This window comes from Pelodiscus sinensis, chromosome 8 (genome assembly GCF_052426305.1).
Source record: "Pelodiscus sinensis isolate ZL-2025 chromosome 8, ASM5242630v1, whole genome shotgun sequence".
Lineage (NCBI taxonomy): Eukaryota > Metazoa > Chordata > Testudines > Trionychidae > Pelodiscus > Pelodiscus sinensis.
Genome location: NC_143059.1, coordinates 485,810 through 555,957, shown reverse-complemented (window position 1 = coordinate 555,957; position 70,148 = coordinate 485,810).

Sequence of the window (70,148 nt, the reverse complement as noted above, 5' to 3'; positions counted from 1 at the left end):
TCTAAATCAGATGGAATGCAGATTGTGATGTCATGTCAGGCGTGCCTGGTATTTTTGGTGAAACCATCTGGCAACCCTAGCTCTGCTCCTTGCTTGGCCGGGGTGGCGCCCTGCCTCTGTGGCAGGTCCTGACGTCACAGGGAGCGTGTTCCCCAGGAAATCCGGGCAGTGCAGCGGCTTCCGGTCCGCGCCACCCGGCCCCAAGGGAGCGGCGGCGGGAGGCGGCAGGGAGGTCAGAGCGTGACGCTGCCCCGCCCGGATCTCAGCCCTTGGGCGCCCCAGTGTGCACCCCGCCCGGCCGGGCCGCTCCCCTGTAGCTCCGCCCCCAGCGCTGCGCCCGCTGCCTCGTGGCCCGGCTCGGTGCGAAGCTGCCACTGCCGGCTACGAACAGCAGCGCACTGCTAGTGACGTCATTGCCCTGGCGCGGTGCATGCAAATGACGGAACGCGGGGCACGTTCTATCGGCTCCCGGGCGAGTGACACGTGGGTTTGTGTGGCACACAGACGGGTCCCAGGCTCCGTCATTAATGGCAGGGGCGGGGCCACTGACTGGCAGGAACTCAGCTGGGACACAGAAGTGAGCGGCAGAAAACTCCTCGGGGTCTCCGGAAAATCCTCGCGCGGCCCCTCTGGGCTTGTGAACGGGACGCAGCAGAGGCAGCCGCCCCCCTCCCCACCCACCCGCCTCACGCTCCCCGCTGCACTTTCGAAGGCAACAGCAGCATCAGCCTGTCCCGCTGCCAGTCCCTGCACAAGCCGGCTGGGAAATTTGGTGTTGGGGGGAGCAGACTGCACGGGGCGGAGAGGAGTTTGGGGGTGGTGGGGGATCAGACTGCATGGAGCGGAGAGGAGTTTGGGGGGAAGCAGACTGCACGGGGCGGGGAGGAGTTTGGTGAGGGGGGATCATACTGCATGGGGCGGAGAGGAGTTTGGTGAAGGGGAATCATACTGCATGGGGCGGAGAGGAGTTTGGGGGGAAGCAGACTGCACGGGGCGGGGAGGAGTTTGGTGAGGGGGGATCAGACTGCATGGCGCGGAGAGGAGTTAGGGGGGTAGGGGATCAGACTGCAGGGGGCGGAGAGGAGTTTCGTGGGGGGTAGGAGATCAGACTGCACGGGGGGAGGAGTTTGGGGGGGATCAGACTGCACGGGGCGAGGAGGAGTTTGGGGGGGGATCAGACTGCACGGGGCGGGGAGGAGTTTGGGGGGGATCAGACTGCACGGGGCGGGGAGGAGTTTGGGGGGGATCAGACTGCACGGGGCGGGGAGGAGTTTGGGGGGGATCAGACTGCACGGGGCGAGGAGTTTGGGGGGATCAGACTGCATGGGGTGGGGAGGAGTTTGGGGGGGATCAGACTGCACGGGGCGGGGAGGAGTTTTGGGGGGCGATCAGACTGCACGGGGGGGAGAGGAGTTTGGGGGGATCAGACTGCACGGGGGGAGAGGAGTTTGGGGGGATCAGACTGCACGGGGCAGGGAGGAGCTTTGGGGGGGATCAGACTGCACGGGGCGGACAGGAGTTTGGGGGGGCGATCAGACTGCACGGGGCGGAGGGGACTGTGGGGGGGATCAGACTGCACGGGGGGGAGAGGAGTTTGGGGGGGATCAGACTGCACGGAGCGGGGAGGAGTTTGGGGGGGGATCAGACTGCACGGGGCGGGGAGGAGTTTTGGGGGAGATCGGACTGCACGGGGCGGGGAGGAGTTTGGGGGGATCGGACTGCACGGGGCGGGGAAGAGTTTGGGGGGGATCGGACTGCACGGGGCGGGGAGGAGTTTGGGGGGGATCGGACTGCACGGAGGGAGAGGAGTTTGGGGGGATCGGACTGCACGGGGCGGGGAAGAGTTTGGGGGGGATCGGACTGCACGTGGGGGAGGAGTTTGGGGGGATCAGACTGCACGGGGGGAGAGGAGTTTGGGGGGGATCGGACTGCACGGAGGGAGAGGAGTTTGGGGGGATCGGACTGCACGGGGCGGGGAAGAGTTTGGGGGGATCGGACTGCACGGGGCGGGGAGGAGTTTGGGGGGATCAGACTGCATGGAGGGGAGGATCAGACTGCACGGAGCGGGGAGGAGTTTGGGGGGGGATCAGACTGCACGGGGGGGAGGAGTTTGGGGGGATCGGACTGCACGGGGCGGGGAGGAGTTTGGGGGGGATCGGACTGCACGGAGGGAGAGGAGTTTGGGGGGATCGGACTGCACGGGGCGGGGAGGAGTTTGGGGGGGATCAGACTGCACGGGGGGAGAGGAGTTTGGGGGGATCAGATTGCACGGGGGGGAAGAGTTTGGGGGGATCGGACTGCACGGGGCGGGGAGGAGTTTGGGGGGATCAGACTGCACGGGGGGGAGGAGTTTGGGGGGATCGGACTGCACGGAGGGAGAGGAGTTTGGGGAGATCGGACTGCACGGGGCGGGGAAGAGTTTGGGGGGATCGGACTGCATGGGGCGGGGAGGAGTTTGGGGGGGATCAGACTGCACGGGGGGAGAGGAGTTTGGGGGGATCAGATTGCACGGGGCGGACGAGTTTGGGGGGATCAGACTGCACGGGGGGAGAGGAGTTTGGGGGGGATCGTACTGCACGGAGGGAGAGGAGTTTGGGGGGATCGGACTGCACGGGGCGGGGAAGAGTTTGGGGGGATCGGACTGCACGGGGCGTGGAGGAGTTTGGGGGGGATCAGACTGCACGGGGGGAGAGGAGTTTGGGGGGATCAGATTGCACGGGGGGGAAGAGTTTGGGAGGATCGGACTGCACGGGGCGGGGAGGAGTTTGGGGGGATCAGACTGCACGGGGGAGAGGATCAGACTGCACGGAGCGGGGAGGAGTGTGGGGGGGGATCAGACTGCACGGGGGGGAGGAGTTTGGAGGGGGATCAGACTGCACGGGGCGGGGAGGTGTTTGGGGGGGATCGGACTGCACGGGGCGGGGAGGTGTTTGGGGGGGATCATACTGCACGGGGGGAGAGGAGTTTGGGGGGATCGGACTGCACGGGGCGGGGAAGAGTTTGGGGGGATCGGACTGCACGGGGCGGGGAGGAGTTTGGGGGGATCAGACTGCACGGGGGGAGAGGAGTTTGGGGGGATCAGAGTGCACGGGGCGGAGGGGAAGTTTGGGGGGATCAGACTGCACGGGGGGGAGGAGTTTGAGGGGGGATCAGACTGCACGGGGCGGGGAGGAGTTTGGGGGGATCAGACTGCACGGGGCGGGGAGGAGTTTGGGGGGGAAGGGTTGCCGCGGAGTCTCCTCTCCCGAGTGGGGTCGGGGCATCAGCTGCGGACGCTGCCGTCTCTGAGGCAGGAGCCCCGCCCAGCAATGGGGAGGGGCGGGATGAGGGGGAGTAGGGAAAGTAGCCGCAGTGGCTTGTGGGAAACTGAGTGCCCCTGTCCGCAGCTCCCATCGGCCATTGCAGGGCCAGGGCAGGCCCGGCGCTGTTCGGCTGGGCGGGTGCAGCGGAAGTGACATCACAACGGGGCATTGACCAGGGAGCGACGCGGTTGGTCCCGCGCTCGTGTCACTCCAAGTGTTAGCGACGCATCCTGGGACTTGTAGTTCTCATAGTGCGGCCTCCCGGGGCACGTCGCAGCGCGCCCCGCCCCTATCATAGCCCCGCCCCCCGGCATAGCCCCGCCCAGCGTGTTCTTAGTTCGGAATGGGGCATTTCTACCCTAAGAACAATCTTTTTTATTCGGAAATAACGGCCCTTAGCAGAGCAACAGTGACACTCGGTAGTCACCGGCGGTAATGCACGTGTAATTCCGAAGCGCCTCCACAGTGCCGCTCGGTGGTCATTGCGGGTAATGCACGTGTAATTCCGTAGCGCCTCCACAGTGCCGCTCGGTGGTCATTGCCGGTAATGCACGTGTAATTCCGTAGCGCCTCCACAGTGCCGCTCGGTGGTCATTGCGGGTAATGCACGTGTAATTCCGTAGCGCCTCCACAGTGCCGCTCGGTGGTCATTGCCGGTAATGCACGTGTAATTCCGTAGCGCCTCCACAGTGCCGCTCGGTGGTCATTGCCGGTAATGCACGTGTAATTCCGTAGCGCCTCCACAGTGCCGCTCGGTGGTCATTGCGGGTAATGCACGTGTAATTCCGTAGCGCCTCCACAGTGCCGCTCGGTGGTCATTGCGGGTAATGCACGTGTAATTCCGAAGCGCCTCCACAGTGCCGCTCGGTGGTCATTGCCGGTAATGCACGTGTAATTCCGTAGCGCCTCCACAGTGCCGCTCGGTGGTCATTGCCGGTAATGCACGTGTAATTCCGAAGCGCCTCCACAGTGCCGCTCGGTGGTCATTGCGGGTAATGCACGTGTAATTCCGAAGCGCCTCCACAGTGCCGCTCGGTGGTCATTGCGGGTAATGCACGTGTAATTCCATCGCCCCCAGCTGCTGTCCCTGCTCCGCACGCCACGTGGCCCCAGTCTTGCCCTTTGACAGCAGGCAAAGTAAGAAGCTCGTTATTTCCAGGCTCCGCGCAGCCCTCTCCCCTCCTGCCCCCGGCCCCCTCATCCCACACACCAGGCTCCGCGCAGCCCTCTCCCCTCCTGCCCATGGCCCCCTCATCCCGCACTCCAGGCTCCGCACAGCCCTCTCCCCTCCTGCCCCCGGCCCCCTCATCCCGCACTCCAGGCTCCGCACAGCCCTCTCCCCTCCTGCCCATGGCCCCCTCATCCCGCACTCCAGGCTCCGCGCAGCCCCCTCCCCTCCTGCTTCCTCACCCCAGCCTGCACCCCGTCCATACTCTTATCCCGGGGCCCTTCCTCTCCCCAGCCTGCACCCCCATCCATATGCTTATCCCGGGGCCCTTCCTCCCCCCAGCCTGCACCCCCATCCATATTCTTATCCCGGGGCCCTTCCTCACTCCAGTCTGCACGCCCATTCATGGGAGCCATCAGTCCACCTTTTCCCTGCACCACATTCAGTAAAGTGTCTGATCAGGGTATGAGAGCAGCCCTGAGCCTTTGTCTCCACTCAGCAGGTTGCACCACACAGGATATGTGGATGGTCCTGGGCTTTGTACAGCACTCCAGACTGACCCCTGGACACGGCTTCTGGGTCCTAGCCCTTTGCTGTCACTCCTGCCCGAGGGCTTTGCTGGCTCCAGACTGGGTAACAGCTGGGAAACTGGCTGGGCAGTGGGCTGAGAAGATACCGTCCGAGATGGACTTGAGCTGCCTGGACGTGATTCTCGGAACACGTGAAGGGTCCTCAGCGTTCGGCCTTCCCATGGCTCTGTGTGAGTAAGAGGTGCGTGCTTTGAAATCTTCAAGCGTCCTGGCAGTATGTTTCTTCTGAGGCAGAGAGCTTCCTGCTGGGGCACGGAGCCTGGTGGCTTGGGGACTGGTGAAGGGGCAGTAGGCGGTTCAACAGTGCGTGGATAGATATTCAAGGCCTCCGTTCTCTCCGAGTTCCTGGAGTGGCAGCGGGAGGGGGTGGCCGATGGTGGGAGGAGAAGCGATGCCGCGTCCTTGCGGACTGAAAAGCTAAGTTGTTTGTTTGTTTTTTCCCCTCAGCTGTGTTCGGTAGCGAGCGATAAGAAGTCAACCCTCCCGGTGTCCTCCCGTCTGGGGATGGAACGGAAAAGAGAACGGCGAGCTTGGGAGCTTGGTCGAAGCGAGGCGAGAACCGTCCTGCTGGGAGCGGAGCAGCCATCGCTGACCGGGAGATAAGTGTCGGGTCTGGAAATCTCTCGGCTTACGGCCCACTCGGGTCTAGGAAGGGAAGTCACGTTTGCTTAGACAGCGAGTCCGAGCGGAGGTTCCCGAGGTGCTTACTTGGTAGTGGGAGAAACAGGGCTCCCGTTTGTCAGGGGTGCTGGTTTCTCTGGAACACGGTGTCCTTCTCAGCAGACGCTTGGCTCGAGGAGGAAGACGCAAGGTGGTAAGGTTTCTGGCTGCCTCGCATGTGTTTCTCTCTTGTTGCTCTCTCGTATTGGCCAATACGTCCTGTCTGTCTGTTTCTGTCTGTGTCTTTGTCCTTGCTCTGCTTCTGCCGTGTCCTTGTACAGCACACTTGCAGGCATTCCAGGTGAGCATCTCCAAGGGTTAAGGGCTCAGGAGCCAACGGGAATTCAGCAGGTTCGCAAGTCGCGCAAGGGAGAGCGGTGGTGCGTCATGGCTGAATGACTCGGTGTTCTTGTAGAGGACCCGATACATAGGCGAGAGGGGGGAAAGGGCTAAAGGATAGAATTCCCACAGCCACAGACTTTAGTGAGTGAGAGCTAACGCTGGGCTTTTTTGGCCACCCTTGCAGAGGAATCAGTGCGTGGCCGTGGGCGGAGAATAAATCGTCCGAGATGTACTTGAGCTGCCTGGACGTGATTCTCGGAACATGTGAAGGGTCCTCAGCGTTCGGCCTTCCCATGGCTCTGTGTGAGTAAGAGGTGCGTGCTTTGAAATCTTTAAGCGTCCTGGCAGTATGTTTCTTCTGAGGCAGAGAGCTTCCTGCTGGGTCACGGAGCCTGGTGGCTTGGGGACTGGTGAAGGGGCATAGGCAGTTCAACAGAGCGTGGATAGATATTCAAGGCCTCCGTTCTCTCCGCGTTCCTGGAGTGGCAGCGGGAGGGGGTGGCCGATGGTGGGAGGCAGCGGTGCGATGGTGGGAGGAGAAGCGATGCCGCGTCCTTGCGGACTGAAAAGCTAAGTTGTTTGTTTGTTTTTTCCCCTCTGCTGTGTTCGGTAGTGAGCGATAAGAAGTCAACCCTCCCGGTGTCCTCCCGTCTGGGGATGGAACGGAAACGAGAACAGCGAGCTCGGGAGCTTGGTCGAAGCGAGGCGAGAACCGTCCGGCTGGGAGCGGAGCAGCCATCGCTGACAGGGAGATAAGTGTCGGGTTTGGAAATCTCTCGGCTTACGGCGCACTCGGGTCTAGGAAGGGAAGTCAGGTTTGCTTAGACAGCGAGTCCGAGCGGAGGTTCGCGAGGTGATTCCTTGGTAGTGGGAGAAACAGGGCTTCCGTTTGTCAGGGGTGCTGATTTCTCTGGAACACGGTGTCCTTCTCAGCAGACGATTGGCTCGAGGAGGAAGACGCAAGGCGGTAAGGTTTCCGTCTGCCTCTCATGTGTTTCTCTCTTGTTGCTCTCTCGTATTGGCCAATACGTTCTGTCTGTCTGTTTCTGTCTGTGTCTTTGTCCTTGCTCTGCTTCTGCCGTGTCCTTGTATAGCTCACGTGCAGGCATTCCAGGTGAGCATCTCCACGGGTTAAGGGCTCAGGAGCCAACGGGAATTCTGCAGGTTCGCAAGTCGCGCAAGGGAGAGCGGTGGCGCGTCATGGCTGACTGACTCAGTGTTCTTGTAGAGGGCCCTATACATAGGCGAGGGGCGGGGGGGAAGGGCTAAAGGATAGAATTCCCACAGCCACAGACCTTAGTGAGTGAGAGGTCTCTTCAGTCACGCCGCTCTCGGATCTCGCTGCAGGGAGGGATTCTGGTGCCGCTCTCGGGTCGTGCAGCTTGGGGGTGTCTCTAGCGCTGCTCTCGGGTCTCGCTGCTGGGGGGGAGGGGTCTTTGGGGCCACTCTCAGGTCGTGCTGCTGGGAGGGAGTCTGGCGCCTCTCTCGGGTTATGCTGCTGCGGGGAATCTCTGGTGCCGCTCTCGAGTCGCGCTACTGGGGGGGGTCTCTGGCGCCTCCTTGGGATCATGCTGCTGGGGGGGTCTCTGGCTTCGCTCTCCGGTCGTGCTGCTGGGGGGGGGTCTCTGTTACCGCTTTTGGGTCGCGCTGTTGGGGGGGTCTCTGGTGCCGCTCTCGGTAGTGGTGCTGGGGGTGGGGTCTCTGTCTCCACTCTCGGGTCGCGCTGCTGGGGGGAGGTCTCTGGCGCCGCTCTCGGGTCGCACTACTGGGGGTGGTCTCTGGAGCCTCCCTCCGGTCATGCTGCAGACGGGGGGTGTCACTGGCCCCGCTATCAGGTGATGCTGCTGCGGGGGGTCTCTGGCACCTCTCTCGGGTTTTGCTGCTGGGTGGGTGTCTGGGGCCGCTCTCGGGTGATGCTGTTCGGGGAGGTCTCTGGCGCCGCTCTCCGGTAGCGGTGCTGGGGGTGGGGTTTCTGTCTCCACTCTCGGGTAATGCTTCTGGGGGGGTCTCCGGCGCCGGTCTCGGGTCGCGCTCCTTGGGGGTGGGGTCTCTGTCGCCACTTTCATCTCATGCTGCTGGGGGGGGTCTCTGGCGCCACTCTCGGGTGATGCTGCTGGGGGGGGGCCTCTGGCTCCCATCTCAGGTTGTGCTGCTGGGGGGGGGGGAGATCTCTGTCGCCGTTCTCTGGTGATGCTGCTGGGGGGAGGGTCTCTGGCGCCACTCTTGGGTCGCACTGCTGGGGGCGGGTCTGTGGTGCCGCTCTCGGGTCTTGCTGCTGGGGGGGGTCTCTGGCACCGTTTTCGGGTCACTCTGCTGGGGGAGGTCTCTGGCTTCGCTCTCGGGTCACGCTGCTGGGGAGGGTCTCTGGCGCCGCCCTCGGGACTTGCTGCTGGGGGGGGTCTCTGGCGCCGCCCTCGGGTCGCAATGCCGGGGGGGTTCTTTCGCGCTGCTCTCGGGTTTTGCTGCTGGGGGGGGGGAGGGTCTCTTGTTTCGCTCTCGGGTCATGCTGCTGGGGGGGGGACTTTGCAAGCGGGGCCGGGTACTAAAGGCACCAAGCAGCTGGCGGAATCACTGAGAACAAGGGTCATGGGGTCGGGGGTTGGTTGAGACTCTTTGGACCAGAGGCAGGGGGTCCAGGCTGCCAAATGTGTCGCGGAGAACCTCCATCTATCGGACGCGGCTTCCTCTCCGCGCTTGCAGAACCGAGCAGCTAAAAGTGTTAGAAGCCAAATCAGAGCGGCTCATGTGTGTGTTAGAAACGGCTACGGGGAGCCAATTGCACTGGCACCTGACGCCTTCTTCAGCCCTTTGTTGCTGCATTCTCAGGCTGGCACCTCTCACAACCATTCATTCATCGTCCAAGCACTCTCTCTCTTATGTACATTCCCTAATTAATGTTTCCCATACAGTATTTTGCATAATAATACAAGAGTTGTAGTTACAAAAAGTTACAAACGTTTCTGGGTGGCATTTCTTAAAACATTCTCTCTCTGAGCGCTGAGTTAGTTACTGTTATAGTTACAATGCTTCACTTTGCGATTAGGGTTAAGTGCTTCACAATGCTTTGAAGAGAACGGTTGTCAATTGTGTAACAGTAAGTTTGAGCGTGCCCTGGCGCACAGCGAGGGGAGCTGTTTCTGGCTACATAGTAGTATATTTTTAACAGTTTGAAGTTACATGACCTAATATTACATTCCTAACCAATTATATTCTAGAGGGGCAAAAATGTTTAGATTTATAATTAAACAATCCTAACAAATAATAATAATAATAATAATTATAAATCTAAACACTTCTCAAGCTTGATAACACTAAATCTAAACACTTTCACAAGAATAAATCTAAACACTTCTATGCTTCTTCTACTTAACAAACTTCTCCTCCTTAGACTTGTAGTTGTGGGGAACAAATTCTGGGGAGTCACTTCCACTTGGGGAATCCTGTTTCATACTTGACTATGTTCTCCCTACACTAAGGCTGGCCGAGAGACTGTCCCGGACTGATCGTAACAGACTGTTCTGTCCGCGAATGGGCTGAGAGTAAAGGGCGTGTTCGGAATCTGTGGCGCCCAATCTGAGGCTGTCCGAGGTGACTCTTAACGGACTGCTCCGTGCGCCAATGGGCGGTGACTCAAGGCGTGTTCTGGGGCTGCTGGCGGCCAATAGGTTGTCCGGGGTGGATTATAACAGACTCTTCTGTCCGCGAATGGGCTGTGACTAAGGGGCGTGTTCTGAATCAGAGGCACCCAATAGGCTGACCCGGCTGCATCTTAACGGACAGCTCTGTCTGCGAATGCGGTGTGACTAGGGGGAATGACCTGCCACTGCTCTCGACCAATAGGCTGTCCGGGGTGGATCTTAATGGGCTGCTCTGTCCTCGAATTGTCTGTGACTTAGGGGTGGTTCCTGGCTGTGTGCCAGCCAATGGGCTTTCGGAAGACAGCCTTGGCGGAGGATAGTGTCGCCCAATGGGCTGTCAGCAAAGGGGATCCTGCCTCTGGTTCGGCCAATGGGCTGCCGCAGGGGGGCGTTGTCTGACTGGGCGGCCGGCGCCGCCATGACAGGAAGGTCCGAGGAGCGCGCGGGGGCGCGAGCGAATCCTGGGTCCGAGTGCGAAGCTCCCCGCCCCCAGCCCGCCCCTTGTTGGTGTCTGGCCCGGGGGAGGAGGGGGCGCGAGGGAAGGTGGGGGAGCGGGCTGGGGGTGGGGTGTCTGGACAGGGGTGAGGTGTAGGAGCAGGCTGGGTGTGAGGGGCCGGGGGGGGCGCTTGGCACTGGGGGGGCAGGAGGGGGTGAGGGGCCGGGGGGGTGCTCGGCACTGGGGGGGCAGGAGGGAGGGGGAGGGGCCGGGGGGGGCCTTGGCACTGGGGGGGGCAGGAGGGGACAGGGCGCGGGAGAGCGCAGGCGCGGGCGGCGCTGGCTGGGCGGGAAACTCCCGGGACGCTCGCGCTGACGAGGCGGGCGGGAAAACGCTGCGGGGGGCGCTGAGGGGCGGAGCCTGGGGGGCGGGGCGGGAGCTGGCAGTGACGTGGAGCCCCCCCCCCCCGCCTGCTTCTCTCCGGGCCCCAGGCTGGACATCGGCGGGGCGGCCCCTGGCGGAGGTGGGGGGGCGATTTCTGCCCCCCCCCCCGGCGCTGCAGCCTCCCCGGGGAGCAGCGCCCCTGTGACCCCCCCCCACGTGGTGCCGGGGGAACGGGGCTGTGGCCCCCCCTTTGGGGCGCGGGAGCTGACCCGGGCTCCAGTCACGTGGGTGTCTCGGGGAGGGGGGGCTGCGGGCCACCGGGGCGCGGGAGTGTCACGTGCCCCCTCCCCCCGCCGGGGAGCCGCGCGCCCTCGAGGGGTGGTTCCCGCGGGCGGGGCACGCACAGAACGTGTCCCGCACGCGGGGGGGCGGGGCGGCCTGAGCCCTGCTCCCCGCGCTGCTCGCTGCCTGGGGGCGGGGCCGGGTGCCCGCTGAATCCCCCCTGTGCCCGGGGGGGGCAGTTCGGCGGGGGGCGCTGTGGGGGGGGATGCTCTGGCCCTGGCTGCCCGCAGTGCCGCCCAGTGCCCGGCTGTGCCTCCTGCAGAGGCCGAGAGCGTCCTGGGTGGGGGCGTGTGGGGAGAGGGGGGGAGTGGCTGAGAATTGGGGGGCAAACAGGTGACAGACAAACCAACCGACAGAAAAGCCTCCCTGCCTGGCCCCCAGCTGAGCGGAGAAACGTCCCCCTGGCGCCAGAGCACTGCAGGGCCCAGCCTAGTCGCTTTGTGCGCTCCAGCCCCACGGCGTGGGGAGGGGGCGACGGTGGAGGAGCCCCACGCACCCAGGCCTTAGGTTCCCCACCCGCCTTCTAAGCACTGAGCATTTTAGGCCTGGCTGGACTAGAGAAGGGGGCACCAGGGGAGTTGCCGCTGAAGGCGCGCGGCCGCGCACAAACACCCCTCTGCCGCCCACCTCCGTTGCGGAGCCTTGCAGCGGCACTCGCCTTCCTGCTGGCCGGGGAATGGCGCGGTTGTTTTCCTGATCTGGTGGAGGGCGGCTGCCCGGTTGTGTCCCTGCTGGGGCAGCCTCGCCCCACCTCCAGCTGCGATTGGGGCTTCTGTTTGTTTCTGTTCATACAGTTTGCTGCAGTTTTCCATCCCCGAGGACCTGCATGAAGCTGGTCCGACCAGAGATACTGGGATCGATTTTTAAGAGTAAGAGGTTTTGTTTTTAAAGCAGGGGTGAGGAACCTAATACCCCAGCTCACGTGAGTGTGGCCCTCGAGACTCAAGGTTCCCACACTAACGCTCTAGCTCCCCTCCAGATTGGTGATAGAAATGTAGCCGTGTTAGTCTGGGGTAGTTGAAGCAAAATGCAGGACAATGTAGCACTTTAAAGACTAACAAGATGGTTTATTAGATGATGAGCTTTCGTGGGCCAGACCCACTTCCTCAGATCAAATAGTGGAAGAAAGTAGTCACAACCATATATACCAAAGGATACAATTAAAAAAAAGAACAAATATGAAAAGGACAAATCACATTGCAGAACAGGAGGGGGATGCGGTGGGGGGGAAGGGGAAGGAAGGTAAGTGTCTGTGAATTGATGATATTAGAGGTAGGGAGAGTGGGATGTTTGTGAGTTAATGGTATTAGAGGTGATAATTGGGGAAACTATCTTGGTAATGGGTGAGATAACAAACATTTGAACTAAGTCCTTGTTGGAAAGTGTCGAATTTTAACATGAATGACAGTTCAGAGGATTCCCTTTCAAGTGCAGATGTAAAAGGTCTTTGTAGCAGAATGCAGGTGGTTAAGTCATTGAGAGAGTGTCCTTTCTGGTTAAAATGGCAAGAAACTGTTTTCTCTTTGTGATCTTGTCTGATATCTGTTTTGTGGGCATTAATCCTTTGGCGAAGTGTCTGAGATGTTTGTCCAATGTACATAGCAGACGGACACTTTCGGCACACGATAGCATAGATTATATTTCTGGATGCGCAGGAATATGTGTTCTTGATCTTATAACTCACTTGGTTGGGTCCAATAATGGTATCAGCAGAATGAATATGTGGACAAAGCTGGCAACGGGGTTTGTTGCAAGGGAAGGTACCAGGGTTGATATTAGTGTGGTATGTCCTGTGGTGGTTGGTAAGAATGATCTTGAGGTTAGGTGGTTGTCTATAGGAGACTATGGGTCTGTCTCCCAGAGCCTCTTTGAGTATGGTATCCTGTTCCAATATAGGCTGTAGTTTATTGATAATGTGTTGGACAGGTTTAAGTTGGGGGTTGTAGGTGATGACAAGTGGTGTTCTATTGTTGGTTTTCTTGGGTCTGTCTTGAAGTAGATGGTTTCTAGGTATTCGTCTGGCTCTTTCAATTTGCTTTTTTATTTCTCTGGGTGGCCAGATTGGAGCAGACAAATTCTGCTAGCCTGCCCCGCCCCGCCCCGCCCCCCGCCCCCCCCTCCTCACAAGCTCCGGTGTGCGAGGGGAATGTGGGAAGCCTCTTCCTCCTTCTCAGTTGGGGCATGTGTTAATGCGGATGGTGGGGTTTGGGATTTTTTTTTTCTTCACTCTTGTGTGTAGGGTTGCCAGGTGTCTAGCACTGAGCCAGACAGCCCGGTAGTTGCACTTTTTGTCCGGTAAATAAATTTAGAAAATACCGGACATACAAAATGTCCAGTATTTTCTGCTTTTCCTCTGTGCCCAGCAGAAATAAGCCGGGGCGGGGAGATTGGCTGACTAATTAAAGGGGTCACAACTGGATTTTGCTCAACAAAAATGTTCCTGGTGGGGTTTTTTTGTTTGGTTGGCTTCTTTCCCTCAACAAAAATTTTCCTGGCGCCTTTTTTTTTTTTTTTTTTTTTGCTGAAACCATCTGGCAACCCTACTAGTGTGTGCCTTCCGCCCCCCCAATAAGGTTCCCCACCCCGTCTGAAAGCGAGAGTTGGGAGAACAGGTTACCTTGCGTTCCTGTGTCCTTATAAGGAAGTTGAAGGCTACTATAAAATCCCCCCTCATGGTCTCCTCTTCAGACTAAAGAAACCTAAATCCCTCAGCCTCTTCATAGAGCAATTGCTCCAGCCCCCTAATCATTTTGGTTGTCCTCTGCTGGACCCTCTCCAATGTGTCCACATCCCTTCTGTAGTGGGGGGCCCAGAACTGGACACAGTACTCCAGATGTGGCCTCACCAAAGCCGAATAAAGGGGAATAATGACATCTCTGGATCTACTGGCAATGCTCCTCTTAATGCAACCTAATATGCCATTAGCCTTCTTGGCTACAAGGGCACACTGTTGACTCATCTCCAGCTTCTCATCCACTGTAACCCCCAGGTCCTGTCTGCAGAACTACTACTTAACTGGTTGGTCCCCAGCTTGTAACTATGCTTGGGATTCTTCCATCCCAAGTGCAGGACTGTACACTTGTCCTTGTTGAACCTCATCAGATTTCTTGTGGCCCAATCCTCCAATTTGTCTAAGTCATTCTGGACCCTATCTCCGCCCTTAGGCATCTTTTAGCCTTTTTGTTCTATTATTGTTTTTCTATTTGGTACTAGAAAATCAAACTTTCCTCCTGCTTGGGCCTCAAGTTTCACTCCAGCAGCCCTTCCACAAGTAGAATCGTCTGCAAAATAAAATGTCAGGGCTACCGTCATTAAGGTGCTTGTCCCTGTAAGGACATGTGACTGAACTGGTTGTTCAGAAGGTTTCTGGTGAATTGGTTTATGCACAGGTATGCCTCCCGTTCTTCTTTAACCACCGCAGTCTCTTGTTTTTGTCCGGAAGCAAATTCTCTGCCAAGCCACCTTTTTTCCCTTTCATGTAATTGTCTGCTCTTTCGTTCGGTGTGGTAGACTTGTTCTAGTGTGGCATTAGACAACCGAGCCACAGAAAAGTCTGCCTTGGTACCACTGAGTACCGGCCCAGACCAAAGTAGCTTTCAGACACCTTAAGAGAGTCTTGATTTGCAATTCTCCCCTTTCTTCTCCTTGGATTTTCAACTAGGAAAGTGTGCTAATCATCTGCTTTTGCGGAAAAACTTGCCAGCTGTCTACACTGGCCGCTTGAATTTCCGCAAAAGCACTGACGATCTCATGTAAGATTGTCAGTGCTTCTGCGGGAATACTATGCTGCTCCCGTTCGGGCAAAAGTCTTTTTCCGAAAGACTTCTGCGCAAAAGGGCCAGTGTAGACAGCAGAGAGTTCTTTTCCGCAAAAAAGCCCCGATGGCGAAAATGGCGATTGGGGCTTTTTTGCAGAAAAGCGCGACTAGATTGGCCACGGACGCTTTTCCGTAAAAAGTTTACATACCCAGTATCTTGTGAAGAACTTGTCACCTCAGCACAGGGTCCCGGGGCGGGCTTTACCATAAGGGACCCGGAGAGATCATCTAGGCCAGCTGGAGGGGGCAGGGGAGGGGAGGGGAGAGGAGAGGAGAGGAGAGGAGGTTGGCCACTGAAAATGTTGCAGTATTAATTTTCCTTTTATTTGACTTCATATCAAACAAATATTTACAGTTTAAATGACCTTGTTAATTCTCCCTTGTGTTAGTACTCTTTCTTCCAGAACGTTTTAAAAACACAGACGAGACATGTCTTCGCCTGGGTGGCAGGCATCCGAAGAAGGGCACGTGACCTCGATCTTGGAGCACGAGACAAAACTCACTCCGCTCCTGGAGGGGAAATGTTAGAGGCAACACTGGGCTCCAGTGAGCAGCAGCCAGGTGACGCACGTGTCTGTCCTTTCCACACATCTAGGGTGGCCTAGCTCCTAACCGTTCTCTGTCTCTTTTTCGGTCCCTGTAGACTTGGAGGAGATGAGAGGCTGGCCATGTGGTGGCAGAGACCGAAAGGAGCCACCCCCCCCGAGACCCTGCCGGCAGATGGAAACCAGACAGCGATCTATGGAAGAAGAGCAAATAGCAATTGGCTCAAGGTAAGTATCGAGGGAGGGCCGCACAGACGTTTGCGAGCGTGGTACGGGTCCCTGAGAAAAGGCCCTCTGGCTCGTGGTGGAAGAACTTGAAAATACGAAGTACAAAAGTCACAGTGTTGTACTTAAAAGAAGTACTCGGGATCTTTTTCAGAGGGATAAGGCAACACGCCACATTTATTGATCACACACACACACATTATATATATATATAGAAATTATTTATTTATTTACCACATGCATATGATAAGTATTGATTATTCTGTGTCACTCACGCACTCACTCTCACACACACACACACACACACACACACACACACACACGTGCACAAGCACACTCCGTCTTGCTGTTGTTACCAACTTGTTGCTCCCCTTAACTTCACTGGCCAGGTGAGTTAGATGGGGGAGGGGTGGAGCCGGGCTTCTGCTGATCCGGATCGATGCTCCGATGGTGACAAGATGAGACCCGGAGTCCTCTGCAAGACAACTCACTTTTATAGCAGCTTCCCTCTTATGCAAATATATCCCAGATTCAAAATCTGGGTCTGTGTCCTTTGGTCCCTTTGTGGGTGCTGTCTGTTAAGAGAGGGTGTTTTCCAAAGAAGGTGCTTGCTTCTAATCCCCAAGGCCTTCAATATGTCTGCTCTTCTTTCTTGAGCCCTCTTGACACCTTGGGTCTGGCTTCTACCCCCTTTTCAACTGGTGTAGCTCTCTGGAGGTGCTTGGCTCCCAAGTGTTACTCATTCACACCTCGTTCATTCAACTGGGCAATTGATTACAGAGTGGGGGGAGAGAGTGGGGGAAAGATCTTATTCTACTCCTAGCAAATGACATTTTTACCTCTTTAACTATATACTCTGTATTAGAACCCTATGTAGAAAACTAAGTTACAAGGTTATATGGATTCAGGTTCTAATACAAAGTGACAAGGTCATATGGATTAATACAAAGTTACAAGGTTATATGGAGAGGCACAGTGTCAAGTCATATGAAGTACATAGGTTTATCTACAACAGAAACTGAACACCGATTTTTGTATTTTTAAAAATGTCATTAATCCCCCCGCCCCGCCGCCCCCCGAATCTCCTGGCTGGCGATACTTAACGTGTCTAGGATCATACGGAAAACTAAGTGAGTAGGCTGCCAATTGACCTAGCGTCACGCATGCGGAGAGTTGGCAAAACTGGGATTGAAATAAAGACTTGGTCTCCAGCAGCACCGAGGAGCCCCAGACATGGATTAGGGCCTCGTGGGAATAGTTGTCTCCTAATTGATCTAATCTTTGGCTTTTGAGTTTAATATTATTGGTGAGTCCTTCTAGGCGACTGTTAGTCGGTGTGCATGCGTGCGCACGTAAGTATGAGTGCAAGTGTGTGCGTCCGCAAGTGTCCATTTGCGTGTGTGTGCACATGCCTGCGTGCGGGCAGATTGAGCAGATGCGTGTGTGGGCATTTGAGCGAGGGCATGAGTGGGCGCCCAGGCGTGTTAATCTGTTAATTCGCGTTTGTGAGTGTGTACACGCATCCCTGCGTGTGAGCATTTGGCAGGGTGAGTGGCTGTGGTACGGGCGTGTGCGTCTGACGTGTGCCAGTCAGACGGTGCCCTGGCAGCAGTAGCTCCTGGAAAGCGACACCCCTCCCCTCCCATCTGGAGCATGCAACTGGGATGAGAGGGGCAGGGAAGAGTAGCACTGCTGCAGCGCGTTTCAGCACGAGGCTCTAACTGCCGCGCGGTAGCTGCTCCTTTTGTATCCGACGTGGGGCAACAAGGAGCGGCCTCGCATCATGCCGGCGCCACGTGCGTTCAGTCCCACGGACCGGAAGTGACGTTTGCTCGGTCCACAGCCTGACAGCAACCGACTGGGAACCGTGACCGGAAGGTGCCCAGGTACGAGCGCTCAGCTGGTGCCAGGTCAGCGGGTGGTAGGCAGGAGACACGGGGCCAGGCGGGACGGGTTCAGACACGGGGTGCCTGGCTGGGACAGCGACTGGGGTTGGAGGCTTCCTGCGGCGGTGCAGCCAGCGTAGGCCACCAGCTCCCGTGGTACGTGGGGCAGAGGAAGGACAGCAGAGCGGAGGCTGGAACCGCTCCGACAAGGCACCACTCTGCTTATGGTTGCCAGGTGTCCGGTTTTGAACTGGACGGTCCAGGCTTTCAGCTTTTTCTTCGGGAAACAAATTTATATTTTCTCAATGTCCGCGAAAGCGGCAAGGAGTTCTGTGCCACAGGGCTCCTCGCTGCTTTTGCAGATTCAGACTAACGCGGCTACTCCTCTGATAAATGTCGGGTATTTTCTAAATCAGATGGAATGCAGATTGTGATGTCATGTCAGGCGTGCCTGGTATTTTTGGTGAAACCATCTGGCAACCCTAGCTCTGCTCCTTGCTTGGCCGGGGTGGCGCCCTGCCTCTGTGGCAGGTCCTGACGTCACAGGGAGCGTGTTCCCCAGGAAATCCGGGCAGTGCAGCGGCTTCCGGTCCGCGCCACCCGGCCCCAAGGGAGCGGCGGCGGGAGGCGGCAGCGAGGTCAGAGCGTGACGCTGCCCCGCCCGGATCTCAGCCCTTGGGCGCCCCAGTGTGCACCCCGCCCGGCCGGGCCGCTCCCCTGTAGCTCCGCCCCCAGCGCTGCGCCCGCTGCCTCGTGGCCCGGCTCGGTGCGAAGCTGCCACTGCCGGCTACGAACAGCAGCGCACTGCTAGTGACGTCATTGCCCTGGCGCGGTGCATGCAAATGACGGAACGCGGGGCACGTTCTATCGGCTCCCGGGCGAGTGACACGTGGGTTTGTGTGGCACACAGACGGGTCCCAGGCTCCGTCATTAATGGCAGGGGCGGGGCCACTGACTGGCAGGAACTCAGCTGGGACACAGAAGTGAGCGGCAGAAAACTCCTCGGGGTCTCCGGAAAATCCTCGCGCGGCCCCTCTGGGCTTGTGAACGGGACGCAGCAGAGGCAGCCGCCCCCCTCCCCACCCACCCGCCTCACGCTCCCCGCTGCACTTTCGAAGGCAACAGCAGCATCAGCCTGTCCCGCTGCCAGTCCCTGCACAAGCCGGCTGGGAAATTTGGTGTTGGGGGGAGCAGACTGCACGGGGCGGAGAGGAGTTTGGGGGTGGTGGGGGATCAGACTGCATGGAGCGGAGAGGAGTTTGGGGGGAAGCAGACTGCACGGGGCGGGGAGGAGTTTGGTGAGGGGGGATCATACTGCATGGGGCGGAGAGGAGTTTGGTGAAGGGGAATCATACTGCATGGGGCGGAGAGGAGTTTGGGGGGAAGCAGACTGCACGGGGCGGGGAGGAGTTTGGTGAGGGGGGATCAGACTGCATGGCGCGGAGAGGAGTTAGGGGGGTAGGGGATCAGACTGCAGGGGGCGGAGAGGAGTTTCGTGGGGGGTAGGAGATCAGACTGCACGGGGGGAGGAGTTTGGGGGGGATCAGACTGCACGGGGCGAGGAGGAGTTTGGGGGGGGATCAGACTGCACGGGGCGGGGAGGAGTTGGGGGGGATCAGACTGCAGGGGGCGAGGAGGAGTTTAGGGGGGGATCAGACTGCATGGGGCGGGGAGGAGTTTGGGGGGGATCAGACTGCACGGGGCGGGGAGGAGTTTTGGGGGGCGATCAGACTGCACGGGGGGGAGGGGAGTGTGGGGGGGATCAGACTGCACGGGGGGGAGAGGAGTTTGGGGGGATCAGACTGCACGGGGGGGAGAGGAGTTTGGGGGGATCAGACTGCACGGGGGGAGGGGAGTGTGGGGGGGATCAGACTGCACGGGGGGAGGGGAGTGTGGGGGGGATCAGACTGCACGGGGGGGAGAGGAGTTTGGGGGGATCAGACTGCACGGGGGGGAGAGGAGTTTGGGGGGATCAGACTGCACGGGGGGAGAGGAGTTTGGGGGGATCGGACTGCACGGGGCGGGGAGGAGTTTGGGGGGGATCGGACTGCACGGGGGGAGAGGAGTTTGGGGGGATCGGATTGCACGGGGGGGAAGAGTTTGGGGGGATCGGACTGCACGGGGCGGGGAGGAGTTTGGGGGGATCAGACTGCACGGGGGGGAGGAGTTTGGGGGGATCGGACTGCACGGAGGGAGAGGAGTTTGGGGAGATCGGACTGCACGGGGCGGGGAAGAGTTTGGGGGGGATCAGACTGCACGGGGGGAGAGGAGTTTGGGGGGATCAGATTGCACGGGGGGGACGAGTTTGGGGGGATCAGACTGCACGGGGGGAGAGGAGTTTGGGGGGGATCGTACTGCACGGAGGGAGAGGAGTTTGGGGGGATCGGACTGCACGGGGCGGGGAAGAGTTTGGGGGGATCGGACTGCACGGGGCGGGGAGGAGTTTGGGGGGATCAGACTGCACGGGGGAGAGGATCAGACTGCACGGAGCGGGGAGGAGTTTGGGGGGGGATCAGACTGCACGGGGGGGAGGATCAGACTGCACGGGGGGGGAGGAGTTTGGAGGGGGATCAGACTGCACGGGGCGGGGAGGTGTTTGGGGGGGATCATACTGCACGGGGGGAGAGGAGTTTGGGGGGATCGGACTGCACGGAGGGAGAGGAGTTTGGGGGGATCGGACTGCACGGGGCGGGGAGGAGTTTGGGGGGGATCAGACTGCACGGGAGGAGAGGAGTTTGGGGGGATCAGATTGTACGAGCGGGGGAGGAGTTTGGGGGGATCAGACTGCACGGGGGGGGGAGGATCAGACTGCACGGAGCGGGGAGGAGTTTGGGGGGGATCAGACTGCACGGGGGGGGAGGATCAGACTGCACGGAGCGGGGAGGAGTTTGGGGGGGATCAGACTGCACGGGGGGGAGGATCAGACTGCACGGGGGGGGAGGAGTTTGGAGGGGGATCAGACTGCACGGGGCGGGGAGGAGTTTGGGGGGGATCGGACTGCACGGGGCGGGGAGGTGTTTGGGGGGGATCGGACTGCACGGGGCGGGGAGGTGTTTGGGGGGGATCATACTGCACGGGGGGAGAGGAGTTTGGGGGGATCGGACTGCACGGGGCGGGGAAGAGTTTGGGGGGATCGGACTGCACGGGGCGGGGAGGAGTTTGGGGGGATCAGACTGCACGGGGGGAGAGGAGTTTGGGGGGATCAGACTGCACGGGGGGGAGGATCAGAGTGCACGGGGCGGAGGGGAAGTTTGGGGGGATCAGACTGCACGGGGGGGAGGAGTTTGAGGGGGGATCAGACTGCACGGGGCGGGGAGGAGTTTGGGGGGATCAGACTGCACGGGGCGGGGAGGAGTTTGGGGGGGAAGGGTTGCCGCGGAGTCTCCTCTCCCGAGTGGGGGCGGGGCATCAGCTGCGGACGCTGCCGTCTCTGAGGCAGGAGCCCCGCCCAGCAATGGGGAGGGGCGGGATGAGGGGGAGTAGGGAAAGTAGCCGCAGTGGCTTGTGGGAAACTGAGTGCCCCTGTCCGCAGCTCCCATCGGCCATTGCAGGGCCAGGGCAGGCCCGGCGCTGTTCGGTTGGGCGGGTGCAGCGGAAGTGACATCACAACGGGGCATTGACCAGGGAGCGACGCGGTTGGTCCCGCGCTCGTGTCACTCCAAGTGTTAGCGACGCATCCTGGGACTTGTAGTTCTCATAGTGCGGCCTCCCGGGGCACGTCGCAGCGCGCCCCGCCCCTATCATAGCCCCGCCCCCCGGCATAGCCCCGCCCAGCGTGTTCTTAGTTCGGAATGGGGCATTTCTACCCTAAGAACAATCTTTTTTATTCGGAAATAACGGCCCTTAGCAGAGCAACAGTGACACTCGGTAGTCACCGGCGGTAATGCACGTGTAATTCCGTAGCGCCTCCACAGTGCCGCTCGGTGGTCATTGCGGGTAATGCACGTGTAATTCCGTAGCGCCTCCACAGTGCCGCTCGGTGGTCATTGCGGGTAATGCACGTGTAATTCCGAAGCGCCTCCACAGTGCCGCTCGGTGGTCATTGCGGGTAATGCACGTGTAATTCCGAAGCGCCTCCACAGTGCCGCTCGGTGGTCATTGCGGGTAATGCACGTGTAATTCCGAAGCGCCTCCACAGTGCCGCTCGGTGGTCATTGCGGGTAATGCACGTGTAATTCCGTAGCGCCTCCACAGTGCCGCTCGGTGGTCATTGCAGGTAATGCACGTGTAATTCCATCGCCCCCAGCTGCTGTCCCTGCTCCGCACGCCACGTGGCCCCAGTCTTGCCCTTTGACAGCAGGCAAAGTAAGAAGCTCGTTATTTCCAGGCTCCGCGCAGCCCTCTCCCCTCCTGCCCCCGGCCCCCTCATCCCACACACCAGGCTCCGCGCAGCCCTCTCCCCTCCTGCCCCCGGCCCCCTCATCCCGCACTCCAGGCTCCGCACAGCCCTCTCCCCTCCTGCCCATGGCCCCCTCATCCCGCACTCCAGGCTCCGCGCAGCCCCCTCCCCTCCTGCTTCCTCACCCCAGCCTGCACCCCGTCCATACTCTTATCCCGGGGCCCTTCCTCTCCCCAGCCTGCACCCCCGTCCATATGCTTATCCCGGGGCCCTTCCTCACTCCAGTCTGCACGCCCATTCATGGGAGCCATCAGTCCACCTTTTCCCTGCACCACATTCAGTAAAGTGTCTGATCAGGGTATGAGAGCAGCCCTGAGCCTTTGTCTCCACTCAGCAGGTTGCACCACACAGGATATGTGGATGGTCCTGGGCTTTGTACAGCACTCCAGACTGACCCCTGGACACGGCTTCTGGGTCCTAGCCCTTTGCTGTCACTCCTGCCCGAGGGCTTTGCTGGCTCCAGACTGGGTAACAGCTGGGAAACTGGCTGGGCAGTGGGCTGAGAAGATACCGTCCGAGATGGACTTGAGCTGCCTGGACGTGATTCTCGGAACACGTGAAGGGTCCTCAGCGTTCGGCCTTCCCATGGCTCTGTGTGAGTAAGAGGTGCGTGCTTTGAAATCTTCAAGCGTCCTGGCAGTATGTTTCTTCTGAGGCAGAGAGCTTCCTGCTGGGGCACGGAGCCTGGTGGCTTGGGGACTGGTGAAGGGGCAGTAGGCGGTTCAACAGTGCGTGGATAGATATTCAAGGCCTCCGTTCTCTCCGAGTTCCTGGAGTGGCAGCGGGAGGGGGTGGCCGATGGTGGGAGGAGAAGCGATGCCGCGTCCTTGCGGACTGAAAAGCTAAGTTGTTTGTTTGTTTTTTCCCCTCAGCTGTGTTCGGTAGCGAGCGATAAGAAGTCAACCCTCCCGGTGTCCTCCCGTCTGGGGATGGAACGGAAAAGAGAACGGCGAGCTTGGCAGCTTGGTCGAAGCGAGGCGAGAACCGTCCTGCTGGGAGCGGAGCAGCCATCGCTGACCGGGAGATAAGTGTCGGGTCTGGAAATCTCTCGGCTTACGGCCCACTCGGGTCTAGGAAGGGAAGTCACGTTTGCTTAGACAGCGAGTCCGAGCGGAGGTTCCCGAGGTGCTTACTTGGTAGTGGGAGAAACAGGGCTCCCGTTTGTCAGGGGTGCTGGTTTCTCTGGAACACGGTGTCCTTCTCAGCAGACGCTTGGCTCGAGGAGGAAGACGCAAGGTGGTAAGGTTTCTGGCTGCCTCGCATGTGTTTCTCTCTTGTTGCTCTCTCGTATTGGCCAATACGTCCTGTCTGTCTGTTTCTGTCTGTGTCTTTGTCCTTGCTCTGCTTCTGCCGTGTCCTTGTACAGCACACTTGCAGGCATTCCAGGTGAGCATCTCCAAGGGTTAAGGGCTCAGGAGCCAACGGGAATTCAGCAGGTTCGCAAGTCGCGCAAGGGAGAGCGGTGGTGCGTCATGGCTGAATGACTCGGTGTTCTTGTAGAGGACCCGATACATAGGCGAGAGGGGGGGAAAGGGCTAAAGGATAGAATTCCCACAGCCACAGACTTTAGTGAGTGAGAGCTAACGCTGGGCTTTTTTGGCCACCCTTGCAGAGGAATCAGTGCGTGGCCGTGGGCGGAGAATAAATCGTCCGAGATGTACTTGAGCTGCCTGGACGTGATTCTCGGAACATGTGAAGGGTCCTCAGCGTTCGGCCTTCCCATGGCTCTGTGTGAGTAAGAGGTGCGTGCTTTGAAATCTTTAAGCGTCCTGGCAGTATGTTTCTTCTGAGGCAGAGAGCTTCCTGCTGGGTCACGGAGCCTGGTGGCTTGGGGACTGGTGAAGGGGCATAGGCAGTTCAACAGAGCGTGGATAGATATTCAAGGCCTCCGTTCTCTCCGCGTTCCTGGAGTGGCAGCGGGAGGGGGTGGCCGATGGTGGGAGGCAGCGGTGCGATGGTGGGAGGAGAAGCGATGCCGCGTCCTTGCGGACTGAAAAGCTAAGTTGTTTGTTTGTTTTTTCCCCTCTGCTGTGTTCGGTAGTGAGCGATAAGAAGTCAACCCTCCCGGTGTCCTCCCGTCTGGGGATGGAACGGAAACGAGAACAGCGAGCTCGGGAGCTTGGTCGAAGCGAGGCGAGAACCGTCCGGCTGGGAGCGGAGCAGCCATCGCTGACAGGGAGATAAGTGTCGGGTTTGGAAATCTCTCGGCTTACGGCGCACTCGGGTCTAGGAAGGGAAGTCAGGTTTGCTTAGACAGCGAGTCCGAGCGGAGGTTCGCGAGGTGATTCCTTGGTAGTGGGAGAAACAGGGCTTCCGTTTGTCAGGGGTGCTGATTTCTCTGGAACACGGTGTCCTTCTCAGCAGACGATTGGCTCGAGGAGGAAGACGCAAGGCGGTAAGGTTTCCGTCTGCCTCTCATGTGTTTCTCTCTTGTTGCTCTCTCGTATTGGCCAATACGTTCTGTCTGTCTGTTTCTGTCTGTGTCTTTGTCCTTGCTCTGCTTCTGCCGTGTCCTTGTATAGCTCACGTGCAGGCATTCCAGGTGAGCATCTCCACGGGTTAAGGGCTCAGGAGCCAACGGGAATTCTGCAGGTTCGCAAGTCGCGCAAGGGAGAGCGGTGGCGCGTCATGGCTGACTGACTCAGTGTTCTTGTAGAGGGCCCTATACATAGGCGAGGGGCGGGGGGGAAGGGCTAAAGGATAGAATTCCCACAGCCACAGACCTTAGTGAGTGAGAGGTCTCTTCAGTCACGCCGCTCTCGGATCTCGCTGCAGGGAGGGATTCTGGTGCCGCTCTCGGGTCGTGCAGCTTGGGGGTGTCTCTAGCGCTGCTCTCGGGTCTCGCTGCTGGGGGGGAGGGGTCTTTGGGGCCACTCTCAGGTCGTGCTGCTGGGAGGGAGTCTGGCGCCTCTCTCGGGTTATGCTGCTGCGGGGAATCTCTGGTGCCGCTCTCGAGTCGCGCTACTGGGGGGGGTCTCTGGCGCCTCCTTGGGATCATGCTGCTGGGGGGGTCTCTGGCTTCGCTCTCCGGTCGTGCTGCTGGGGGGGGGTCTCTGTTACCGCTTTTGGGTCGCGCTGTTGGGGGGGTCTCTGGTGCCGCTCTCGGTAGTGGTGCTGGGGGTGGGGTCTCTGTCTCCACTCTCGGGTCGCGCTGCTGGGGGGAGGTCTCTGGCGCCGCTCTCGGGTCGCACTACTGGGGGTGGTCTCTGGAGCCTCCCTCCGGTCATGCTGCAGACGGGGGGTGTCACTGGCCCCGCTATCAGGTGATGCTGCTGCGGGGGGTCTCTGGCACCTCTCTCGGGTTTTGCTGCTGGGTGGGTGTCTGGGGCCGCTCTCGGGTGATGCTGTTCGGGGAGGTCTCTGGCGCCGCTCTCCGGTAGCGGTGCTGGGGGTGGGGTTTCTGTCTCCACTCTCGGGTAATGCTTCTGGGGGGGTCTCCGGCGCCGGTCTCGGGTCGCGCTCCTTGGGGGTGGGGTCTCTGTCGCCACTTTCATCTCATGCTGCTGGGGGGGGTCTCTGGCGCCACTCTCGGGTGATGCTGCTGGGGGGGGGCCTCTGGCTCCCATCTCAGGTTGTGCTGCTGGGGGGGGGGAGATCTCTGTCGCCGTTCTCTGGTGATGCTGCTGGGGGGAGGGTCTCTGGCGCCACTCTTGGGTCGCACTGCTGGGGGCGGGTCTGTGGTGCCGCTCTCGGGTCTTGCTGCTGGGGGGGGTCTCTGGCACCGTTTTCGGGTCACTCTGCTGGGGGAGGTCTCTGGCTTCGCTCTCGGGTCACGCTGCTGGGGAGGGTCTCTGGCGCCGCCCTCGGGACTTGCTGCTGGGGGGGGTCTCTGGCGCCGCCCTCGGGTCGCAATGCCGGGGGGGTTCTTTCGCGCTGCTCTCGGGTTTTGCTGCTGGGGGGGGGGAGGGTCTCTTGTTTCGCTCTCGGGTCATGCTGCTGGGGGGGGGACTTTGCAAGCGGGGCCGGGTACTAAAGGCACCAAGCAGCTGGCGGAATCACTGAGAACAAGGGTCATGGGGTCGGGGGTTGGTTGAGACTCTTTGGACCAGAGGCAGGGGGTCCAGGCTGCCAAATGTGTCGCGGAGAACCTCCATCTATCGGACGCGGCTTCCTCTCCGCGCTTGCAGAACCGAGCAGCTAAAAGTGTTAGAAGCCAAATCAGAGCGGCTCATGTGTGTGTTAGAAACGGCTACGGGGAGCCAATTGCACTGGCACCTGACGCCTTCTTCAGCCCTTTGTTGCTGCATTCTCAGGCTGGCACCTCTCACAACCATTCATTCATCGTCCAAGCACTCTCTCTCTTATGTACATTCCCTAATTAATGTTTCCCATACAGTATTTTGCATAATAATACAAGAGTTGTAGTTACAAAAAGTTACAAACGTTTCTGGGTGGCATTTCTTAAAACATTCTCTCTCTGAGCGCTGAGTTAGTTACTGTTATAGTTACAATGCTTCACTTTGCGATTAGGGTTAAGTGCTTCACAATGCTTTGAAGAGAACGGTTGTCAATTGTGTAACAGTAAGTTTGAGCGTGCCCTGGCGCACAGCGAGGGGAGCTGTTTCTGGCTACATAGTAGTATATTTTTAACAGTTTGAAGTTACATGACCTAATATTACATTCCTAACCAATTATATTCTAGAGGGGCAAAAATGTTTAGATTTATAATTAAACAATCCTAACAAATAATAATAATAATAATAATTATAAATCTAAACACTTCTCAAGCTTGATAACACTAAATCTAAACACTTTCACAAGAATAAATCTAAACACTTCTATGCTTCTTCTACTTAACAAACTTCTCCTCCTTAGACTTGTAGTTGTGGGGAACAAATTCTGGGGAGTCACTTCCACTTGGGGAATCCTGTTTCATACTTGACTATGTTCTCCCTACACTAAGGCTGGCCGAGAGACTGTCCCGGACTGATCGTAACAGACTGTTCTGTCCGCGAATGGGCTGAGAGTAAAGGGCGTGTTCGGAATCTGTGGCGCCCAATCTGAGGCTGTCCGAGGTGACTCTTAACGGACTGCTCCGTGCGCCAATGGGCGGTGACTCAAGGCGTGTTCTGGGGCTGCTGGCGGCCAATAGGTTGTCCGGGGTGGATTATAACAGACTCTTCTGTCCGCGAATGGGCTGTGACTAAGGGGCGTGTTCTGAATCAGAGGCACCCAATAGGCTGACCCGGCTGCATCTTAACGGACAGCTCTGTCTGCGAATGCGGTGTGACTAGGGGGAATGACCTGCCACTGCTCTCGACCAATAGGCTGTCCGGGGTGGATCTTAATGGACTGCTCTGTCCTCGAATTGTCTGTGACTTAGGGGTGGTTCCTGGCTGTGTGCCAGCCAATGGGCTTTCGGAAGACAGCCTTGGCGGAGGATAGCGTCGCCCAATGGGCTGTCAGCAAAGGGGATCCTGCCTCTGGTTCGGCCAATGGGCTGCCGCAGGGGGGCGTTGTCTGACTGGGCGGCCGGCGCCGCCATGACAGGAAGGTCCGAGGAGCGCGCGGGGGCGCGAGCGAATCCTGGGTCCGAGTGCGAAGCTCCCCGCCCCCAGCCCGCCCCTTGTTGGTGTCTGGCCCGGGGGAGGAGGGGGCGCGAGGGAAGGTGGGGGAGCGGGCTGGGGGTGGGGTGTCTGGACAGGGGTGAGGTGTAGGAGCAGGCTGGGTGTGAGGGGCCGGGGGGGGCGCTTGGCACTGGGGGGGCAGGAGGGGGTGAGGGGCCGGGGGGGTGCTCGGCACTGGGGGGGCAGGAGGGAGGGGCCGGGGGGGGCCTTGGCACTGGGGGGGGCAGGAGGGGACAGGGCGCGGGAGAGCGCAGGCGCGGGCGGCGCTGGCTGGGCGGGAAACTCCCGGGACGCTCGCGCTGACGAGGCGGGCGGGAAAACGCTGCGGGGGGCGCTGAGGGGCGGAGCCTGGGGGGCGGGGCGGGAGCTGGCAGTGACGTGGAGCCCCCCCCCGCCTGCTTCTCTCCGGGCCCCAGGCTGGACATCGGCGGGGCGGCCCCTGGCGGAGGTGGGGGGGCGATTTCTGCCCCCCCCCCCGGCGCTGCAGCCTCCCCGGGGAGCAGCGCCCCTGTGACCCCCCCCCACGTGGTGCCGGGGGAACGGGGCTGTGGCCCCCCCTTTGGGGCGCGGGAGCTGACCCGGGCTCCAGTCACGTGGGTGTCTCGGGGAGGGGGGGCTGCGGGCCACCGGGGCGCGGGAGTGTCACGTGCCCCCTCCCCCCGCCGGGGAGCCGCGCGCCCTCGAGGGGTGGTTCCCGCGGGCGGGGCACGCACAGAACGTGTCCCGCACGCGGGGGGGCGGGGCGGCCTGAGCCCTGCTCCCCGCGCTGCTCGCTGCCTGGGGGCGGGGCCGGGTGCCCGCTGAATCCCCCCTGTGCCCGGGGGGGGCAGTTCGGCGGGGGGCGCTGTGGGGGGGGATGCTCTGGCCCTGGCTGCCCGCAGTGCCGCCCAGTGCCCGGCTGTGCCTCCTGCAGAGGCCGAGAGCGTCCTGGGTGGGGGCGTGTGGGGAGAGGGGGGGAGTGGCTGAGAATTGGGGGGCAAACAGGTGACAGACAAACCAACCGACAGAAAAGCCTCCCTGCCTGGCCCCCAGCTGAGCGGAGAAACGTCCCCCTGGCGCCAGAGCACTGCAGGGCCCAGCCTAGTCGCTTTGTGCGCTCCAGCCCCACGGCGTGGGGAGGGGGCGACGGTGGAGGAGCCCCACGCACCCAGGCCTTAGGTTCCCCACCCGCCTTCTAAGCACTGAGCATTTTAGGCCTGGCTGGACTAGAGAAGGGGGCACCAGGGGAGTTGCCGCTGAAGGCGCGCGGCCGCGCACAAACACCCCTCTGCCGCCCACCTCCGTTGCGGAGCCTTGCAGCGGCACTCGCCTTCCTGCTGGCCGGGGAATGGCGCGGTTGTTTTCCTGATCTGGTGGAGGGCGGCTGCCCGGTTGTGTCCCTGCTGGGGCAGCCTCGCCCCACCTCCAGCTGCGATTGGGGCTTCTGTTTGTTTCTGTTCATACAGTTTGCTGCAGTTTTCCATCCCCGAGGACCTGCATGAAGCTGGTCCGACCAGAGATACTGGGATCGATTTTTAAGAGTAAGAGGTTTTGTTTTTAAAGCAGGGGTGAGGAACCTAATACCCCAGCTCACGTGAGTGTGGCCCTCGAGACTCAAGGTTCCCACACTAACGCTCTAGCTCCCCTCCAGATTGGTGATAGAAATGTAGCCGTGTTAGTCTGGGGTAGTTGAAGCAAAATGCAGGACAATGTAGCACTTTAAAGACTAACAAGATGGTTTATTAGATGATGAGCTTTCGTGGGCCAGACCCACTTCCTCAGATCAAATAGTGGAAGAAAGTAGTCACAACCATATATACCAAAGGATACAATTAAAAAAAAGAACAAATATGAAAAGGACAAATCACATTGCAGAACAGGAGGGGGATGCGGTGGGGGGGAAGGGGAAGGAAGGTAAGTGTCTGTGAATTGATGATATTAGAGGTAGGGAGAGTGGGATGTTTGTGAGTTAATGGTATTAGAGGTGATAATTGGGGAAACTATCTTGGTAATGGGTGAGATAACAAACATTTGAACTAAGTCCTTGTTGGAAAGTGTCGAATTTTAACATGAATGACAGTTCAGAGGATTCCCTTTCAAGTGCAGATGTAAAAGGTCTTTGTAGCAGAATGCAGGTGGTTAAGTCATTGAGAGAGTGTCCTTTCTGGTTAAAATGGCAAGAAACTGTTTTCTCTTTGTGATCTTGTCTGATATCTGTTTTGTGGGCATTAATCCTTTGGCGAAGTGTCTGAGATGTTTGTCCAATGTACATAGCAGACGGACACTTTCGGCACACGATAGCATAGATTATATTTCTGGATGCGCAGGAATATGTGTTCTTGATCTTATAACTCACTTGGTTGGGTCCAATAATGGTATCAGCAGAATGAATATGTGGACAAAGCTGGCAACGGGGTTTGTTGCAAGGGAAGGTACCAGGGTTGATATTAGTGTGGTATGTCCTGTGGTGGTTGGTAAGAATGATCTTGAGGTTAGGTGGTTGTCTATAGGAGACTATGGGTCTGTCTCCCAGAGCCTCTTTGAGTATGGTATCCTGTTCCAATATAGGCTGTAGTTTATTGATAATGTGTTGGACAGGTTTAAGTTGGGGGTTGTAGGTGATGACAAGTGGTGTTCTATTGTTGGTTTTCTTGGGTCTGTCTTGAAGTAGATGGTTTCTAGGTATTCGTCTGGCTCTTTCAATTTGCTTTTTTATTTCTCTGGGTGGCCAGATTGGAGCAGACAAATTCTGCTAGCCTGCCCCGCCCCGCCCCGCCCCCCGCCCCCCCCTCCTCACAAGCTCCGGTGTGCGAGGGGAATGTGGGAAGCCTCTTCCTCCTTCTCAGTTGGGGCATGTGTTAATGCGGATGGTGGGGTTTGGGATTTTTTTTTTCTTCACTCTTGTGTGTAGGGTTGCCAGGTGTCTAGCACTGAGCCAGACAGCCCGGTAGTTGCACTTTTTGTCCGGTAAATAAATTTAGAAAATACCGGACATACAAAATGTCCAGTATTTTCTGCTTTTCCTCTGTGCCCAGCAGAAATAAGCCGGGGCGGGGAGATTGGCTGACTAATTAAAGGGGTCACAACTGGATTTTGCTCAACAAAAATGTTCCTGGTGGGGTTTTTTTGTTTGGTTGGCTTCTTTCCCTCAACAAAAATTTTCCTGGCGCCTTTTTTTTTTTTTTTTTTTTTGCTGAAACCATCTGGCAACCCTACTAGTGTGTGCCTTCCGCCCCCCCAATAAGGTTCCCCACCCCGTCTGAAAGCGAGAGTTGGGAGAACAGGTTACCTTGCGTTCCTGTGTCCTTATAAGGAAGTTGAAGGCTACTATAAAATCCCCCCTCATGGTCTCCTCTTCAGACTAAAGAAACCTAAATCCCTCAGCCTCTTCATAGAGCAATTGCTCCAGCCCCCTAATCATTTTGGTTGTCCTCTGCTGGACCCTCTCCAATGTGTCCACATCCCTTCTGTAGTGGGGGGCCCAGAACTGGACACAGTACTCCAGATGTGGCCTCACCAAAGCCGAATAAAGGGGAATAATGACATCTCTGGATCTACTGGCAATGCTCCTCTTAATGCAACCTAATATGCCATTAGCCTTCTTGGCTACAAGGGCACACTGTTGACTCATCTCCAGCTTCTCATCCACTGTAACCCCCAGGTCCTGTCTGCAGAACTACTACTTAACCGGTTGGTCCCCAGCTTGTAACTATGCTTGGGATTCTTCCATCCCAAGTGCAGGACTCTACACTTGTCCTTGTTGAACCTCATCAGATTTCTTGTGGCCCAATCCTCCAATTTGTCTAAGTCATTCTGGACCCTATCTCCGCCCTTAGGCATCTTTTAGCCTTTTTGTTCTATTATTGTTTTTCTATTTGGTACTAGAAAATCAAACTTTCCTCCTGCTTGGGCCTCAAGTTTCACTCCAGCAGCCCTTCCACAAGTAGAATCGTCTGCAAAATAAAATGTCAGGGCTACCGTCATTAAGGTGCTTGTCCCTGTAAGGACATGTGACTGAACTGGTTGTTCAGAAGGTTTCTGGTGAATTGGTTTATGCACAGGTATGCCTCCCGTTCTTCTTTAACCACCGCAGTCTCTTGTTTTTGTCCGGAAGCAAATTCTCTGCCAAGCCACCTTTTTTCCCTTTCATGTAATTGTCTGCTCTTTCGTTCGGTGTGGTAGACTTGTTCTAGTGTGGCATTAGACAACCGAGCCACAGAAAAGTCTGCCTTGGTACCACTGAGTACCGGCCCAGACCAAAGTAGCTTTCAGACACCTTAAGAGAGTCTTGATTTGCAATTCTCCCCTTTCTTCTCCTTGGATTTTCAACTAGGAAAGTGTGCTAATCATCTGCTTTTGCGGAAAAACTTGCCAGCTGTCTACACTGGCCGCTTGAATTTCCGCAAAAGCACTGACGATCTCATGTAAGATTGTCAGTGCTTCTGCGGGAATACTATGCTGCTCCCGTTCGGGCAAAAGTCTTTTTCCGAAAGACTTCTGCGCAAAAGGGCCAGTGTAGACAGCAGAGAGTTCTTTTCCGCAAAAAAGCCCCGATGGCGAAAATGGCGATTGGGGCTTTTTTGCAGAAAAGCGCGACTAGATTGGCCACGGACGCTTTTCCGTAAAAAGTTTACATACCCAGTATCTTGTGAAGAACTTGTCACCTCAGCACAGGGTCCCGGGGCGGGCTTTACCATAAGGGACCCGGAGAGATCATCTAGGCCAGCTGGAGGGGGCAGGGGAGGGGAGGGGAGAGGAGAGGAGAGGAGAGGAGGTTGGCCACTGAAAATGTTGCAGTATTAATTTTCCTTTTATTTGACTTCATATCAAACAAATATTTACAGTTTAAATGACCTTGTTAATTCTCCCTTGTGTTAGTACTCTTTCTTCCAGAACGTTTTAAAAACACAGACGAGACATGTCTTCGCCTGGGTGGCAGGCATCCGAAGAAGGGCACGTGACCTCGATCTTGGAGCACGAGACAAAACTCACTCCGCTCCTGGAGGGGAAATGTTAGAGGCAACACTGGGCTCCAGTGAGCAGCAGCCAGGTGACGCACGTGTCTGTCCTTTCCACACATCTAGGGTGGCCTAGCTCCTAACCGTTCTCTGTCTCTTTTTCGGTCCCTGTAGACTTGGAGGAGATGAGAGGCTGGCCATGTGGTGGCAGAGACCGAAAGGAGCCACCCCCCCCGAGACCCTGCCGGCAGATGGAAACCAGACAGCGATCTATGGAAGAAGAGCAAATAGCAATTGGCTCAAGGTAAGTATCGAGGGAGGGCCGCACAGACGTTTGCGAGCGTGGTACGGGTCCCTGAGAAAAGGCCCTCTGGCTCGTGGTGGAAGAACTTGAAAATACGAAGTACAAAAGTCACAGTGTTGTACTTAAAAGAAGTACTCGGGATCTTTTTCAGAGGGATAAGGCAACACGCCACATTTATTGATCACACACACACACATTATATATATATAGAAATTATTTATTTATTTACCACATGCATATGATAAGTATTGATTATTCTGTGTCACTCACGCACTCACACACACACACACACGTGCACAAGCACACTCCGTCTTGCTGTTGTTACCAACTTGTTGCTCCCCTTAACTTCACTGGCCAGGTGAGTTAGATGGGGGAGGGGTGGAGCCGGGCTTCTGCTGATCCGGATCGATGCTCCGATGGTGACAAGATGAGACCCGGAGTCCTCTGCAAGACAACTCACTTTTATAGCAGCTTCCCTCTTATGCAAATATATCCCAGATTCAAAATCTGGGTCTGTGTCCTTTGGTCCCTTTGTGGGTGCTGTCTGTTAAGAGAGGGTGTTTTCCAAAGAAGGTGCTTGCTTCTAATCCCCAAGGCCTTCAATATGTCTGCTCTTCTTTCTTGAGCCCTCTTGACACCTTGGGTCTGGCTTCTACCCCCTTTTCAACTGGTGTAGCTCTCTGGAGGTGCTTGGCTCCCAAGTGTTACTCATTCACACCTCGTTCATTCAACTGGGCAATTGATTACAGAGTGGGGGGAGAGAGTGGGGGAAAGATCTTATTCTACTCCTAGCAAATGACATTTTTACCTCTTTAACTATATACTCTGTATTAGAACCCTATGTAGAAAACTAAGTTACAAGGTTATATGGATTCAGGTTCTAATACAAAGTGACAAGGTCATATGGATTAATACAAAGTTACAAGGTTATATGGAGAGGCACAGTGTCAAGTCATATGAAGTACATAGGTTTATCTACAACAGAAACTGAACACCGATTTTTGTATTTTTAAAAATGTCATTAATCCCCCCGCCCCGCCGCCCCCCGAATCTCCTGGCTGGCGATACTTAACGTGTCTAGGATCATACGGAAAACTAAGTGAGTAGGCTGCCAATTGACCTAGCGTCACGCATGCGGAGAGTTGGCAAAACTGGGATTGAAATAAAGACTTGGTCTCCAGCAGCACCGAGGAGCCCCAGACATGGATTAGGGCCTCGTGGGAATAGTTGTCTCCTAATTGATCTAATCTTTGGCTTTTGAGTTTAATATTATTGGTGAGTCCTTCTAGGCGACTGTTAGTCGGTGTGCATGCGTGCGCACGTAAGTATGAGTGCAAGTGTGTGCGTCCGCAAGTGTCCATTTGCGTGTGTGTGCACATGCCTGCGTGCGGGCAGATTGAGCAGATGCGTGTGTGGGCATTTGAGCGAGGGCATGAGTGGGCGCCCAGGCGTGTTAATCTGTTAATTCGCGTTTGTGAGTGTGTACACGCATCCCTGCGTGTGAGCATTTGGCAGGGTGAGTGGCTGTGGTACGGGCGTGTGCGTCTGACGTGTGCCAGTCAGACGGTGCCCTGGCAGCAGTAGCTCCTGGAAAGCGACACCCCTCCCCTCCCATCTGGAGCATGCAACTGGGATGAGAGGGGCAGGGAAGAGTAGCGCTGCTGCAGCGCGTTTCAGCACGAGGCTCTAACTGCCGCGCGGTAGCTGCTCCTTTTGTATCCGACGTGGGGCAACAAGGAGCGGCCTCGCATCATGCCGGCGCCACGTGCGTTCAGTCCCACGGACCGGAAGTGACGTTTGCTCGGTCCACAGCCTGACAGCAACCGACTGGGAACCGTGACCGGAAGGTGCCCAGGTACGAGCGCTCAGCTGGTGCCAGGTCAGCGGGTGGTAGGCAGGAGACACGGGGCCAGGCGGGACGGGTTCAGACACGGGGTGCCTGGCTGGGACAGCGACTGGGGTTGGAGGCTTCCTGTGGCGGTGCAGCCAGCGTAGGCCACCAGCTCCCGTGGTACGTGGGGCAGAGGAAGGACAGCAGAGCGGAGGCTGGAACCGCTCCGACAAGGCACCACTCTGCTTATGGTTGCCAGGTGTCCGGTTTTGAACTGGACGGTCCAGGCTTTCAGCTTTTTCTTCGGGAAACAAATTTATATTTTCTCAATGTCCGCGAAAGCGGCAAGGAGTTCTGTGCCACAGGGCTCCTCGCTGCTTTTGCAGATTCAGACTAACGCGGCTACTCCTCTGATAAATGTCGGGTATTTTCTAAATCAGATGGAATGCAGATTGTGATGTCATGTCAGGCGTGCCTGGTATTTTTGGTGAAACCATCTGGCAACCCTAGCTCTGCTCCTTGCTTGGCCGGGGTGGCGCCCTGCCTCTGTGGCAGGTCCTGACGTCACAGGGAGCGTGTTCCCCAGGAAATCCGGGCAGTGCAGCGGCTTCCGGTCCGCGCCACCCGGCCCCAAGGGAGCGGCGGCGGGAGGCGGCAGGGAGGTCAGAGCGTGACGCTGCCCCGCCCGGATCTCAGCCCTTGGGCGCCCCAGTGTGCACCCCGCCCGGCCGGGCCGCTCCCCTGTAGCTCCGCCCCCAGCGCTGCGCCCGCTGCCTCGTGGCCCGGCTCGGTGCGAAGCTGCCACTGCCGGCTACGAACAGCAGCGCACTGCTAGTGACGTCATTGCCCTGGCGCGGTGCATGCAAATGACGGAACGCGGGGCACGTTCTATCGGCTCCCGGGCGAGTGACACGTGGGTTTGTGTGGCACACAGACGGGTCCCAGGCTCCGTCATTAATGGCAGGGGCGGGGCCACTGACTGGCAGGAACTCAGCTGGGACACAGAAGTGAGCGGCAGAAAACTCCTCGGGGTCTCCGGAAAATCCTCGCGCGGCCCCTCTGGGCTTGTGAACGGGACGCAGCAGAGGCAGCCGCCCCCCTCCCCACCCACCCGCCTCACGCTCCCCGCTGCACTTTCGAAGGCAACAGCAGCATCAGCCTGTCCCGCTGCCAGTCCCTGCACAAGCCGGCTGGGAAATTTGGTGTTGGGGGGAGCAGACTGCACGGGGCGGAGAGGAGTTTGGGGGTGGTGGGGGATCAGACTGCATGGAGCGGAGAGGAGTTTGGGGGGAAGCAGACTGCACGGGGCGGGGAGGAGTTTGGTGAGGGGGGATCATACTGCATGGGGCGGAGAGGAGTTTGGTGAAGGGGAATCATACTGCATGGGGCGGAGAGGAGTTTGGGGGGAAGCAGACTGCACGGGGCGGGGAGGAGTTTGGTGAGGGGGGATCAGACTGCATGGCGCGGAGAGGAGTTAGGGGGGTAGGGGATCAGACTGCAGGGGGCGGAGAGGAGTTTCGTGGGGGGTAGGAGATCAGACTGCACGGGGGGAGGAGTTTGGGGGGGATCAGACTGCACGGGGCGAGGAGGAGTTTGGGGGGGGGATCAGACTGCACGGGGCGGGGAGGAGTTTGGGGGGGATCAGACTGCACGGGGCGGGGAGGAGTTTGGGGGGGATCAGACTGCACGGGGCGGGGAGGAGTTGGGGGGGGATCAGACTGCACGGGGCGGGGAGGAGTTTAGGGGGGGATCAGACTGCACGGGGCGAGGAGTTTGGGGGGATCAGACTGCATGGGGTGGGGAGGAGTTTGGGGGGGATCAGACTGCACGGGGCGGGGAGGAGTTTTGGGGGGCGATCAGACTGCACGGGGGGGAGAGGAGTTTGGGGGGATCAGACTGCACGGGGGGAGAGGAGTTTGGGGGGATCAGACTGCACGGGGCAGGGAGGAGCTTTGGGGGGGATCAGACTGCACGGGGCGGACAGGAGTTTGGGGGGGCGATCAGACTGCACGGGGCGGAGGGGACTGTGGGGGGGATCAGACTGCACGGGGGGGAGAGGAGTTTGGGGGGGATCAGACTGCACGGAGCGGGGAGGAGTTTGGGGGGGGATCAGACTGCACGGGGCGGGGAGGAGTTTTGGGGGAGATCGGACTGCACGGGGCGGGGAGGAGTTTGGGGGGATCGGACTGCACGGGGCGGGGAAGAGTTTGGGGGGGATCGGACTGCACGGGGCGGGGAGGAGTTTGGGGGGGATCGGACTGCACGGAGGGAGAGGAGTTTGGGGGGATCGGACTGCACGGGGCGGGGAAGAGTTTGGGGGGATCGGACTGCACGTGGGGGAGGAGTTTGGGGGGATCAGACTGCACGGGGGGAGAGGAGTTTGGGGGGGATCGGACTGCACGGAGGGAGAGGAGTTTGGGGGGATCGGACTGCACGGGGCGGGGAAGAGTTTGGGGGGATCGGACTGCACGGGGCGGGGAGGAGTTTGGGGGGATCAGACTGCATGGAGGGGAGGATCAGACTGCACGGAGCGGGGAGGAGTTTGGGGGGGGATCAGACTGCACGGGGGGGAGGAGTTTGGGGGGATCGGACTGCACGGGGCGGGGAGGAGTTTGGGGGGGATCGGACTGCACGGAGGGAGAGGAGTTTGGGGGGATCGGACTGCACGGGGCGGGGAGGAGTTTGGGGGGGATCAGACTGCACGGGGGGAGAGGAGTTTGGGGGGATCAGATTGCACGGGGGGGAAGAGTTTGGGGGGATCGGACTGCACGGGGCGGGGAGGAGTTTGGGGGGATCAGACTGCACGGGGGGGAGGAGTTTGGGGGGATCGGACTGCACGGAGGGAGAGGAGTTTGGGGAGATCGGACTGCACGGGGCGGGGAAGAGTTTGGGGGGATCGGACTGCATGGGGCGGGGAGGAGTTTGGGGGGGATCAGACTGCACGGGGGGAGAGGAGTTTGGGGGGATCAGATTGCACGGGGCGGACGAGTTTGGGGGGATCAGACTGCACGGGGGGAGAGGAGTTTGGGGGGGATCGTACTGCACGGAGGGAGAGGAGTTTGGGGGGATCGGACTGCACGGGGCGGGGAAGAGTTTGGGGGGATCGGACTGCACGGGGCGTGGAGGAGTTTGGGGGGGATCAGACTGCACGGGGGGAGAGGAGTTTGGGGGGATCAGATTGCACGGGGGGGAAGAGTTTGGGAGGATCGGACTGCACGGGGCGGGGAGGAGTTTGGGGGGATCAGACTGCACGGGGGAGAGGATCAGACTGCACGGAGCGGGGAGGAGTGTGGGGGGGGATCAGACTGCACGGGGGGGAGGAGTTTGGAGGGGGATCAGACTGCACGGGGCGGGGAGGTGTTTGGGGGGGATCGGACTGCACGGGGCGGGGAGGTGTTTGGGGGGGATCATACTGCACGGGGGGAGAGGAGTTTGGGGGGATCGGACTGCACGGGGCGGGGAAGAGTTTGGGGGGATCGGACTGCACGGGGCGGGGAGGAGTTTGGGGGGATCAGACTGCACGGGGGGAGAGGAGTTTGGGGGGATCAGAGTGCACGGGGCGGAGGGGAAGTTTGGGGGGATCAGACTGCACGGGGGGGAGGAGTTTGAGGGGGGATCAGACTGCACGGGGCGGGGAGGAGTTTGGGGGGATCAGACTGCACGGGGTGGGGAGGAGTTTGGGGGGGAAGGGTTGCCGCGGAGTCTCCTCTCCCGAGTGGGGTCGGGGCATCAGCTGCGGACGCTGCCGTCTCTGAGGCAGGAGCCCCGCCCAGCAATGGGGAGGGGCGGGATGAGGGGGAGTAGGGAAAGTAGCCGCAGTGGCTTGTGGGAAACTGAGTGCCCCTGTCCGCAGCTCCCATCGGCCATTGCAGGGCCAGGGCAGGCCCGGCGCTGTTCGGCTGGGCGGGTGCAGCGGAAGTGACATCACAACGGGGCATTGACCAGGGAGCGACGCGGTTGGTCCCGCGCTCGTGTCACTCCAAGTGTTAGCGACGCATCCTGGGACTTGTAGTTCTCATAGTGCGGCCTCCCGGGGCACGTCGCAGCGCGCCCCGCCCCTATCATAGCCCCGCCCCCCGGCATAGCCCCGCCCAGCGTGTTCTTAGTTCGGAATGGGGCATTTCTACCCTAAGAACAATCTTTTTTATTCGGAAATAACGGCCCTTAGCAGAGCAACAGTGACACTCGGTAGTCACCGGCGGTAATGCACGTGTAATTCCGAAGCGCCTCCACAGTGCCGCTCGGTGGTCATTGCGGGTAATGCACGTGTAATTCCGTAGCGCCTCCACAGTGCCGCTCGGTGGTCATTGCCGGTAATGCACGTGTAATTCCGTAGCGCCTCCACAGTGCCGCTCGGTGGTCATTGCCGGTAATGCACGTGTAATTCCGTAGCGCCTCCACAGTGCCGCTCGGTGGTCATTGCGGGTAATGCACGTGTAATTCCGTAGCGCCTCCACAGTGCCGCTCGGTGGTCATTGCCGGTAATGCACGTGTAATTCCGAAGCGCCTCCACAGTGCCGCTCGGTGGTCATTGCCGGTAATGCACGTGTAATTCCGTAGCGCCTCCACAGTGCCGCTCGGTGGTCATTGCCGGTAATGCACGTGTAATTCCGAAGCGCCTCCACAGTGCCGCTCGGTGGTCATTGCGGGTAATGCACGTGTAATTCCGAAGCGCCTCCACAGTGCCGCTCGGTGGTCAGTGCAGGTAATGCACGTGTAATTCCATCGCCCCCAGCTGCTGTCCCTGCTCCGCACGCCACGTGGCCCCAGTCTTGCCCTTTGACAGCAGGCAAAGTAAGAAGCTCGTTATTTCCAGGCTCCGCGCAGCCCTCTCCCCTCCTGCCCCCGGCCCCCTCATCCCACACACCAGGCTCCGCGCAGCCCTCTCCCCTCCTGCCCATGGCCCCCTCATCCCGCACTCCAGGCTCCGCACAGCCCTCTCCCCTCCTGCCCCCGGCCCCCTCATCCCGCACTCCAGGCTCCGCACAGCCCTCTCCCCTCCTGCCCATGGCCCCCTCATCCCGCACTCCAGGCTCCGCGCAGCCCCCTCCCCTCCTGCTTCCTCACCCCAGCCTGCACCCCGTCCATACTCTTATCCCGGGGCCCTTCCTCTCCCCAGCCTGCACCCCCATCCATATGCTTATCCCGGGGCCCTTCCTCCCCCCAGCCTGCACCCCCATCCATATTCTTATCTCGGGGCCCTTCCTCACTCCAGTCTGCACGCCCATTCATGGGAGCCATCAGTCCACCTTTTCCCTGCACCACATTCAGTAAAGTGTCTGATCAGGGTATGAGAGCAGCCCTGAGCCTTTGTCTCCACTCAGCAGGTTGCACCACACAGGATATGTGGATGGTCCTGGGCTTTGTACAGCACTCCAGACTGACCCCTGGACACGGCTTCTGGGTCCTAGCCCTTTGCTGTCACTCCTGCCCGAGGGCTTTGCTGGCTCCAGACTGGGTAACAGCTGGGAAACTGGCTGGGCAGTGGGCTGAGAAGATACCGTCCGAGATGGACTTGAGCTGCCTGGACGTGATTCTCGGAACACGTGAAGGGTCCTCAGCGTTCGGCCTTCCCATGGCTCTGTGTGAGTAAGAGGTGCGTGCTTTGAAATCTTCAAGCGTCCTGGCAGTATGTTTCTTCTGAGGCAGAGAGCTTCCTGCTGGGGCACGGAGCCTGGTGGCTTGGGGACTGGTGAAGGGGCAGTAGGCGGTTCAACAGTGCGTGGATAGATATTCAAGGCCTCCGTTCTCTCCGAGTTCCTGGAGTGGCAGCGGGAGGGGGTGGCCGATGGTGGGAGGAGAAGCGATGCCGCGTCCTTGCGGACTGAAAAGCTAAGTTGTTTGTTTGTTTTTTCCCCTCAGCTGTGTTCGGTAGCGAGCGATAAGAAGTCAACCCTCCCGGTGTCCTCCCGTCTGGGGATGGAACGGAAAAGAGAACGGCGAGCTTGGGAGCTTGGTCGAAGCGAGGCGAGAACCGTCCTGCTGGGAGCGGAGCAGCCATCGCTGACCGGGAGATAAGTGTCGGGTCTGGAAATCTCTCGGCTTACGGCCCACTCGGGTCTAGGAAGGGAAGTCACGTTTGCTTAGACAGCGAGTCCGAGCGGAGGTTCCCGAGGTGCTTACTTGGTAGTGGGAGAAACAGGGCTCCCGTTTGTCAGGGGTGCTGGTTTCTCTGGAACACGGTGTCCTTCTCAGCAGACGCTTGGCTCGAGGAGGAAGACGCAAGGTGGTAAGGTTTCTGGCTGCCTCGCATGTGTTTCTCTCTTGTTGCTCTCTCGTATTGGCCAATACGTCCTGTCTGTCTGTTTCTGTCTGTGTCTTTGTCCTTGCTCTGCTTCTGCCGTGTCCTTGTACAGCACACTTGCAGGCATTCCAGGTGAGCATCTCCAAGGGTTAAGGGCTCAGGAGCCAACGGGAATTCAGCAGGTTCGCAAGTCGCGCAAGGGAGAGCGGTGGTGCGTCATGGCTGAATGACTCGGTGTTCTTGTAGAGGACCCGATACATAGGCGAGAGGGGGGGAAAGGGCTAAAGGATAGAATTCCCACAGCCACAGACTTTAGTGAGTGAGAGCTAACGCTGGGCTTTTTTGGCCACCCTTGCAGAGGAATCAGTGCGTGGCCGTGGGCGGAGAATAAATCGTCCGAGATGTACTTGAGCTGCCTGGACGTGATTCTCGGAACATGTGAAGGGTCCTCAGCGTTCGGCCTTCCCATGGCTCTGTGTGAGTAAGAGGTGCGTGCTTTGAAATCTTTAAGCGTCCTGGCAGTATGTTTCTTCTGAGGCAGAGAGCTTCCTGCTGGGTCACGGAGCCTGGTGGCTTGGGGACTGGTGAAGGGGCATAGGCAGTTCAACAGAGCGTGGATAGATATTCAAGGCCTCCGTTCTCTCCGCGTTCCTGGAGTGGCAGCGGGAGGGGGTGGCCGATGGTGGGAGGCAGCGGTGCGATGGTGGGAGGAGAAGCGATGCCGCGTCCTTGCGGACTGAAAAGCTAAGTTGTTTGTTTGTTTTTTCCCCTCTGCTGTGTTCGGTAGTGAGCGATAAGAAGTCAACCCTCCCGGTGTCCTCCCGTCTGGGGATGGAACGGAAACGAGAACAGCGAGCTCGGGAGCTTGGTCGAAGCGAGGCGAGAACCGTCCGGCTGGGAGCGGAGCAGCCATCGCTGACAGGGAGATAAGTGTCGGGTTTGGAAATCTCTCGGCTTACGGCGCACTCGGGTCTAGGAAGGGAAGTCAGGTTTGCTTAGACAGCGAGTCCGAGCGGAGGTTCGCGAGGTGATTCCTTGGTAGTGGGAGAAACAGGGCTTCCGTTTGTCAGGGGTGCTGATTTCTCTGGAACACGGTGTCCTTCTCAGCAGACGATTGGCTCGAGGAGGAAGACGCAAGGCGGTAAGGTTTCCGTCTGCCTCTCATGTGTTTCTCTCTTGTTGCTCTCTCGTATTGGCCAATACGTTCTGTCTGTCTGTTTCTGTCTGTGTCTTTGTCCTTGCTCTGCTTCTGCCGTGTCCTTGTATAGCTCACGTGCAGGCATTCCAGGTGAGCATCTCCACGGGTTAAGGGCTCAGGAGCCAACGGGAATTCTGCAGGTTCGCAAGTCGCGCAAGGGAGAGCGGTGGCGCGTCATGGCTGACTGACTCAGTGTTCTTGTAGAGGGCCCTATACATAGGCGAGGGGCGGGGGGGAAGGGCTAAAGGATAGAATTCCCACAGCCACAGACCTTAGTGAGTGAGAGGTCTCTTCAGTCACGCCGCTCTCGGATCTCGCTGCAGGGAGGGATTCTGGTGCCGCTCTCGGGTCGTGCAGCTTGGGGGTGTCTCTAGCGCTGCTCTCGGGTCTCGCTGCTGGGGGGGAGGGGTCTTTGGGGCCACTCTCAGGTCGTGCTGCTGGGAGGGAGTCTGGCGCCTCTCTCGGGTTATGCTGCTGCGGGGAATCTCTGGTGCCGCTCTCGAGTCGCGCTACTGGGGGGGGTCTCTGGCGCCTCCTTGGGATCATGCTGCTGGGGGGGTCTCTGGCTTCGCTCTCCGGTCGTGCTGCTGGGGGGGGGTCTCTGTTACCGCTTTCGGGTCGCGCTGTTGGGGGGGTCTCTGGTGCCGCTCTCGGTAGTGGTGCTGGGGGTGGGGTCTCTGTCTCCACTCTCGGGTCGCGCTGCTGGGGGGAGGTCTCTGGCGCCGCTCTCGGGTCGCACTACTGGGGGTGGTCTCTGGAGCCTCCCTCCGGTCATGCTGCAGACGGGGGGTGTCACTGGCCCCGCTATCAGGTGATGCTGCTGCGGGGGGTCTCTGGCACCTCTCTCGGGTTTTGCTGCTGGGTGGGTGTCTGGGGCCGCTCTCGGGTGATGCTGTTCGGGGAGGTCTCTGGCGCCGCTCTCCGGTAGCGGTGCTGGGGGTGGGGTTTCTGTCTCCACTCTCGGGTAATGCTTCTGGGGGGGTCTCCGGCGCCGGTCTCGGGTCGCGCTCCTTGGGGGTGGGGTCTCTGTCGCCACTTTCATCTCATGCTGCTGGGGGGGGTCTCTGGCGCCACTCTCGGGTGATGCTGCTGGGGGGGGGCCTCTGGCTCCCATCTCAGGTTGTGCTGCTGGGGGGGGGGAGATCTCTGTCGCCGTTCTCTGGTGATGCTGCTGGGGGGAGGGTCTCTGGCGCCACTCTTGGGTCGCACTGCTGGGGGCGGGTCTGTGGTGCCGCTCTCGGGTCTTGCTGCTGGGGGGGGTCTCTGGCACCGTTTTCGGGTCACTCTGCTGGGGGAGGTCTCTGGCTTCGCTCTCGGGTCACGCTGCTGGGGAGGGTCTCTGGCGCCGCCCTCGGGACTTGCTGCTGGGGGGGGTCTCTGGCGCCGCCCTCGGGTCGCAATGCCGGGGGGGTTCTTTCGCGCTGCTCTCGGGTTTTGCTGCTGGGGGGGGGGAGGGTCTCTTGTTTCGCTCTCGGGTCATGCTGCTGGGGGGGGGACTTTGCAAGCGGGGCCGGGTACTAAAGGCACCAAGCAGCTGGCGGAATCACTGAGAACAAGGGTCATGGGGTCGGGGGTTGGTTGAGACTCTTTGGACCAGAGGCAGGGGGTCCAGGCTGCCAAATGTGTCGCGGAGAACCTCCATCTATCGGACGCGGCTTCCTCTCCGCGCTTGCAGAACCGAGCAGCTAAAAGTGTTAGAAGCCAAATCAGAGCGGCTCATGTGTGTGTTAGAAACGGCTACGGGGAGCCAATTGCACTGGCACCTGACGCCTTCTTCAGCCCTTTGTTGCTGCATTCTCAGGCTGGCACCTCTCACAACCATTCATTCATCGTCCAAGCACTCTCTCTCTTATGTACATTCCCTAATTAATGTTTCCCATACAGTATTTTGCATAATAATACAAGAGTTGTAGTTACAAAAAGTTACAAACGTTTCTGGGTGGCATTTCTTAAAACATTCTCTCTCTGAGCGCTGAGTTAGTTACTGTTATAGTTACAATGCTTCACTTTGCGATTAGGGTTAAGTGCTTCACAATGCTTTGAAGAGAACGGTTGTCAATTGTGTAACAGTAAGTTTGAGCGTGCCCTGGCGCACAGCGAGGGGAGCTGTTTCTGGCTACATAGTAGTATATTTTTAACAGTTTGAAGTTACATGACCTAATATTACATTCCTAACCAATTATATTCTAGAGGGGCAAAAATGTTTAGATTTATAATTAAACAATCCTAACAAATAATAATAATAATAATTATAAATCTAAACACTTCTCAAGCTTGATAACACTAAATCTAAACACTTTCACAAGAATAAATCTAAACACTTCTATGCTTCTTCTACTTAACAAACTTCTCCTCCTTAGACTTGTAGTTGTGGGGAACAAATTCTGGGGAGTCACTTCCACTTGGGGAATCCTGTTTCATACTTGACTATGTTCTCCCTACACTAAGGCTGGCCGAGAGACTGTCCCGGACTGATCGTAACAGACTGTTCTGTCCGCGAATGGGCTGAGAGTAAAGGGCGTGTTCGGAATCTGTGGCGCCCAATCTGAGGCTGTCCGAGGTGACTCTTAACGGACTGCTCCGTGCGCCAATGGGCGGTGACTCAAGGCGTGTTCTGGGGCTGCTGGCGGCCAATAGGTTGTCCGGGGTGGATTATAACAGACTCTTCTGTCCGCGAATGGGCTGTGACTAAGGGGCGTGTTCTGAATCAGAGGCACCCAATAGGCTGACCCGGCTGCATCTTAACGGACAGCTCTGTCTGCGAATGCGGTGTGACTAGGGGGACTGACCTGCCACTGCTCTCGACCAATAGGCTGTCCGGGGTGGATCTTAATGGACTGCTCTGTCCTCGAATTGTCTGTGACTTAGGGGTGGTTCCTGGCTGTGTGCCAGCCAATGGGCTTTCGGAAGACAGCCTTGGCGGAGGATAGCGTCGCCCAATGGGCTGTCAGCAAAGGGGATCCTGCCTCTGGTTCGGCCAATGGGCTGCCGCAGGGGGGCGTTGTCTGACTGGGCGGCCGGCGCCGCCATGACAGGAAGGTCCGAGGAGCGCGCGGGGGCGCGAGCGAATCCTGGGTCCGAGTGCGAAGCTCCCCGCCCCCAGCCCGCCCCTTGTTGGTGTCTGGCCCGGGGGAGGAGGGGGCGCGAGGGAAGGTGGGGGAGCGGGCTGGGGGTGGGGTGTCTGGACAGGGGTGAGGTGTAGGAGCAGGCTGGGTGTGAGGGGCCGGGGGGGGCGCTTGGCACTGGGGGGGCAGGAGGGGGTGAGGGGCCGGGGGGGTGCTCGGCACTGGGGGGGCAGGAGGGAGGGGGAGGGGCCGGGGGGGGCCTTGGCACTGGGGGGGGCAGGAGGGGACAGGGCGCGGGAGAGCGCAGGCGCGGGCGGCGCTGGCTGGGCGGGAAACTCCCGGGACGCTCGCGCTGACGAGGCGGGCGGGAAAACGCTGCGGGGGGCGCTGAGGGGCGGAGCCTGGGGGGCGGGGCGGGAGCTGGCAGTGACGTGGAGCCCCCCCCCCCCGCCTGCTTCTCTCCGGGCCCCAGGCTGGACATCGGCGGGGCGGCCCCTGGCGGAGGTGGGGGGGCGATTTCTGCCCCCCCCCCGGCGCTGCAGCCTCCCCGGGGAGCAGCGCCCCTGTGACCCCCCCCCACGTGGTGCCGGGGGAACGGGGCTGTGGCCCCCCCTTTGGGGCGCGGGAGCTGACCCGGGCTCCAGTCACGTGGGTGTCCCGGGGAGGGGGGGCTGCGGGCCACCGGGGCCCGGGAGTGTCACGTGCCCCTTCCCCCCGCCGGGGAGCCGCGCGCCCTCGAGGGGTGGTTCCCGCGGGCGGGGCACGCACAGAACGTGTCCCGCACGCGGGGGGGCGGGGCGGCCTGAGCCCTGCTCCCCGCGCTGCTCGCTGCCTGGGGGCGGGGCCGGGTGCCCGCTGAATCCCCCCTGTGCCCGGGGGGGGCAGTTCGGCGGGGGGCGCTGTGGGGGGGGATGCTCTGGCCCTGGCTGCCCGCAGTGCCGCCCAGTGCCCGGCTGTGCCTCCTGCAGAGGCCGAGAGCGTCCTGGGTGGGGGCGTGTGGGGAGGGGGGGGGTGGCTGAGAATTGGGGGGCAAACAGGTGACAGACAAACCAACCGACAGAAAAGCCTCCCTGCCTGGCCCCCAGCTGAGCGGAGAAACGTCCCCCTGGCGCCAGAGCACTGCAGGGCCCAGCCTAGTCGCTTTGTGCGCTCCAGCCCCACGGCGTGGGGAGGGGGCGACGGTGGAGGAGCCCCAAGCACCCAGGCCTTAGGTTCCCCACCCGCCTTCTAAGCACTGAGCATTTTAGGCCTGGCTGGACTAGAGAAGGGGGCACCAGGGGAGTTGCCGCTGAAGGCGCGCGGCCGCGCACAAACACCCCTCTGCCGCCCACCTCCCTTGCGGAGCCTTGCAGCGGCACTCGCCTTCCTGCTGGCCGGGGAATGGCGCGGTTGTTTTCCTGATCTGGTGGAGGGCGGCTGCCCCGTTGTGTCCCTGCTGGGGCAGCCTCGCCCCACCTCCAGCTGCGATTGGGGCTTCTGTTTGTTTCTGTTCATACAGTTTGCTGCAGTTTTCCATCCCCGAGGACCTGCATGAAGCTGGTCCGACCAGAGATACTGGGATCGATTTTTAAGAGTAAGAGGTTTTGTTTTTAAAGCAGGGGTGAGGAACCTAATACCCCAGCTCACGTGAGTGTGGCCCTCGAGACTCAAGGTTCCCACACTAACGCTCTAGCTCCCCTCCAGATTGGTGATAGAAATGTAGCCGTGTTAGTCTGGGGTAGTTGAAGCAAAATGCAGGACAATGTAGCACTTTAAAGACTAACAAGATGGTTTATTAGATGATGAGCTTTCGTGGGCCAGACCCACTTCCTCAGATCAAATAGTGGAAGAAAGTAGTCACAACCATATATACCAAAGGATACAATTAAAAAAAAGAACAAATATGAAAAGGACAAATCACATTGCAGAACAGGAGGGGGATGCGGTGGGGGGGAAGGGGAAGGAAGGTAAGTGTCTGTGAATTGATATTAGAGGTAGGGAGAGTGGGATGTTTGTGAGTTAATGGTATTAGAGGTGATAATTGGGGAAACTATCTTGGTAATGGGTGAGATAACAAACATTTGAACTAAGTCCTTGTTGGAAAGTGTCGAATTTTAACATGAATGACAGTTCAGAGGATTCCCTTTCAAGTGCAGATGTAAAAGGTCTTTGTAGCAGAATGCAGGTGGTTAAGTCATTGAGAGAGTGTCCTTTCTGGTTAAAATGGCAAGAAACTGTTTTCTCTTTGTGATCTTGTCTGATATCTGTTTTGTGGGCATTAATCCTTTGGCGAAGTGTCTGAGATGTTTGTCCAATGTACATAGCAGACGGACACTTTCGGCACACGATAGCATAGATTATATTTCTGGATGCGCAGGAATATGTGTTCTTGATCTTATAACTCACTTGGTTGGGTCCAATAATGGTATCAGCAGAATGAATATGTGGACAAAGCTGGCAACGGGGTTTGTTGCAAGGGAAGGTACCAGGGTTAATATTAGTGTGGTATGTCCTGTGGTGGTTGGTAAGAATGATCTTGAGGTTAGGTGGTTGTCTATAGGAGACTATGGGTCTGTCTCCCAGAGCCTCTTTGAGTATGGTATCCTGTTCCAATATAGGCTGTAGTTTATTGATAATGTGTTGGACAGGTTTAAGTTGGGGGTTGTAGGTGATGACAAGTGGTGTTCTATTGTTGGTTTTCTTGGGTCTGTCTTGAAGTAGATGGTTTCTAGGTATTCGTCTGGCTCTTTCAATTTGCTTTTTTATTTCTCTGGGTGGCCAGATTGGAGCAGACAAATTCTGCTAGCCTGCCCCGCCCCGCCCCGCCCCGCCCCCCGCCCCCCCCTCCTCACAAGCTCCGGTGTGCGAGGGGAATGTGGGAAGCCTCTTCCTCCTTCTCAGTTGGGGCATGTGTTAATGCGGATGGTGGGGTTTGGGATTTTTTTTTTCTTCACTCTTGTGTGTAGGGTTGCCAGGTGTCTAGCACTGAGCCAGACAGCCCGGTAGTTGCACTTTTTGTCCGGTAAATAAATTTAGAAAATACCGGACATACAAAATGTCCAGTATTTTCTGCTTTTCCTCTGTGCCCAGCAGAAATAATCCGGGGCGGGGAGATTGGCTGACTAATTAAAGGGGTCACAACTGGATTTTGCTCAACAAAAATGTTCCTGGTGGGGTTTTTTTGTTTGGTTGGCTTCTTTCCCTCAACAAAAATTTTCCTGGCGCCTTTTTTTTTTTTTTTTTTTTGCTGAAACCATCTGGCAACCCTACTAGTGTGTGCCTTCCGCCCCCCCAATAAGGTTCCCCACCCCGTCTGAAAGCGAGAGTTGGGAGAACAGGTTACCTTGCGTTCCTGTGTCCTTATAAGGAAGTTGAAGGCTACTATAAAATCCCCCCTCATGGTCTCCTCTTCAGACTAAAGAAACCTAAATCCCTCAGCCTCTTCATAGAGCAATTGCTCCAGCCCCCTAATCATTTTGGTTGTCCTCTGCTGGACCCTCTCCAATGTGTCCACATCCCTTCTGTAGTGGGGGGCCCAGAACTGGACACAGTACTCCAGATGTGGCCTCACCAAAGCCGAATAAAGGGGAATAATGACATCTCTGGATCTACTGGCAATGCTCCTCTTAATGCAACCTAATATGCCATTAGCCTTCTTGGCTACAAGGGCACACTGTTGACTCATCTCCAGCTTCTCATCCACTGTAACCCCCAGGTCCTGTCTGCAGAACTACTACTTAACCGGTTGGTCCCCAGCTTGTAACTATGCTTGGGATTCTTCCATCCCAAGTGCAGGACTGTACACTTGTCCTTGTTGAACCTCATCAGATTTCTTGTGGCCCAATCCTCCAATTTGTCTAAGTCATTCTGGACCCTATCTCCGCCCTTAGGCATCTTTTAGCCTTTTTGTTCTATTATTGTTTTTCTATTTGGTACTAGAAAATCAAACTTTCCTCCTGCTTGGGCCTCAAGTTTCACTCCAGCAGCCCTTCCACAAGTAGAATCGTCTGCAAAATAAAATGTCAGGGCTACCGTCATTAAGGTGCTTGTCCCTGTAAGGACATGTGACTGAACTGGTTGTTCAGAAGGTTTCTGGTGAATTGGTTTATGCACAGGTATGCCTCCCGTTCTTCTTTAACCACCGCAGTCTCTTGTTTTTGTCCGGAAGCAAATTCTCTGCCAAGCCACCTTTTTTCCCTTTCATGTAATTGTCTGCTCTTTCGTTCGGTGTGGTAGACTTGTTCTAGTGTGGCATTAGACAACCGAGCCACAGAAAAGTCTGCCTTGGTACCACTGAGTACCGGCCCAGACCAAAGTAGCTTTCAGACACCTTAAGAGAGTCTTGATTTGCAATTCTCCCCTTTCTTCTCCTTGGATTTTCAACTAGGAAAGTGTGCTAATCATCTGCTTTTGCGGAAAAACTTGCCAGCTGTCTACACTGGCCGCTTGAATTTCCGCAAAAGCACTGACGATCTCATGTAAGATTGTCAGTGCTTCTGCGGGAATACTATGCTGCTCCCGTTCGGGCAAAAGTCTTTTTCCGAAAGACTTCTGCGCAAAAGGGCCAGTGTAGACAGCAGAGAGTTCTTTTCCGCAAAAAAGCCCCGATGGCGAAAATGGCGATTGGGGCTTTTTTGCAGAAAAGCGCGACTAGATTGGCCACGGACGCTTTTCCGTAAAAAGTTTACATACCCAGTATCTTGTGAAGAACTTGTCACCTCAGCACAGGGTCCCGGGGCGGGCTTTACCATAAGGGACCCGGAGAGATCATCTAGGCCAGCTGGAGGGGGCAGGGGAGGGGAGGGGAGAGGAGAGGAGAGGAGAGGAGGTTGGCCACTGAAAATGTTGCAGTATTAATTTTCCTTTTATTTGACTTCATATCAAACAAATATTTACAGTTTAAATGACCTTGTTAATTCTCCCTTGTGTTAGTACTCTTTCTTCCAGAACGTTTTAAAAACACAGACGAGACATGTCTTCGCCTGGGTGGCAGGCATCCGAAGAAGGGCACGTGACCTCGATCTTGGAGCACGAGACAAAACTCACTCCGCTCCTGGAGGGGAAATGTTAGAGGCAACACTGGGCTCCAGTGAGCAGCAGCCAGGTGACGCACGTGTCTGTCCTTTCCACACATCTAGGGTGGCCTAGCTCCTAACCGTTCTCTGTCTCTTTTTCGGTCCCTGTAGACTTGGAGGAGATGAGAGGCTGGCCATGTGGTGGCAGAGACCGAAAGGAGCCACCCCCCCCGAGACCCTGCCGGCAGATGGAAACCAGACAGCGATCTATGGAAGAAGAGCAAATAGCAATTGGCTCAAGGTAAGTATCGAGGGAGGGCCGCACAGACGTTTGCGAGCGTGGTACGGGTCCCTGAGAAAAGGCCCTCTGGCTCGTGGTGGAAGAACTTGAAAATACGAAGTACAAAAGTCACAGTGTTGTACTTAAAAGAAGTACTCGGGATCTTTTTCAGAGGGATAAGGCAACACGCCACATTTATTGATCACACACACACACATTATATATATATAGAAATTATTTATTTATTTACCACATGCATATGATAAGTATTGATTATTCTGTGTCACTCACGCACTCACACACACACACACACGTGCACAAGCACACTCCGTCTTGCTGTTGTTACCAACTTGTTGCTCCCCTTAACTTCACTGGCCAGGTGAGTTAGATGGGGGAGGGGTGGAGCCGGGCTTCTGCTGATCCGGATCGATGCTCCGATGGTGACAAGATGAGACCCGGAGTCCTCTGCAAGACAACTCACTTTTATAGCAGCTTTCCTCTTATGCAAATATATCCCAGATTCAAAATCTGGGTCTGTGTCCTTTGGTCCCTTTGTGGGTGCTGTCTGTTAAGAGAGGGTGTTTTCCAAAGAAGGTGCTTGCTTCTAATCCCCAAGGCCTTCAATATGTCTGCTCTTCTTTCTTGAGCCCTCTTGACACCTTGGGTCTGGCTTCTACCCCCTTTTCAACTGGTGTAGCTCTCTGGAGGTGCTTGGCTCCCAAGTGTTACTCATTCACACCTCGTTCATTCAACTGGGCAATTGATTACAGAGTGGGGGGAGAGAGTGGGGGAAAGATCTTATTCTACTCCTAGCAAATGACATTTTTACCTCTTTAACTATATACTCTGTATTAGAACCCTATGTAGAAAACTAAGTTACAAGGTTATATGGATTCAGGTTCTAATACAAAGTGACAAGGTCATATGGATTAATACAAAGTTACAAGGTTATATGGAGAGGCACAGTGTCAAGTCATATGAAGTACATAGGTTTATCTACAACAGAAACTGAACACCGATTTTTGTATTTTTAAAAATGTCATTAATCCCCCCGCCCCGCCGCCCCCCGAATCTCCTGGCTGGCGATACTTAACGTGTCTAGGATCATACGGAAAACTAAGTGAGTAGGCTGCCAATTGACCTAGCGTCACGCATGCGGAGAGTTGGCAAAACTGGGATTGAAATAAAGACTTGGTCTCCAGCAGCACCGAGGAGCCCCAGACATGGATTAGGGCCTCGTGGGAATAGTTGTCTCCTAATTGATCTAATCTTTGGCTTTTGAGTTTAATATTATTGGTGAGTCCTTCTAGGCGACTGTTAGTCGGTGTGCATGCGTGCGCACGTAAGTATGAGTGCAAGTGTGTGCGTCCGCAAGTGTCCATTTGCGTGTGTGTGCACATGCCTGCGTGCGGGCAGATTGAGCAGATGCGTGTGTGGGCATCTGAGCGAGGGCATGAGTGGGCGCCCAGGCGTGTTAATCTGTTAATTCGCGTTTGTGAGTGTGTACACGCATCCCTGCGTGTGAGCATTTGGCAGGGTGAGTGGCTGTGGTACGGGCGTGTGCGTCTGACGTGTGCCAGTCAGACGGTGCCCTGGCAGCAGTAGCTCCTGGAAAGCGACACCCCTCCCCTCCCATCTGGAGCATGCAACGGGGATGAGAGGGGCAGGGAAGAGTAGCACTGCTGCAGCGCGTTTCAGCACGAGGCTCTAACTGCCGCGCGGTAGCTGCTCCTTTTGTATCCGACGTGGGGCAACAAGGAGCGGCCTCGCATCATGCCGGCGCCACGTGCGTTCAGTCCCACGGACCGGAAGTGACGTTTGCTCGGTCCACAGCCTGACAGCAACCGACTGGGAACCGTGACCGGAAGGTGCCCAGGTACGAGCGCTCAGCTGGTGCCAGGTCAGCGGGTGGTAGGCAGGAGACACGGGGCCAGGCGGGACGGGTTCAGACACGGGGTGCCTGGCTGGGACAGCGACTGGGGTTGGAGGTTTCCTGCGGCGGTGCAGCCAGCGTAGGCCACCAGCTCCCGTGGTACGTGGGGCAGAGGAAGGACAGCAGAGCGGAGGCTGGAACCGCTCCGACAAGGCACCACTCTGCTTATGGTTGCCAGGTGTCCGGTTTTGAACTGGACGGTCCAGGCTTTCAGCTTTTTCTTCGGGAAACAAATTTATATTTTCTCAATGTCCGCGAAAGCGGCAAGGAGTTCTGTGCCACAGGGCTCCTCGCTGCTTTTGCAGATTCAGACTAACGCGGCTACTCCTCTGATAAATGTCGGGTATTTTCTAAATCAGATGGAATGCAGATTGTGATGTCATGTCAGGCGTGCCTGGTATTTTTGGTGAAACCATCTGGCAACCCTAGCTCTGCTCCTTGCTTGGCCGGGGTGGCGCCCTGCCTCTGTGGCAGGTCCTGACGTCACAGGGAGCGTGTTCCCCAGGAAATCCGGGCAGTGCAGCGGCTTCCGGTCCGCGCCACCCGGCCCCAAGGGAGCGGCGGCGGGAGGCGGCAGCGAGGTCAGAGCGTGACGCTGCCCCGCCCGGATCTCAGCCCTTGGGTGCCCCAGTGTGCACCCCGCCCGGCCGGGCCGCTCCCCTGTAGCTCCGCCCCCAGCGCTGCGCCCGCTGCCTCGTGGCCCGGCTCGGTGCGAAGCTGCCACTGCCGGCTACGAACAGCAGCGCACTGCTAGTGACGTCATTGCCCTGGCGCGGTGCATGCAAATGACGGAACGCGGGGCACGTTCTATCGGCTCCCGGGCGAGTGACACGTGGGTTTGTGTGGCACACAGACGGGTCCCAGGCTCCGTCATTAATGGCAGGGGCGGGGCCACTGACTGGCAGGAACTCAGCTGGGACACAGAAGTGAGCGGCAGAAAACTCCTCGGGGTCTCCGGAAAATCCTCGCGCGGCCCCTCTGGGCTTGTGAACGGGACGCAGCAGAGGCAGCCGCCCCCCTCCCCACCCACCCGCCTCACGCTCCCCGCTGCACTTTCGAAGGCAACAGCAGCATCAGCCTGTCCCGCTGCCAGTCCCTGCACAAGCCGGCTGGGAAATTTGGTGTTGGGGGGAGCAGACTGCACGGGGCGGAGAGGAGTTTGGGGGTGGTGGGGGATCAGACTGCATGGAGCGGAGAGGAGTTTGGGGGGAAGCAGACTGCACGGGGCGGGGAGGAGTTTGGTGAGGGGGGATCATACTGCATGGGGCGGAGAGGAGTTTGGTGAAGGGGAATCATACTGCATGGGGCGGAGAGGAGTTTGGGGGGAAGCAGACTGCACGGGGCGGGGAGGAGTTTGGTGAGGGGGGATCAGACTGCATGGCGCGGAGAGGAGTTAGGGGGGTAGGGGATCAGACTGCAGGGGGCGGAGAGGAGTTTCGTGGGGGGTAGGAGATCAGACTGCACGGGGGGAGGAGTTTGGGGGGGATCAGACTGCACGGGGCGAGGAGGAGTTTGGGGGGGGATCAGACTGCACGGGGCGGGGAGGAGTTGGGGGGGATCAGACTGCAGGGGGCGAGGAGGAGTTTAGGGGGGGATCAGACTGCAGGGGGCGAGGAGGAGTTTGGGGGGGATCAGACTGCACGGGGCGGGGAGGAGTTTTGGGGGGCGATCAGACTGCACGGGGGGGAGGGGAGTGTGGGGGGGATCAGACTGCACGGGGGGGAGAGGAGTTTGGGGGGATCAGACTGCACGGGGGGAGGGGAGTGTGGGGGGGATCAGACTGCACGGGGGGGAGAGGAGTTTGGGGGGATCAGACTGCACGGGGGGGAGAGGAGTTTGGGGGGATCAGACTGCACGGGGGGAGAGGAGTTTGGGGGGATCGGACTGCACGGGGCGGGGAGGAGTTTGGGGGGGATCGGACTGCACGGGGGGAGAGGAGTTTGGGGGGATCGGATTGCACGGGGGGGAAGAGTTTGGGGGGATCGGACTGCACGGGGCGGGGAGGAGTTTGGGGGGATCGGACTGCACGGGGGGGAGGAGTTTGGGGGGATCGGACTGCACGGAGGGAGAGGAGTTTGGGGAGATCGGACTGCACGGGGCGGGGAAGAGTTTGGGGGGATCGGACTGCATGGGGCGGGGAGGAGTTTGGGGGGGATCAGACTGCACGGGGGGAGAGGAGTTTGGGGGGATCAGATTGCACGGGGGGGACGAGTTTGGGGGGATCAGACTGCACGGGGGGAGAGGAGTTTGGGGGGGATCGTACTGCACGGAGGGAGAGGAGTTTGGGGGGATCGGACTGCACGGGGCGGGGAAGAGTTTGGGGGGATCGGACTGCACGGGGCGTGGAGGAGTTTGGGGGGGATCAGACTGCACGGGGGGAGAGGAGTTTGGGGGGATCAGATTGCACGGGGGGGAAGAGTTTGGGGGGATCGGACTGCACGGGGCGGGGAGGAGTTTGGGGGGATCAGACTGCACGGGGGAGAGGATCAGACTGCACGGAGCGGGGAGGAGTTTGGGGGGGGATCAGACTGCACGGGGGGGAGGATCAGACTGCACGGGGGGGGAGGAGTTTGGAGGGGGATCAGACTGCACGGGGCGGGGAGGTGTTTGGGGGGGATCATACTGCACGGGGGGAGAGGAGTTTGGGGGGATCGGACTGCACGGAGGGAGAGGAGTTTGGGGGGATCGGACTGCACGGGGCGGGGAGGAGTTTGGGGGGGATCAGACTGCACGGGAGGAGAGGAGTTTGGGGAGATCAGATTGTACGAGGGGGGAGGAGTTTGGGGGGATCAGACTGCACGGGGGGGGAGGATCAGACTGCACGGAGCGGGGAGGAGTTTGGGGGGGATCAGACTGCACGGGGGGGGAGGATCAGACTGCACGGAGCGGGGAGGAGTTTGGGGGGGATCAGACTGTACGGGGGGGAGGATCAGACTGCACGGGGGGGGAGGAGTTTGGAGGGGGATCAGACTGCACGGGGCGGGGAGGAGTTTGGGGGGGATCGGACTGCACGGGGCGGGGAGGTGTTTGGGGGGGATCGGACTGCACGGGGCGGGGAGGTGTTTGGGGGGGATCATACTGCACGGGGGGAGAGGAGTTTGGGGGGATCGGACTGCACGGGGCGGGGAAGAGTTTGGGGGGATCGGACTGCACGGGGCGGGGAGGAGTTTGGGGGGATCAGACTGCACGGGGGGAGAGGAGTTTGGGGGGATCAGACTGCACGGGGGGGAGGATCAGAGTGCACGGGGCGGAGGGGAAGTTTGGGGGGATCAGACTGCACGGGGGGGAGGAGTTTGAGGGGGGATCAGACTGCACGGGGCGGGGAGGAGTTTGGGGGGATCAGACTGCACGGGGCGGGGAGGAGTTTGGGGGGGAAGGGTTGCCGCGGAGTCTCCTCTCCCGAGTGGGGGCGGGGCATCAGCTGCGGACGCTGCCGTCTCTGAGGCAGGAGCCCCGCCCAGCAATGGGGAGGGGCGGGATGAGGGGGAGTAGGGAAAGTAGCCGCAGTGGCTTGTGGGAAACTGAGTGCCCCTGTCCGCAGCTCCCATCGGCCATTGCAGGGCCAGGGCAGGCCCGGCGCTGTTCGGTTGGGCGGGTGCAGCGGAAGTGACATCACAACGGGGCATTGACCAGGGAGCGACGCGGTTGGTCCCGCGCTCGTGTCACTCCAAGTGTTAGCGACGCATCCTGGGACTTGTAGTTCTCATAGTGCGGCCTCCCGGGGCACGTCGCAGCGCGCCCCGCCCCTATCATAGCCCCGCCCCCCGGCATAGCCCCGCCCAGCGTGTTCTTAGTTCGGAATGGGGCATTTCTACCCTAAGAACAATCTTTTTTATTCGGAAATAACGGCCCTTAGCAGAGCAACAGTGACACTCGGTAGTCACCGGCGGTAATGCACGTGTAATTCCGAAGCGCCTCCACAGTGCCGCTCGGTGGTCATTGCGGGTAATGCACGTGTAATTCCGTAGCGCCTCCACAGTGCCGCTCGGTGGTCATTGCGGGTAATGCACGTGTAATTCCGAAGCGCCTCCACAGTGCCGCTCGGTGGTCATTGCGGGTAATGCACGTGTAATTCCGAAGCGCCCCCACAGTGCCGCTCGGTGGTCATTGCGGGTAATGCACGTGTAATTCCGTAGCGCCTCCACAGTGCCGCTCGGTGGTCATTGCAGGTAATGCACGTGTAATTCCGAAGCGCCTCCACAGTGCCGCTCGGTGGTCATTGCGGGTAATGCACGTGTAATTCCGAAGCGCCTCCACAGTGCCGCTCGGTGGTCATTGCCGGTAATGCACGTGTAATTCCGTAGCGCCTCCACAGTGCCGCTCGGTGGTCATTGCGGGTAATGCACGTGTAATTCCGTAGCGCCTCCACAGTGCCGCTCGGTGGTCATTGCGGGTAATGCACGTGTAATTCCGAAGCGCCTCCACAGTGCCGCTCGGTGGTCATTGCGGGTAATGCACGTGTAATTCCGTAGCGCCTCCACAGTGCCGCTCGGTGGTCATTGCAGGTAATGCACGTGTAATTCCATCGCCCCCAGCTGCTGTCCCTGCTCCGCACGCCACGTGGCCCCAGTCTTGCCCTTTGACAGCAGGCAAAGTAAGAAGCTCGTTATTTCCAGGCTCCGCGCAGCCCTCTCCCCTCCTGCCCCCGGCCCCCTCATCCCACACACCAGGCTCCGCGCAGCCCTCTCCCCTCCTGCCCCCGGCCCCCTCATCCCGCACTCCAGGCTCCGCACAGCCCTCTCCCCTCCTGCCCATGGCCCCCTCATCCCGCACTCCAGGCTCCGCGCAGCCCCCTCCCCTCCTGCTTCCTCACCCCAGCCTGCACCCCGTCCATACTCTTATCCCGGGGCCCTTCCTCTCCCCAGCCTGCACCCCCGTCCATATGCTTATCCCGGGGCCCTTCCTCACTCCAGTCTGCACGCCCATTCATGGGAGCCATCAGTCCACCTTTTCCCTGCACCACATTCAGTAAAGTGTCTGATCAGGGTATGAGAGCAGCCCTGAGCCTTTGTCTCCACTCAGCAGGTTGCACCACACAGGATATGTGGATGGTCCTGGGCTTTGTACAGCACTCCAGACTGACCCCTGGACACGACTTCTGGGTCCTAGCCCTTTGCTGTCACTCCTGCCCGAGGGCTTTGCTGGCTCCAGACTGGGTAACAGCTGGGAAACTGGCTGGGCAGTGGGCTGAGAAGATACCGTCCGAGATGGACTTGAGCTGCCTGGACGTGATTCTCGGAACACGTGAAGGGTCCTCAGCGTTCGGCCTTCCCATGGCTCTGTGTGAGTAAGAGGTGCGTGCTTTGAAATCTTCAAGCGTCCTGGCAGTATGTTTCTTCTGAGGCAGAGAGCTTCCTGCTGGGGCACGGAGCCTGGTGGCTTGGGGACTGGTGAAGGGGCAGTAGGCGGTTCAACAGTGCGTGGATAGATATTCAAGGCCTCCGTTCTCTCCGAGTTCCTGGAGTGGCAGCGGGAGGGGGTGGCCGATGGTGGGAGGAGAAGCGATGCCGCGTCCTTGCGGACTGAAAAGCTAAGTTGTTTGTTTGTTTTTTCCCCTCAGCTGTGTTCGGTAGCGAGCGATAAGAAGTCAACCCTCCCGGTGTCCTCCCGTCTGGGGATGGAACGGAAAAGAGAACGGCGAGCTTGGCAGCTTGGTCGAAGCGAGGCGAGAACCGTCCTGCTGGGAGCGGAGCAGCCATCGCTGACCGGGAGATAAGTGTCGGGTCTGGAAATCTCTCGGCTTACGGCCCACTCGGGTCTAGGAAGGGAAGTCACGTTTGCTTAGACAGCGAGTCCGAGCGGAGGTTCCCGAGGTGCTTACTTGGTAGTGGGAGAAACAGGGCTCCCGTTTGTCAGGGGTGCTGGTTTCTCTGGAACACGGTGTCCTTCTCAGCAGACGCTTGGCTCGAGGAGGAAGACGCAAGGTGGTAAGGTTTCTGGCTGCCTCGCATGTGTTTCTCTCTTGTTGCTCTCTCGTATTGGCCAATACGTCCTGTCTGTCTGTTTCTGTCTGTGTCTTTGTCCTTGCTCTGCTTCTGCCGTGTCCTTGTACAGCACACTTGCAGGCATTCCAGGTGAGCATCTCCAAGGGTTAAGGGCTCAGGAGCCAACGGGAATTCAGCAGGTTCGCAAGTCGCGCAAGGGAGAGCGGTGGTGCGTCATGGCTGAATGACTCGGTGTTCTTGTAGAGGACCCGATACATAGGCGAGAGGGGGGGAAAGGGCTAAAGGATAGAATTCCCACAGCCACAGACTTTAGTGAGTGAGAGCTAACGCTGGGCTTTTTTGGCCACCCTTGCAGAGGAATCAGTGCGTGGCCGTGGGCGGAGAATAAATCGTCCGAGATGTACTTGAGCTGCCTGGACGTGATTCTCGGAACATGTGAAGGGTCCTCAGCGTTCGGCCTTCCCATGGCTCTGTGTGAGTAAGAGGTGCGTGCTTTGAAATCTTTAAGCGTCCTGGCAGTATGTTTCTTCTGAGGCAGAGAGCTTCCTGCTGGGTCACGGAGCCTGGTGGCTTGGGGACTGGTGAAGGGGCATAGGCAGTTCAACAGAGCGTGGATAGATATTCAAGGCCTCCGTTCTCTCCGCGTTCCTGGAGTGGCAGCGGGAGGGGGTGGCCGATGGTGGGAGGCAGCGGTGCGATGGTGGGAGGAGAAGCGATGCCGCGTCCTTGCGGACTGAAAAGCTAAGTTGTTTGTTTGTTTTTTCCCCTCTGCTGTGTTCGGTAGTGAGCGATAAGAAGTCAACCCTCCCGGTGTCCTCCCGTCTGGGGATGGAACGGAAACGAGAACAGCGAGCTCGGGAGCTTGGTCGAAGCGAGGCGAGAACCGTCCGGCTGGGAGCGGAGCAGCCATCGCTGACAGGGAGATAAGTGTCGGGTTTGGAAATCTCTCGGCTTACGGCGCACTCGGGTCTAGGAAGGGAAGTCAGGTTTGCTTAGACAGCGAGTCCGAGCGGAGGTTCGCGAGGTGATTCCTTGGTAGTGGGAGAAACAGGGCTTCCGTTTGTCAGGGGTGCTGATTTCTCTGGAACACGGTGTCCTTCTCAGCAGACGATTGGCTCGAGGAGGAAGACGCAAGGCGGTAAGGTTTCCGTCTGCCTCTCATGTGTTTCTCTCTTGTTGCTCTCTCGTATTGGCCAATACGTTCTGTCTGTCTGTTTCTGTCTGTGTCTTTGTCCTTGCTCTGCTTCTGCCGTGTCCTTGTATAGCTCACGTGCAGGCATTCCAGGTGAGCATCTCCACGGGTTAAGGGCTCAGGAGCCAACGGGAATTCTGCAGGTTCGCAAGTCGCGCAAGGGAGAGCGGTGGCGCGTCATGGCTGACTGACTCAGTGTTCTTGTAGAGGGCCCTATACATAGGCGAGGGGCGGGGGGGAAGGGCTAAAGGATAGAATTCCCACAGCCACAGACCTTAGTGAGTGAGAGGTCTCTTCAGTCACGCCGCTCTCGGATCTCGCTGCAGGGAGGGATTCTGGTGCCGCTCTCGGGTCGTGCAGCTTGGGGGTGTCTCTAGCGCTGCTCTCGGGTCTCGCTGCTGGGGGGGAGGGGTCTTTGGGGCCACTCTCAGGTCGTGCTGCTGGGAGGGAGTCTGGCGCCTCTCTCGGGTTATGCTGCTGCGGGGAATCTCTGGTGCCGCTCTCGAGTCGCGCTACTGGGGGGGGTCTCTGGCGCCTCCTTGGGATCATGCTGCTGGGGGGGTCTCTGGCTTCGCTCTCCGGTCGTGCTGCTGGGGGGGGGTCTCTGTTACCGCTTTTGGGTCGCGCTGTTGGGGGGGTCTCTGGTGCCGCTCTCGGTAGTGGTGCTGGGGGTGGGGTCTCTGTCTCCACTCTCGGGTCGCGCTGCTGGGGGGAGGTCTCTGGCGCCGCTCTCGGGTCGCACTACTGGGGGTGGTCTCTGGAGCCTCCCTCCGGTCATGCTGCAGACGGGGGGTGTCACTGGCCCCGCTATCAGGTGATGCTGCTGCGGGGGGTCTCTGGCACCTCTCTCGGGTTTTGCTGCTGGGTGGGTGTCTGGGGCCGCTCTCGGGTGATGCTGTTCGGGGAGGTCTCTGGCGCCGCTCTCCGGTAGCGGTGCTGGGGGTGGGGTTTCTGTCTCCACTCTCGGGTAATGCTTCTGGGGGGGTCTCCGGCGCCGGTCTCGGGTCGCGCTCCTTGGGGGTGGGGTCTCTGTCGCCACTTTCATCTCATGCTGCTGGGGGGGGTCTCTGGCGCCACTCTCGGGTGATGCTGCTGGGGGGGGGCCTCTGGCTCCCATCTCAGGTTGTGCTGCTGGGGGGGGGGAGATCTCTGTCGCCGTTCTCTGGTGATGCTGCTGGGGGGAGGGTCTCTGGCGCCACTCTTGGGTCGCACTGCTGGGGGCGGGTCTGTGGTGCCGCTCTCGGGTCTTGCTGCTGGGGGGGGTCTCTGGCACCGTTTTCGGGTCACTCTGCTGGGGGAGGTCTCTGGCTTCGCTCTCGGGTCACGCTGCTGGGGAGGGTCTCTGGCGCCGCCCTCGGGACTTGCTGCTGGGGGGGGTCTCTGGCGCCGCCCTCGGGTCGCAATGCCGGGGGGGTTCTTTCGCGCTGCTCTCGGGTTTTGCTGCTGGGGGGGGGGAGGGTCTCTTGTTTCGCTCTCGGGTCATGCTGCTGGGGGGGGGACTTTGCAAGCGGGGCCGGGTACTAAAGGCACCAAGCAGCTGGCGGAATCACTGAGAACAAGGGTCATGGAGTCGGGGGTTGGTTGAGACTCTTTGGACCAGAGGCAGGGGGTCCAGGCTGCCAAATGTGTCGCGGAGAACCTCCATCTATCGGACGCGGCTTCCTCTCCGCGCTTGCAGAACCGAGCAGCTAAAAGTGTTAGAAGCCAAATCAGAGCGGCTCATGTGTGTGTTAGAAACGGCTACGGGGAGCCAATTGCACTGGCACCTGACGCCTTCTTCAGCCCTTTGTTGCTGCATTCTCAGGCTGGCACCTCTCACAACCATTCATTCATCGTCCAAGCACTCTCTCTCTTATGTACATTCCCTAATTAATGTTTCCCATACAGTATTTTGCATAATAATACAAGAGTTGTAGTTACAAAAAGTTACAAACGTTTCTGGGTGGCATTTCTTAAAACATTCTCTCTCTGAGCGCTGAGTTAGTTACTGTTATAGTTACAATGCTTCACTTTGCGATTAGGGTTAAGTGCTTCACAATGCTTTGAAGAGAACGGTTGTCAATTGTGTAACAGTAAGTTTGAGCGTGCCCTGGCGCACAGCGAGGGGAGCTGTTTCTGGCTACATAGTAGTATATTTTTAACAGTTTGAAGTTACATGACCTAATATTACATTCCTAACCAATTATATTCTAGAGGGGCAAAAATGTTTAGATTTATAATTAAACAATCCTAACAAATAATAATAATAATAATAATTATAAATCTAAACACTTCTCAAGCTTGATAACACTAAATCTAAACACTTTCACAAGAATAAATCTAAACACTTCTATGCTTCTTCTACTTAACAAACTTCTCCTCCTTAGACTTGTAGTTGTGGGGAACAAATTCTGGGGAGTCACTTCCACTTGGGGAATCCTGTTTCATACTTGACTATGTTCTCCCTACACTAAGGCTGGCCGAGAGACTGTCCCGGACTGATCGTAACAGACTGTTCTGTCCGCGAATGGGCTGAGAGTAAAGGGCGTGTTCGGAATCTGTGGCGCCCAATCTGAGGCTGTCCGAGGTGACTCTTAACGGACTGCTCCGTGCGCCAATGGGCGGTGACTCAAGGCGTGTTCTGGGGCTGCTGGCGGCCAATAGGTTGTCCGGGGTGGATTATAACAGACTCTTCTGTCCGCGAATGGGCTGTGACTAAGGGGCGTGTTCTGAATCAGAGGCACCCAATAGGCTGACCCGGCTGCATCTTAACGGACAGCTCTGTCTGCGAATGCGGTGTGACTAGGGGGAATGACCTGCCACTGCTCTCGACCAATAGGCTGTCCGGGGTGGATCTTAATGGACTGCTCTGTCCTCGAATTGTCTGTGACTTAGGGGTGGTTCCTGGCTGTGTGCCAGCCAATGGGCTTTCGGAAGACAGCCTTGGCGGAGGATAGCGTCGCCCAATGGGCTGTCAGCAAAGGGGATCCTGCCTCTGGTTCGGCCAATGGGCTGCCGCAGGGGGGCGTTGTCTGACTGGGCGGCCGGCGCCGCCATGACAGGAAGGTCCGAGGAGCGCGCGGGGGCGCGAGCGAATCCTGGGTCCGAGTGCGAAGCTCCCCGCCCCCAGCCCGCCCCTTGTTGGTGTCTGGCCCGGGGGAGGAGGGGGCGCGAGGGAAGGTGGGGGAGCGGGCTGGGGGTGGGGTGTCTGGACAGGGGTGAGGTGTAGGAGCAGGCTGGGTGTGAGGGGCCGGGGGGGGCGCTTGGCACTGGGGGGGCAGGAGGGGGTGAGGGGCCGGGGGGGTGCTCGGCACTGGGGGGGCAGGAGGGAGGGGGAGGGGCCGGGGGGGGCCTTGGCACTGGGGGGGGCAGGAGGGGACAGGGCGCGGGAGAGCGCAGGCGCGGGCGGCGCTGGCTGGGCGGGAAACTCCCGGGACGCTCGCGCTGACGAGGCGGGCGGGAAAACGCTGCGGGGGGCGCTGAGGGGCGGAGCCTGGGGGGCGGGGCGGGAGCTGGCAGTGACGTGGAGCCCCCCCCCCCCGCCTGCTTCTCTCCGGGCCCCAGGCTGGACATCGGCGGGGCGGCCCCTGGCGGAGGTGGGGGGGCGATTTCTGCCCCCCCCCCCGGCGCTGCAGCCTCCCCGGGGAGCAGCGCCCCTGTGACCCCCCCCCACGTGGTGCCGGGGGAACGGGGCTGTGGCCCCCCCTTTGGGGCGCGGGAGCTGACCCGGGCTCCAGTCACGTGGGTGTCTCGGGGAGGGGGGGCTGCGGGCCACCGGGGCGCGGGAGTGTCACGTGCCCCCTCCCCCCGCCGGGGAGCCGCGCGCCCTCGAGGGGTGGTTCCCGCGGGCGGGGCACGCACAGAACGTGTCCCGCACGCGGGGGGGCGGGGCGGCCTGAGCCCTGCTCCCCGCGCTGCTCGCTGCCTGGGGGCGGGGCCGGGTGCCCGCTGAATCCCCCCTGTGCCCGGGGGGGGCAGTTCGGCGGGGGGCGCTGTGGGGGGGGATGCTCTGGCCCTGGCTGCCCGCAGTGCCGCCCAGTGCCCGGCTGTGCCTCCTGCAGAGGCCGAGAGCGTCCTGGGTGGGGGCGTGTGGGGAGAGGGGGGGAGTGGCTGAGAATTGGGGGGCAAACAGGTGACAGACAAACCAACCGACAGAAAAGCCTCCCTGCCTGGCCCCCAGCTGAGCGGAGAAACGTCCCCCTGGCGCCAGAGCACTGCAGGGCCCAGCCTAGTCGCTTTGTGCGCTCCAGCCCCACGGCGTGGGGAGGGGGCGACGGTGGAGGAGCCCCACGCACCCAGGCCTTAGGTTCCCCACCCGCCTTCTAAGCACTGAGCATTTTAGGCCTGGCTGGACTAGAGAAGGGGGCACCAGGGGAGTTGCCGCTGAAGGCGCGCGGCCGCGCACAAACACCCCTCTGCCGCCCACCTCCGTTGCGGAGCCTTGCAGCGGCACTCGCCTTCCTGCTGGCCGGGGAATGGCGCGGTTGTTTTCCTGATCTGGTGGAGGGCGGCTGCCCGGTTGTGTCCCTGCTGGGGCAGCCTCGCCCCACCTCCAGCTGCGATTGGGGCTTCTGTTTGTTTCTGTTCATACAGTTTGCTGCAGTTTTCCATCCCCGAGGACCTGCATGAAGCTGGTCCGACCAGAGATACTGGGATCGATTTTTAAGAGTAAGAGGTTTTGTTTTTAAAGCAGGGGTGAGGAACCTAATACCCCAGCTCACGTGAGTGTGGCCCTCGAGACTCAAGGTTCCCACACTAACGCTCTAGCTCCCCTCCAGATTGGTGATAGAAATGTAGCCGTGTTAGTCTGGGGTAGTTGAAGCAAAATGCAGGACAATGTAGCACTTTAAAGACTAACAAGATGGTTTATTAGATGATGAGCTTTCGTGGGCCAGACCCACTTCCTCAGATCAAATAGTGGAAGAAAGTAGTCACAACCATATATACCAAAGGATACAATTAAAAAAAAGAACAAATATGAAAAGGACAAATCACATTGCAGAACAGGAGGGGGATGCGGTGGGGGGGAAGGGGAAGGAAGGTAAGTGTCTGTGAATTGATGATATTAGAGGTAGGGAGAGTGGGATGTTTGTGAGTTAATGGTATTAGAGGTGATAATTGGGGAAACTATCTTGGTAATGGGTGAGATAACAAACATTTGAACTAAGTCCTTGTTGGAAAGTGTCGAATTTTAACATGAATGACAGTTCAGAGGATTCCCTTTCAAGTGCAGATGTAAAAGGTCTTTGTAGCAGAATGCAGGTGGTTAAGTCATTGAGAGAGTGTCCTTTCTGGTTAAAATGGCAAGAAACTGTTTTCTCTTTGTGATCTTGTCTGATATCTGTTTTGTGGGCATTAATCCTTTGGCGAAGTGTCTGAGATGTTTGTCCAATGTACATAGCAGACGGACACTTTCGGCACACGATAGCATAGATTATATTTCTGGATGCGCAGGAATATGTGTTCTTGATCTTATAACTCACTTGGTTGGGTCCAATAATGGTATCAGCAGAATGAATATGTGGACAAAGCTGGCAACGGGGTTTGTTGCAAGGGAAGGTACCAGGGTTGATATTAGTGTGGTATGTCCTGTGGTGGTTGGTAAGAATGATCTTGAGGTTAGGTGGTTGTCTATAGGAGACTATGGGTCTGTCTCCCAGAGCCTCTTTGAGTATGGTATCCTGTTCCAATATAGGCTGTAGTTTATTGATAATGTGTTGGACAGGTTTAAGTTGGGGGTTGTAGGTGATGACAAGTGGTGTTCTATTGTTGGTTTTCTTGGGTCTGTCTTGAAGTAGATGGTTTCTAGGTATTCGTCTGGCTCTTTCAATTTGCTTTTTTATTTCTCTGGGTGGCCAGATTGGAGCAGACAAATTCTGCTAGCCTGCCCCGCCCCGCCCCGCCCCCCGCCCCCCCCTCCTCACAAGCTCCGGTGTGCGAGGGGAATGTGGGAAGCCTCTTCCTCCTTCTCAGTTGGGGCATGTGTTAATGCGGATGGTGGGGTTTGGGATTTTTTTTTTCTTCACTCTTGTGTGTAGGGTTGCCAGGTGTCTAGCACTGAGCCAGACAGCCCGGTAGTTGCACTTTTTGTCCGGTAAATAAATTTAGAAAATACCGGACATACAAAATGTCCAGTATTTTCTGCTTTTCCTCTGTGCCCAGCAGAAATAAGCCGGGGCGGGGAGATTGGCTGACTAATTAAAGGGGTCACAACTGGATTTTGCTCAACAAAAATGTTCCTGGTGGGGTTTTTTTGTTTGGTTGGCTTCTTTCCCTCAACAAAAATTTTCCTGGCGCCTTTTTTTTTTTTTTTTTTTTTGCTGAAACCATCTGGCAACCCTACTAGTGTGTGCCTTCCGCCCCCCCAATAAGGTTCCCCACCCCGTCTGAAAGCGAGAGTTGGGAGAACAGGTTACCTTGCGTTCCTGTGTCCTTATAAGGAAGTTGAAGGCTACTATAAAATCCCCCCTCATGGTCTCCTCTTCAGACTAAAGAAACCTAAATCCCTCAGCCTCTTCATAGAGCAATTGCTCCAGCCCCCTAATCATTTTGGTTGTCCTCTGCTGGACCCTCTCCAATGTGTCCACATCCCTTCTGTAGTGGGGGGCCCAGAACTGGACACAGTACTCCAGATGTGGCCTCACCAAAGCCGAATAAAGGGGAATAATGACATCTCTGGATCTACTGGCAATGCTCCTCTTAATGCAACCTAATATGCCATTAGCCTTCTTGGCTACAAGGGCACACTGTTGACTCATCTCCAGCTTCTCATCCACTGTAACCCCCAGGTCCTGTCTGCAGAACTACTACTTAACCGGTTGGTCCCCAGCTTGTAACTATGCTTGGGATTCTTCCATCCCAAGTGCAGGACTCTACACTTGTCCTTGTTGAACCTCATCAGATTTCTTGTGGCCCAATCCTCCAATTTGTCTAAGTCATTCTGGACCCTATCTCCGCCCTTAGGCATCTTTTAGCCTTTTTGTTCTATTATTGTTTTTCTATTTGGTACTAGAAAATCAAACTTTCCTCCTGCTTGGGCCTCAAGTTTCACTCCAGCAGCCCTTCCACAAGTAGAATCGTCTGCAAAATAAAATGTCAGGGCTACCGTCATTAAGGTGCTTGTCCCTGTAAGGACATGTGACTGAACTGGTTGTTCAGAAGGTTTCTGGTGAATTGGTTTATGCACAGGTATGCCTCCCGTTCTTCTTTAACCACCGCAGTCTCTTGTTTTTGTCCGGAAGCAAATTCTCTGCCAAGCCACCTTTTTTCCCTTTCATGTAATTGTCTGCTCTTTCGTTCGGTGTGGTAGACTTGTTCTAGTGTGGCATTAGACAACCGAGCCACAGAAAAGTCTGCCTTGGTACCACTGAGTACCGGCCCAGACCAAAGTAGCTTTCAGACACCTTAAGAGAGTCTTGATTTGCAATTCTCCCCTTTCTTCTCCTTGGATTTTCAACTAGGAAAGTGTGCTAATCATCTGCTTTTGCGGAAAAACTTGCCAGCTGTCTACACTGGCCGCTTGAATTTCCGCAAAAGCACTGACGATCTCATGTAAGATTGTCAGTGCTTCTGCGGGAATACTATGCTGCTCCCGTTCGGGCAAAAGTCTTTTTCCGAAAGACTTCTGCGCAAAAGGGCCAGTGTAGACAGCAGAGAGTTCTTTTCCGCAAAAAAGCCCCGATGGCGAAAATGGCGATTGGGGCTTTTTTGCAGAAAAGCGCGACTAGATTGGCCACGGACGCTTTTCCGTAAAAAGTTTACATACCCAGTATCTTGTGAAGAACTTGTCACCTCAGCACAGGGTCCCGGGGCGGGCTTTACCATAAGGGACCCGGAGAGATCATCTAGGCCAGCTGGAGGGGGCAGGGGAGGGGAGGGGAGAGGAGAGGAGAGGAGAGGAGGTTGGCCACTGAAAATGTTGCAGTATTAATTTTCCTTTTATTTGACTTCATATCAAACAAATATTTACAGTTTAAATGACCTTGTTAATTCTCCCTTGTGTTAGTACTCTTTCTTCCAGAACGTTTTAAAAACACAGACGAGACATGTCTTCGCCTGGGTGGCAGGCATCCGAAGAAGGGCACGTGACCTCGATCTTGGAGCACGAGACAAAACTCACTCCGCTCCTGGAGGGGAAATGTTAGAGGCAACACTGGGCTCCAGTGAGCAGCAGCCAGGTGACGCACGTGTCTGTCCTTTCCACACATCTAGGGTGGCCTAGCTCCTAACCGTTCTCTGTCTCTTTTTCGGTCCCTGTAGACTTGGAGGAGATGAGAGGCTGGCCATGTGGTGGCAGAGACCGAAAGGAGCCACCCCCCCCGAGACCCTGCCGGCAGATGGAAACCAGACAGCGATCTATGGAAGAAGAGCAAATAGCAATTGGCTCAAGGTAAGTATCGAGGGAGGGCCGCACAGACGTTTGCGAGCGTGGTACGGGTCCCTGAGAAAAGGCCCTCTGGCTCGTGGTGGAAGAACTTGAAAATACGAAGTACAAAAGTCACAGTGTTGTACTTAAAAGAAGTACTCGGGATCTTTTTCAGAGGGATAAGGCAACACGCCACATTTATTGATCACACACACACACATTATATATATATAGAAATTATTTATTTATTTACCACATGCATATGATAAGTATTGATTATTCTGTGTCACTCACGCACTCACACACACACACACACGTGCACAAGCACACTCCGTCTTGCTGTTGTTACCAACTTGTTGCTCCCCTTAACTTCACTGGCCAGGTGAGTTAGATGGGGGAGGGGTGGAGCCGGGCTTCTGCTGATCCGGATCGATGCTCCGATGGTGACAAGATGAGACCCGGAGTCCTCTGCAAGACAACTCACTTTTATAGCAGCTTCCCTCTTATGCAAATATATCCCAGATTCAAAATCTGGGTCTGTGTCCTTTGGTCCCTTTGTGGGTGCTGTCTGTTAAGAGAGGGTGTTTTCCAAAGAAGGTGCTTGCTTCTAATCCCCAAGGCCTTCAATATGTCTGCTCTTCTTTCTTGAGCCCTCTTGACACCTTGGGTCTGGCTTCTACCCCCTTTTCAACTGGTGTAGCTCTCTGGAGGTGCTTGGCTCCCAAGTGTTACTCATTCACACCTCGTTCATTCAACTGGGCAATTGATTACAGAGTGGGGGGAGAGAGTGGGGGAAAGATCTTATTCTACTCCTAGCAAATGACATTTTTACCTCTTTAACTATATACTCTGTATTAGAACCCTATGTAGAAAACTAAGTTACAAGGTTATATGGATTCAGGTTCTAATACAAAGTGACAAGGTCATATGGATTAATACAAAGTTACAAGGTTATATGGAGAGGCACAGTGTCAAGTCATATGAAGTACATAGGTTTATCTACAACAGAAACTGAACACCGATTTTTGTATTTTTAAAAATGTCATTAATCCCCCCGCCCCGCCGCCCCCCGAATCTCCTGGCTGGCGATACTTAACGTGTCTAGGATCATACGGAAAACTAAGTGAGTAGGCTGCCAATTGACCTAGCGTCACGCATGCGGAGAGTTGGCAAAACTGGGATTGAAATAAAGACTTGGTCTCCAGCAGCACCGAGGAGCCCCAGACATGGATTAGGGCCTCGTGGGAATAGTTGTCTCCTAATTGATCTAATCTTTGGCTTTTGAGTTTAATATTATTGGTGAGTCCTTCTAGGCGACTGTTAGTCGGTGTGCATGCGTGCGCACGTAAGTATGAGTGCAAGTGTGTGCGTCCGCAAGTGTCCATTTGCGTGTGTGTGCACATGCCTGCGTGCGGGCAGATTGAGCAGATGCGTGTGTGGGCATTTGAGCGAGGGCATGAGTGGGCGCCCAGGCGTGTTAATCTGTTAATTCGCGTTTGTGAGTGTGTACACGCATCCCTGCGTGTGAGCATTTGGCAGGGTGAGTGGCTGTGGTACGGGCGTGTGCGTCTGACGTGTGCCAGTCAGACGGTGCCCTGGCAGCAGTAGCTCCTGGAAAGCGACACCCCTCCCCTCCCATCTGGAGCATGCAACTGGGATGAGAGGGGCAGGGAAGAGTAGCGCTGCTGCAGCGCGTTTCAGCACGAGGCTCTAACTGCCGCGCGGTAGCTGCTCCTTTTGTATCCGACGTGGGGCAACAAGGAGCGGCCTCGCATCATGCCGGCGCCACGTGCGTTCAGTCCCACGGACCGGAAGTGACGTTTGCTCGGTCCACAGCCTGACAGCAACCGACTGGGAACCGTGACCGGAAGGTGCCCAGGTACGAGCGCTCAGCTGGTGCCAGGTCAGCGGGTGGTAGGCAGGAGACACGGGGCCAGGCGGGACGGGTTCAGACACGGGGTGCCTGGCTGGGACAGCGACTGGGGTTGGAGGCTTCCTGTGGCGGTGCAGCCAGCGTAGGCCACCAGCTCCCGTGGTACGTGGGGCAGAGGAAGGACAGCAGAGCGGAGGCTGGAACCGCTCCGACAAGGCACCACTCTGCTTATGGTTGCCAGGTGTCCGGTTTTGAACTGGACGGTCCAGGCTTTCAGCTTTTTCTTCGGGAAACAAATTTATATTTTCTCAATGTCCGCGAAAGCGGCAAGGAGTTCTGTGCCACAGGGCTCCTCGCTGCTTTTGCAGATTCAGACTAACGCGGCTACTCCTCTGATAAATGTCGGGTATTTTCTAAATCAGATGGAATGCAGATTGTGATGTCATGTCAGGCGTGCCTGGTATTTTTGGTGAAACCATCTGGCAACCCTAGCTCTGCTCCTTGCTTGGCCGGGGTGGCGCCCTGCCTCTGTGGCAGGTCCTGACGTCACAGGGAGCGTGTTCCCCAGGAAATCCGGGCAGTGCAGCGGCTTCCGGTCCGCGCCACCCGGCCCCAAGGGAGCGGCGGCGGGAGGCGGCAGGGAGGTCAGAGCGTGACGCTGCCCCGCCCGGATCTCAGCCCTTGGGCGCCCCAGTGTGCACCCCGCC